The following is a 72089-nucleotide window of genomic DNA, read 5'->3' as shown; positions in this document are numbered from 1 at the left end:
ACAATGACTGCAGCAGCAAGCTGCAATTGTCTTCAATAACAGGTCATCAAACAAGGACTGAGCTAATCTTGTTCAAACAAGACACTGTCTGGGAGTGAGGAGATGCCCCTGAGCCTGAAGAAATGTGATTTGTGCTTGTTGATGTGACTGCGTGCCAACACAGATCACTGTGTCATTATCACTGCCACAAACTCCGGCCTTTCCTGGAGTGACTGTAGGAGATAAAGTGAATTTAGATTTGAGAAGGATGTCAACAGTGTTAAAATAAATCTTCATCTCAGGTCAGCTGATGTAAGAAACAGTGGGTTGACAAATATCAAGTGGCAAAAAAGCCTGTTTGTGATGTCTGTTTCTAAAAACAGACTTCATCTCACCTTCTGGGATGCTCAGTGGGAATTCACCGCCAGAAAACATTGTCTATACCTTTAAAAAAAAAAAAAAACTCTCTTTGGCAAACAGAAAATGCATGCCACGTCTCGTTGACATCACCACCACTGACGTTAAGGTTTTTGGCTCAGAATGTGATAAAAATATAACGTCTTTTTTACCGTCTTTCTTTTAGTTTGGAGCTACAGTACTTTCAATGAATCATCCAGAATAATGTTTGCCAACCTTTGTTACATACAAGCTAATGAAGCCAAGCTCCAGAAGCTTACGTTAGCTTAACCAGAGCCCTTTGGACAACAGCTAACAGTGATGTACAATCACCAAAGAATAAAAAGTAGAAAAAAACAGGCCAATGAACTCCCAACAAACCAACAGACATGATGAGCAATGCTGCTAGGAGCTAACATAAGCCTTACTTTAGCTAATGTTGCAGGTGCTAAAGACAATTTTATATTCTTTTCAGCAAAGTCACAATATGTTGACAAAAGATAATAATAATAGATAATAGAACAGATGGAGCCATCCTTGTTTATTCATGTTGAGTTGAAGTTGTGATCTATTGCACAACTTTATCTAAAGAAGATACTTTTCTCGTTGAGATGTGGCTTAGGAGAGGTTATAAAAATACACTGCATTACCTAGTGTCAGGGTTCCATGTACCCCATGAACACTGTTTGACCATTTTTAAACTCAAAATCTCAGATAAACTTCATAAAGTTGAATGAGAACTGAGTTTCTGCTATGTATTTTAACGGACGTTGGGGAACACAATGTCTGAGTGTATGGGAATGGCTATGAGCACTGTGATTGGCTCATCCCACATCATTCTTTGTAGTGAGGTAAAGAGAAGTCAATTTAATCCATGTTTTGGTTCCAACACTGCCTTTTCTTTCTTTTATGACCCAAACTCCAAAGGGTACCTTTGCATAAAGTAGCTTGACAGTTTATCTGTATGAATCTCTTTCTCTTTTGTAACCACTTATCTCCTCCTCAAGATGAGATAACCAGATGCTCAGTATCTAAGTTTCATTTGAAGATGTGAGATGACTTCCTCTCAAACCACAGAAAACATTACACAACAGTTCTCTTAGATTGCACAGCCCTTTCTGTGATTAGTAAATGATTTGTGGAGGTTCAAGTATGTTTAAAAGCTGTAATTACTGAGTATTTTCCTGAGTTTAGGTTGGTTGTAACAAAACAAAACAGAGATTTAGTATCTGGGTTTGTTTCTTGGACCTAAAGTTACTTTACCGAACCAACGTGACTGGTTTCACAACAGGATTTCATAACATGTGACCTCAATGTATTAAACATTTTATGCTTGAATTATCCATGAAGCATGCAGAAAACAGTCAGCTGCTGGGGTGAGCCGGTCCAAAGCTGTGTGACTGATTAACACTATGTAACATGGAGAAGTAAAAATAAAGATCTTCAGACAGATTTTCAGCAATGTGGCCTTCATATACATGAACACTGTAAGAACTCCTGAATTATTGATGGATTTTTGTGCAGAATGTGACGTAAACACAGTCATGTGAAAGGAAGAAATGACATTCAGCTGAAGTATCTACAGGTAGTTTTTCAGAATAATAACCAGCTTGTCCCTCTCACAGCTGCAGTGAGCAGCATTGGAGACACATCGTTTACTCTGTGAGCCTTGAACCTGGGAAACATTTTCACATGCATAGTTAAACAAGTAAATATTTGACATGGTGCGGCTTCTGGAGCAAGGCTTTAAGGTGGGAATTTTCAAAGCAACAGTGGTTACTCAGCACCAAACCCTCTGACATACACTACACTGGATCAGACAGCTCAGAGACCTGTAGCATTTGAATATGGTAATATGGTTCCCATGTGTTTAGCTTTCTAAATTATGCTAATGAAGTCTTTTCAGGATGCTCTCTACAACATCATGATTCATATACCCTTACAGCGTGTGAAAGGTGATCCAGTTGCTCACATGGACGTCAACTATAACTGTAAATACCAGGTGTAACGTGTTTGACACCTTAAAGGTTGTCACTTTGGTGATACCGTGGGGAATAAGGCTGATGTGGAGGTGCCTAGAATTGCAGTTCACTGTTTGTCCTCTTGCAGCTGGCTCCAGAAATATGGCAAAACACATACTCACCATTTCCAAAAAGCCAAATTTAATGGAAAAATCAAGATCTTTACAGCCTAGTTGAAGAAACTTACCTGTGAATTTTTGTATAACTCAGTAGTTTGGAAGGTTCGAAAAATCTAGGTTTGCCCAATCAGAGCCACAGCTCACCTGACTTGCAGACAGGCACCCAGTAGATACTGGTTCAAAACCATTTTCTAATATGGTGTCCGACGATGATAAACTTCAAAACTCCTTTTCAGAAACAAAAGAGTGATGTCACAGGTACCAGGCTTCTCTCCATTACTGCTGTTGGATAATAGTGAAGTAAAATACGCTCTGTTTTTGACTCCGTTTTTTTTTCTTTTGAAAGTTGTGTTAGTGGGGTTTGTAAGCACACCGTCCTGTCCCTCTAAATCAGCTGTTTTTTTTTTAATTGTCACGTCACTGCTCCAGCACCCAGCAAAATTAGGAGGTTTGCATATCTGCTGCTATTAGTAGAGCTGTAGCTGTTGTATTTTGGCCGTAATGCAGAAGTTCATAAACTTCATAGCCCACAGCCCTTACAATGGTCGGCCAGAGATGGTGACAAACAAAAATAGACAAAGTAAAAAAAAGCCCACTATAGGCCTGAGATACTTAATTTAGCTGATCATTTGAAAATTCGATGACCTGTGTGTGTTAATTGCTGTTTTCTAAATCAACCTGCAGTCTCTGACACTGTATTTATAGTCACCTCAGGGATCTTTAACAAAGAAATGTGAAAAACAGATCAAAGATTTTCTCCTATGCTTTTCTGTATAGTTCAATGTAGAATTAAACCCAGCTATTTCATATATAAATATATAAATATATATATGTATATATATATATATATATATATATATATATATATATATATATATATATATATATATATATATATATATATATATATATTTACAATCATGGGAAAAAACACAATTGAAAATAGTTTTTGAATTTGTAAGGATTTTCAATGCCTATCAACAAACTATCCTCAAATATTAAAAACAAAAAGCTATTGCACTTTTATTTCATGTCTAACAAATTAAATAAAGCTATAGCAGCTAAAAACAGTGTTTTCATTCATTACTGGGAGTAAAAATCATTTACCTTTAAAAACTCACTCTTTCCTTAACTTGTTGGATCAGGACAGAACTGCATTACAGTGGTTGAAGAGGTAGGGCTAAATCATCCATCTAAGGTCTGTAATCTGTATTTATACCAAGCAGCAACCCCTGGTCTAAAAATGTAACACAACACTGAAGTGCTAAAATCTGCTGTTTCTCGAGTGTCTACTTGATGCTGGCCCCGGAAGTATCGGAAGTCACATTCACACCAAGTGAAAAAAAAAAAAAAAAAAATCTGTTTTTACAGCAGAAATACTGAAACACTAATTCCACTTTCAGCACACACTGTATGAGGGGTTGCCAAGTTTGCCCAATCAGAGGCACAGCTCAGCTCATGTGACTGACAGGTGTTCTGTTGCTGTTAGTGTGGAGAGTCGAAGCCCACCCCACTTTCAATATGGCTGCTACAGCCAATTTGCTTTATAAACCCATTTCAGAAACAGACAGGTGACATTGGGCAGACTACATCCATTGATTATACAGATAAAAGTGTTAAGAGAGGAAAAATATTTGGACTTAGAGTCATGACTAAATTACTTTTTACCACATCAGCAACAAAAATCTTTAGGGCATAAAAGATGTAAATTACTAAAACGTATCAGCATTTTCATCTATCAAGACTTGGCCTCAGGCCCTGTTTACACAACAAAGTTTCAACTAAAAACACTGAAACGCAGTGAAAAATATCTGCGTTTACACGGAAACGCAGAGAGACTGAAAACGCTGTAGTAAGCATGCCAGGCCTGTAGTCGGCGCTATAACTGTCTTGTCTCAAAGCAGCTTTTGGTAGATCTCCACTGAAGTAGAGTTAAGCCGATTATCTGGTGTGTTGGGGAATACTAAGTTCAAAAGTGGAGCAAGCGATGCACGTTCTGTATAAAGACAGCCAGCATATACAGTAGATTCAGCAGCACAAGCACAACACAGTAATTTGCGACGACCATAGCAACAGTACTATTGTCCTGTTGTATGAGCTCAAGTGGATCGGAGTGTGCCGTCAGCTTTTCCACTGAAAACGCAGGCTTACTGTTTACAATGGTGTCGGCAGAGTATCTGGGCAACTCTGGAGGCCGTTTTCAAAAGTTTGCGTTTCCGTTGGCTGAAACGCTGCTTCCGTGTAAACGGGAGGCTGAAACGCAAGCCCCTCAGTCTGAAGTGTCTTTAGCTCACACCGACTGTTTCCTGTACTGATGCATGTAAACACACCAGTGGATACTTGGGTTGAATGCAACATGTGAGACATTTGTAGAAACAGTAAAACAATGTGATTAAGAGAGTCATGATAAAAAACATTTTTTGGTAAGACAAAGTTTGCTTTAAGAGAATAAATTTATTCAGGCCCTGAGACAAAATTCAGAATAAGAAAGTTTCAGCTTTGTTTACCAGGTTACTAAAACAACAAAGTCATGTTAAGAGAAAAGACCCAGGCTTTTTCTGAAAGATGTACATTGGTTACGTAACTTAACATGCATAACTGACTGAAACGTTGGTTATGCAACAGATGTACATTGCATAACTTTAAAAAAAGAAGTCAACATCATCAAGGAAGTCACCGACTCTGAGTGTTGGTTTCACACAGAAATCAAAGTGTCAGATAAAAGTTCAATGTTTTGCTCTTGTTTTCTGCCTCAGACTCATTATACAGTCAGTCTTCTGACCAACTCGACAGCACGTCCAAACAATGGGACGGATTCTTGAATACTGACATTATTCACATTATGAACAGTTTTTCCTCTTGATGTAGAGTAAGAACAGGCTGCTAATATCTTAGTGTAAAATCAGAATAACTCTGACGTGTCTCTAATCGACCTTTATTACAGCGTCACTCAAACACTCAGTGCCACAGTTTAATCCCTGCTTTTTGACTTTAATATTACCCTCCATTTCACTCAGTTATCCTCCCTCCATAATAAAAATGTGCCTGTCTTTGTAACCATAGTAGAAGTGGCCCTGCGTCAGGCACCTCTGGGTATGTTCTGTCCTTTTAGGAAGACAATGTTTTGAGAACAAAACGCCCTATCTACAATCACTTTTATTCCACTCTGTACCTCTGTGCTGGAGAAAAGCTGAGCACAGTGTACTGTTATCTGTGAACAAAACTCTCTTGTCGAGATGCTGCTCTTAACTCAAGTAAACCGCTCTCTGTGAGGCGCTTGAGGAGCTGCAGCCAAACAGCCAAAAGAAAGAAATGCAAACTTGTCGTTTGAGCCTCCCTATTGCTCCGTTTCATCCTCTGCCAGAAATCACCACGGTTCACCGGGCAGAGTTTGGATGAGGGCCATCTCCTTGGTTTCCTAGATTTGCATGGCTGTCCAGACGTCAGCAACCCCCTCTCCTCTCCCCTCCGCCGGCTCCTAAATGCGTCAGCAGTCTTTCCTCCCATCCCCCTCCTCTTCTTATCTACACTGCTCCCTGCAACACCTCAGCCAGGCTCCCACAGCACACTGTGTCCTTGAGGACTTGCTAACTACAGACTCCCCTCCCCCCACAGCGCTCTGTCTCTCGTTCCTGTTAGGTGTGTTTATGTTTGTGCTGATAACTATGCAACAACCACATTAATAAAACTGAATATTTATCACAGCTACACCTCGAAATCACAGGTTATTTGATGGATGAAATGTTTGAGACTGAGATATTTAGAGTGAAATAATAATGCATCCAGAGACCGGTGTTCATTAGTCCTGAAACAGGTGCATCTCAGAAAATTATAATATTGTGGAAACCTTAATTTATTTCAGGAGTTCAAATAAAATGATAATAATGATAATCATAATAAAAGAATGAAACTTAAGTAATCAGTACACATGGTGAAATATTTCAGCATTTATTTCATGTGATAGAGATCATTATGCTTTACAGTTAATAAAAACCCAAATTCATTATCTCAAACAATTAGCATTAGCATGAGTATTGCACGAGACCAATAAAAAGGATTTTTTTTGCAGAAACTTTGGCCTTTCTGAAAAGTACCTTCTCTTATATTCAATCAGTCTTTGGTTGGGCTCCTTTTGCATGACTTATTGTTTTGAGGAGATCAGCTTGTAGCTCTGTTGAGGTGTTATAGACGCTCAGGTTGCCTTGATAGCAGCCTTCAGCTCGTCTGTGTCACCGGGTCTGGTGTTCCTCATCTTCTTCTTGACCAAACCTCATAGATTCTTTCAGGTTCCAAGAGTTTTCTGGTTATTCCAGCACACTAGTATCATAGTCATTTGACCATCTATTGGTACCTTTGAGGCTGTGGGCGGGAGCCAAGCCAAGCCAAGAGGTTTTTCCAGCTGGTTAATGGCACGTTAGAAGGGCAGGCCTCAAAAGCCCGTTTCCACCAAGCAGTCCAGTTTACATCAGTACTGTTTGGTACAAGTTAACTCAGTTAAGCCTGGTTCTGTTTGCATTTCCACAGCCAACTGTGCCCCCTCCTGGTAGGCCGCGTATAAGCCAGATGCTAACAGCTGCATCAGTTAAATGATAGCTTGAAGCCATAACAGTGTGTCACTGTGTACCCCGCTAATAAATCCAACAAAGAAGAAAAACGCAACACAGTCAACAAAGAGAAACAGTGAAAGAGATCCAGCAATTTGTCTTGTTTGTGATTTCCATGTAGCTCTTTGTTACAAAGAACAATCAAGCTCTGTTTCAAAGAAGACTGTGTGCCGCTAGAAGAAATGCAGCTGCTGCCATACGATAAGTGACAATTCTTTCAACCAATCACGGGTCTGCAGTGTTGTAGGCCACCTCCTGGGATCAGCTCAGTTTAGTCTGGCACCTCTACGGAAGGGGAAGTGGAACAGCTTGTCTCAACTATTTGAGGATCTATGCTGGGATTAGACAGTGGAAATGCCATTAAATGCGTGCCATGCCAAGATGGACCAAACTGCTTGGTGGGAGCGGGGCTAAACACTTAGGTCTGCCCTTAGCCCCACCCCACACAGGCCTCCAGAGGGCTGGCCAATCAGAGTGAAGAGGGTTTGCAGAGAGGTGAGCCTTAAGGAGACAGCAGCTTGAAAAAAGTGTTTTAGACTGAAAAGGTGTTTTTCTAAACAGCAGTGTGAGAAAATGGGATATTATTTTTAGCTGAACACCATATAAAGATACAATGAGGACACAACACAACAAACCCTGAAACACACATTACCCCCTCTTTAAGCCAAGTGCACCAAGTATAATCCTTAAATGGGCTTCCTCAGTTATGTCCCCACTTGTGCTGACCTGATAAAAACACCTACAGTCTGAAACGATAGACAAGATGTGTAAAAAAAAAAAAAAACCATCACAGGAAATGATAAACAAAAACACTGAAAGTGAAACTGATGACTGAGCAAAAAGTATGCCGGATGAGGACTGTCTTAACTCCACAGTCTGTTTCCCTTTTCCCTCTTGAACTGTAAAACTTGTGTCAGAACTGTTGTTTCATGAGTAATGTTAGGGATTTTGTTGAGTTGGCTCCGTTATGGTCCTGTTGTTACACAGCTGTGTTGTACCTTTAAATTGTCCTGACAGAGTAACAGTCTGTTTTTCATTAATAGCACACAGCTTTCACCAACAGTCCTGTGATCAAGTCAATGAGCAGATAATCAGCCATCAGTTATTTTTACAGGGCAAAAAACTTAAAAAGAGGACACATCTTTAGCTCCGAGGAACAGATTACTTTTAACATAAGAAACAAAATCATTCCTAGTTAATCAAATGAGGATTTGGTGCTAAATTGTTAAATTATTAAGGAAGTATCTGTGCAGCAAGCAGGGGGTTGATTCTCACCCCTCAGGGGTTTCTTTGCCTGAACAGTCCACTTACTACATCACCCCTCCCTTCAAAGCTATTAATAAAGAAATGAGCCATTCAGTGTGAGAAACTTTTTTTTTCTATTGGCTGTAAACATGTTTAATTTTGCTGTAAAAATCAGCTTTTTAATTAGGTGTATATGTGGTTTCTAGTGTTTTTGCAGCCAGCCTCAAGTGGACTCTTGTGGAACTGCAGTTTTTAGCACTTCCGCATTGGCTCCTTATTTTTTTTAGACCGGGGTTGGTTGTTGATGTTATGATTCAAGAATCCACTTAAATTCAACTAACCATCGTACAGGATTTGTTGCTCTTCACATTCAATTTTGGTCTATCTCTGGTCTGTCACAGTAATGTGTTACATCGTGGTTTAACTCTCTATTGTTTTAAACTCTTCCTCTATGTCTGCAATCGTTTTAACCATCAGAAGGATTTGGTAGTCTTTATTTTCTCTGGTGCACTGATTGATAGAGACTTGAGCCGCGTTTCCACTAAGCAGCTCAGTTCGGCACACATTTTACGGCGTTTCCACTGACTGGTCCTGAGACAGATCCCCAAAGAACCGAGATGAGCCATCCCACTTTTTGGCACCCTACCAAAGGGGTACCACACTAAACCAATCCGGTCTCGGAAGGTGGAGCAACAGCACTGCAGACCAATGATTGGTCTAAAGCAGTGGTTGTCAAACTTTTTTCAGTGATGTACCCTCTATGATATGTTTTTATTCCACCAATTACCCCCCTGACAAGCAGGAAGCAGTTAACAGTTTTGGATGGGGAAAAAAAAAAAAAGGACATAGCACTGTACTCTTAGTGTCTATTGGATATAATATGAAATTCATGAACTTAAACTTATATTGGATTCAAAAATTGATTAAATAAATGGTGATAAAAGAATTTTGCTTGGTTGCTATTTTTTGAATATACATCTTTGAATCTTGGGTACCCCCTGGAGTGCCCTTGCTTACCCCCAGGAGTAGATGTACCCCCATTTGAGAACCACTGGTCTAAAGAATCGTCACCTACCGTGCGACAACTGCTGTTTTTCTCCTGCCGGCTCAAAGCCTTCTCTGAAACATTCTGGGCATTATTTTGTAATAAAACAAGTCAGAAAATTTCACAATATGTGAATTCAGAAATAAAGGGTCAGTGTGGTAAATGCGTAAAGCTTTTTTTGTAAAACAACAATTGAACTGATAAATATTTTACATGTGGATCCCAATTCTACACAACAAGACATGTAGGGAACAATAAGTGAATAATAGATTATTTTTGATGCCTTGTAATTCAAAAAATATCTAGATTTCGACAAAAATGCTACTGACTTTGAGAAATTTACCCTTAATATAATCAATAAGCTGCTTCCATGTTAACTTACAATCAATAACAATCGCAATATTTTTTTTTTGAAAACTTCCTCAATATCAACATAACTAATCTTAGTTATAATACCCTCATGTGTGTCATTCTGATTTCCAAAAAACATGAATTTAGTTTTTTTTTTTATATTTGATGTATTCTTCTGCAATATTTGCATGAAAAACTTTCTTGTTTGCTGCTGTTGCTCTGTAAATTTACCTGCTGTGGTATGAAAAAAATAATCATATCTAATCTTATTAGAAATCAACTAGAAGAGATGTCATTATGCAGACAGCTTGTTTGCCCAATGGATGACCTTTAGGAGGAAAATCACACAGCTGATGCTTTGCTCAACACATACACATAATAAATAAACAAATTAAAGAACCCTGCAAAATATCTGAAAAAGCTGCACAGCCCGTGTAGAACCTTGGAGGGACTTGTTAATAGAAGATTGCATGACTCAGTCTCCCCTGAGGTGAATCTTTGCTTTTCCTGTATCTTCTTATTTTGACTGTAAATCTTTTCACCACACAGTTCAAAATGTTGAAACAACTGGGCTACTGGAGCCCCCAACAGTCTCAAGGCTGCCCATTTTACTTCCTTTCACAGACCAACTCAAACGTAAAGGAACACGAGCTGGTTGCTCTTTAAAGTCACAAAACACAAAGCAACAATCAGACTAACAGGAAAAAAAACTGTTTCATCCAAAAAGCTCGGTGAGCAACAACTCCCCAAGCACCTCAGAGACCTGAATTCAATAGCTGAGTCAAGCTCACTTCCCAGTGTTTAAAACCACAGCCTCTGTTGACACAGCTTGAGAAAAGACTTGTCAGAAACAGAAGTGATGTGAAGCAGTCTGCTCCCTGGGCCTGATTGTCTCATGAGCTCTGTTCTGTAAACAGACGTCCCTATAGTAGGCAGCCAGGCAGCCTGTGCTCAACAGAAAAATGAAATAATAAAGTGGAGAGGGAAAAAAAAGAGCATCCCTGTGAGAACGACTGGCTAAAAATATATCCTCTCAGTGCCTCTCCAAGGTCACTCTGTCATTTTGATGTGATTGGAACACAGCAGTCACAGCCTATCTTCCTCCTGAGCCTCGCTAACAAGCATGACATTATTCTGCTAAAAAACCTTCCACATACAAAAGACTTATAATCTCTCTCTGACAATCACTGGGCTGATTTCTCTGAGTAATAATGCATCTTTTTTGTTGACCAGGTAAATCAGAGGACAATCAACATAATGGGTTATTTGTGCAGCAGTGTAGAGTTTTATTTACTTGTATATGCACGTGTATTGCATGCTAAAAAGGAATGACTGAGCTAACGGCCAAGGAGTAATGTCTGGGTTTGAAAAGCGAGGTGAGTAAGGAAGTAAAAATGACTGCAGTTCCCTGAGTGTCCGCTTTAGGCTGGCAACAAAAGAAAAGCTATATCTTTTTTGGCAGCAGAAGCAGCATTTAGCTCCTTTCATTCAGACAAGTTAGCATTCTTTAAAGGTCCCATATTATGCAAAAATTACTTAATTAAGTCTTTTAGTGAAATTTGTGGGTCTTTGGCTTTCCTCCCAGCCCACAAAATGTAATATTTAATGACAAAACCTGTACTTAGTAGAGCTTGTGAACGTAAAATCCTGACCTGAAATGAGCTGTTTGGATTCTGGGGATTTGCTGATGTCAGCAATTCCTCTTTTTTTTGACCAATCAGGAGCAAGTCTGACCTGATTGTTCCACCGGAACAGATACCTCCAAACCCCCTCCCTGCCCACTCCTCTCCCCGCTGCTGGAGATATTTCTCTCCAGCAGCGGGGAGGAGAATGCTGGAGTTGAAGAGCCATCACTGCTCTGTTTTTGGCAGTAAACAGCCAGATAGTTCCATGCACAAGCTTCCCATCTCTGAAGAAGACAAGACTAAGGGGCAAGAGTTCATTTATGAGGGAAATGTGCCAGCTACACTCAGTAAAACTGTGCATGTGTGTGCTAGTCACTTCACGGCCGACTGCTTTTCCAACTTTGGACAGTACAACAGAGGGCTAGAGAATAGACTGGTCCTGAATCCAGGTGCATTACCAACCATCCGCCAACAAACCTGGGACCCTGGAAATGTGAGTATTCTAAATGCTGTGTGCTGTGGAGCAGATCTTCAGTGTTCCCCTGTCTCTCTGTTAGCTTCAGGATGCTAACTTTAGCTGTGGTTAGCCTGTTCTTTTAGCTTGTAATGTAACGGTAAACAAGCTTCACTGTTTTCTAAACATTGTGCACTAAGTGCTCGTGGCGCCGCTCTCAGCGACGCTGAGGAGCGGGGCGGTATCAGTGGTGGCTCATTTACATATGAAGGCCACGCCCACTAAATCAGAGCATTCTGAACAGAGGGGCTATGAGAGCCTGGAAACAATGCTGCTGTGCTTGATTTATTGGCTTTTTGGACCAAAACATGTTACTACCATTTCATGAAGACATCAATGATCCATAGTAAACTGCAGAAAAGGAGCAGAATATGGGACCTGTAAATCAAAACTGTAAGCAGTATAAAAACATCTGATTGTTCTGTGGTTGGTTGTCAGAAATGATTCCCACCACTGATTCAAGTTTTCCTGAATTCTGACAGGATCACAACCGTTACTTGGCAACCAGTGTATGGAGTTAAGAGTGACTGTGCTAACTGGAGACCTTGAGCTGAACCTGACAGCTGGCTGACAGTACCCGGTTGACAGGGTCACACTTGACACTGAAACACCAGAGACGTCTACAGCTGTGAGTTATCAAACGTGTTATTCAACCTCAGTAAACCAGCATTGACAGTAAATAAGCAATATTAACTGCTGAAATTTTAAATCCAGGTTTTACTTTGTGTAGTCCATGAAAAAGTTGGTTTCAGGTCGAGGTTATGACTAAACTGGGACTCAAATGGGGAAATTTAAATAACAATTACAGGAACAGATTTCATATCCATAGTAAAACTATGGTAAATAACCAAACAATGAACCATCCTAATTATCAATCCCAAAATACGGAATCATTATTCTTGTATATTTGGTGCAGTCCTTAAAACGTAGTTTTCTGGCTCCTTTATCATAAGTCAGGTCTTAGTCTCAGCTGTCTGTGTGTTTGTCTTTGGCTTCATAAGGTTTTTATATATTCTGTACACAATTTTTTTTTAATTCACAGTCTGGACAGAACCACAGCAGACCATGTAAGTGGAATGGAGTGTTGAGAATTTCTGCTCCTCGCTCCAAATGTGTCTGTCTCCGTTGCTCCCAGCCCAAAGTCCCACCATGCCACTCCACCTGTTACTGCTCAGAGCTTAACCAAGATTGCATCTTGCTCTGCTCCATGCTTGCTCCAAAAAAATGTGTTCTGACTCTGATTCTGAGCCAGGTTTGGGCATGCTCCAGACTCCTGAAGTGAACAGTAACAGAGCAAAACTGGAGCGGTTCCTGTTGCAGAGTAATGAAGTTGATCTTTGGCGGGGGCCATATTGGATGTGAAGTGGGCTTTGAGCTTCCTCTCTATCAGCTGTAGGGCACCCCTCAGTCACATGAGCTGAGCTGTGCCTCTGATTGGACAACTGTGTGATACCAGCGTCTTCTAAACTGCTGAGTTATAGAATAATTCACCCCCTGTACATGGTGTGCCAAGAGAAGTTAGCCTGTCAGACCCAAGCTGTTTCTTTAACCAGGCTGTAGATAGGTAATGGGGTAAAAGATTATTTTTGCAAAGCAATTCAAAGCAGTTCTAATGGGTGCCTTGAATTTGGAATCAAATAAACGCAATGAAAGGTACTTTATGTCCATGACCTTTAGATTTATTATTCAAATTAATGCTGCTCTGCTCGGACACCATGACTCAGAGCAGGGACCCAAAGTCATTCAATACAGCCTGTTACTTAAAACAAGTTATAGTGAAATCTGGCCCACCACATTCATGGCCTGATCTGCTGTTGATCTTGGAAGAAATATCTGATTTCCAAGTTGACCCTGAAAGCAGCATAATGATTGCGCTGAAAAAAGTCTAAAAAACTTCAAACATTTGGCACACTGCTATCTGCCAATCTTTGGTGGCTGGTGGGTGTCAATGATTTGCAAAAGAAAAAACACAAATGCAAACGCCACAACACTTCAGAAGAACAGCCACAATGGAAGTTAAAGAGGTTCGTTATCCCATTGAACACAGAAAAGTTGCAAAAGTAAGTTAATTGTTTTCTTCTTTCACTTCAGCTATGATAAACTGAGCTCTGTATTGGTGTTGTGATATCCTTCATAGTACCTATATATATATATATATATATATATATATATATATATATATATATATATATATATATATATATATATATATATATATATATATTCTACCTGAAAATATGTCATCTTATATTTAGCTTTATGAATCATATGAATCAGTCAAAATGTCAGCATTAGAGCTGTATTTATCAAAGCTGAAGGTAAAAAAAAGAGAGATCATTTCTATTTCCAGCATAATTCAACTAAACACTTGGAGCAGTATCCAAAGTACCAGGGAGATAAGCCGACACAATGAGCTGCACAGCCAAAAAAAAGAGCTGTCGACACAACAAGAGGTAAACTGAGATTAGACCCCCCTGACCTGAAGGCAGGAGACAGCTTCAGAGTGCTTCATTCACAGATCTGTGCTGATTCACACTTTCTAAAATACTACTCTGCCTTTTTTCATGATGCGGTCACTTAGTGACAGTGTGAGCTGCGCCTGTATGCTTGGTTCATAGCTGGTGGCTCAAACTTAAATATGTCTTGATTTCATTTGACCTGATGTGCATATTGCTGTTGACTTGTCAGCTGGGCCTTTTGAGTTATTCAAAGCACAGAGTAGATGTTTTCTATCACAGCTGCAGTGAGAGCAGGGAGATGCAGCTGTGGCTTAACTACAGTGATTCAGACAGGAAAAAATATAGTGTTAAAAAAAAAAAACTGGGTCAGTTTGGGACCTGAAGTGCATCATGATTAAGACTGATTGTCTGATGCTGTGTTTACGTGGCAGCAGTACACTTTCTAATGACTCATTTGACTTACAGGTGTTTGGCAGGAGATAAAGCTGAGGCTTTAACTTCACATTTTACAGGTTTAGTCAGTTTGAGTTAACACTTCCAATCCTACTATATAAAGGTAAATATGTCTTGAGAAACCAGTGGTTGAGGTCACTGAGACCAAGCCCATAAGTTACCAGTGTTTAATGGGGGGTCATTTTATTTTTCATATGGTGCCAGATCACAGCAGAAGTGATTTAGAGTTTCCTCTCTTATAAATCAGGTCTAGACCTTGTTTTTTTTTCAATCTAACAGAATATATAGCCTTATGATATTAATTGAATTTACATGACGGGATGTCATTTGCGCATTGTTGCATTCACATTTCTCCTCGCACTGTTTTGTACACCGCGAAGTTTCGCTCTCACACGTTCACAGACACATAAAAGCACACTCCTTAAAGCAGCCAGAGAGCCCCCCATGCCAACAACATCCCCGCCCTCGAAGGCTGTAAACCTAAGGCAAAATCTGGTTACACATTAGTTTGTATAACCCTGTCTTACAGCCTCAGCATCACTGACTACGTTTACATGCAGTCACTAAGCCTTTCATATTCGGAATACTAGCAATACCCGGTTGTGCACCCCCATGTAAACACCAATAACCCTTTATAAAAACTGTAGTATGTTTTTAAAAACCCATGAATCACTCCTGGGTTACTCCTTTTCTAGATCAAATATTTGGTCATGTACACACCTACCGGGATATCCCCATCCAAAGGAACTTTAGGCTGTATTCAGACCAGAAAAGTCCTTTGGTCCACTTGTTCGGTCCGGACCAAAAGCGGACTTTATTTCTTTGTTTGGTGCGGTTCGTATTCAGATTGTACTTTTTACAAGTGGACAATATTCTGTAAACACATCCACGTGTGTGACGATCAGTGCTCTCATTGGACAGCACTGACAAAGGCGGCACACAGAATACTGACCCGGAAATGGAGGTAAACGTGTGTTTGTGCTCTTATTAGAGCTGCAAAATCATTTTCAGTTACAAGAGCAGCTCCTTCAAAGCAGCTTAACAACACTGTTTACAATTTAGGAACAGCAAAGACAAATGCGCGCAGCAACGAGGCGCTATGCTCTGCATGTCCTGACCCACAACATGCCAGCAACAGAGTGGCTAAACAGAAGACGGAGGATCAGGTATGAACCAAAGATGGTTAGGTTACGGTGGCTTTATAGGCCTAAAAGGTACATGTATCCTGTAGTTAGTTCGGAGCGACTTTGGTTTGTATTCAGACCTGCACCGGAGAACCACAAACCGCACCAAAGTTAGTTTGAAAGCGGACCGAAACCACCTCAAAAAGTAGGTCTCGGTCTGGTTGTTTGGTCCGCACCAGGGTTCGTTTGTGTCTATTCACACCTGCATGAAAAGTCCGCACCAGCCTGGGAAACGAACCCTGGTCCGTTTAAAGTGGACCAAACAGTCCAGGTCTGAATACACCCCTAATTTTTTTCTGCGCATGTTCTGTTCATAAAGAATCTGTGGCTGTGTCCGAAATCACTCCCTATTCACTATATAGTGAATACCCCATTTTGCAGTGCTGTCCAAAATCTGAGTGAACATGGTCATTCACATTATAGTCCACTCAACGTATCCCACAATGCATTTTGAAAAGTACTGTATTAGCGATGCTCACTATATGAGCAATAATAACCATCATGCATTGCGGTTCAATCAGAAGGAATGGCTGATTACTGATTACTGATAACATGAAACAACAATAGAAACTGTCAGAGAATGACACTTAGCTCTCTTTTTTACCTTTGGATGAGCCTGTCTCACAACTCCGAGCAGAGAAACGAACAACACGGACTTTAGCCTTTAAACCGTTCATCGCGGGTGATGCATTCACTAGATCTTGAACACAGCATAAATTGCTGTGCAAATGTGTGGTTTATTATGTTTGGCTGTTGCGGAAAATACACAAAGTATAATATTAGTTATCACTGAAATAAATGCTGTTTTGCAATGTTTGAGAAAAGTCACAACTGTAAATCCCCAGCCGTCCGTAAGTGACACGAGAGTGATTATGTCACTGTCAGTGGCTGGCGACTGAGTGAGTGGTGTCCGAAATGTTGTTTTAATTTAGCTGATGTAGTGGACTATATAGTCCACTACATCTGATTCACTATAAAGTGAGTAGTGAGTAAGGAATGAGTGAATGATTTCGGACACAACCTTGGTCTTTTGAGAACAGGAAGTCCGCCGTGCTGCTGCTGTTGCTATGGATACACAAAGAAGTGTAAATGGCATTGTGTCCTAACATTCTCCATGTGTTGAGATGTTGTCCTTGTGCCGCTGTTTTGATCAGGATACCATGTTGACAGGAATAACTTTGTTGTGTTATTCTGGATTATCAAAGGGTTATTCATGTCAGTGTTTCAGAAAGCGGAATATTGACCTTAACCCTAATATTGACTGCATGTAATAATAGGCCCTGTTGTCATAATCTGGAATGGTACCAAAAGTGATTGAATCAGAGTGTCAGAATAAGAGCTGGGGTCACAAATGGGAAGTCATAAACTGTGGAAAAAACGCGACACTACCTTTGACTTCATCATAAAACTATCATCTTGTAAACAGCTCTTTCAGGATAGGTTTGTTAAGTTGTTCAGTATGCTGCTGAAACATCAAACAACTTTAAAGCATAAAACAAAAAAAAAAGGGTCTTAAGTTTGTTTTTGTTTTTTTCCAGAATCAGTGGTCATAAAGTTAGCAGTTAAGTTAGTTTTAACAGTGAACCGAGGTAGCAGCTTTACGTAAAGTCATTGATAACCTCCACGCTCTACTCTACGAGCAGCCTCCCTGCACTGTTTGTTTACACTGACGGCTGTTTGCCCTCTGCTTATCTCCAGCTGGAGGTCAGAGTCTGCCTACAGTGGAGTTTTATTGAACACCTTGTAAATATGTGACTTTTCCTTTCTCCGCTGACTCACTGTTGCCATAAGAGTCACTAACAGTCAAAGGCTGTAACACCTCTGTGTAAATATTAGCAGAGAAACAGGCAGGATATGCTAAAGCTTCTGAAACAGCATCGCTCCTCTCAGACCTGACCCGTCCAGCTGACACCTGCACGCCTCCCATGATCGTAAGAGTGTGTGCTGCACATGAGTCAGACGCATCAGTGCAAGGAGGATGGGGGTTTCTCAGATATTTCCGGGGGGTATGAAACACATGTTGACTCAGGCATGAAAATTCATGCCTCTGGTGAGAGGCGAGGCGACTGTGCAGGTTTCAGGAACTCTGAAAAAAGTTGATGTTTAAACAGGTCAGGTTATTCACACGTGACACGCACCAAACCACTGTGTGTACGCATAAAACATTCGCAGGGATATTCCACAGCTTCGTGCTCAGGTGGCTTGACGACACGTGCACACACACACACACACACACACACACACACACACACACACACACACACACACACAGAAAGAGAAACCGTCACTGCTGTCACTAATAGACTTTCACTTCAAGGCTGCAACAGCAAACCCAGGGTTTTTAATTCTGGAGTTTTTTTTTTATCTAAAAATTGGATCTTTTATTTTTTATTTTTGTTGTTGTTGTTTTTTTACATGAACTTTATTTCAACTTCTTTACATAAATTCCTCATGATTCGCTTGGGACAATGATTCCATATACGTGAGATCTCACGAATGTTTGCGTGATCAATTGTGACACAAAACAAAAACAAACGTGGCAAACATCAGTGTTGTCAGTCAGACGTCCAGGCATGTGTTCTGTCATGCAACAACGAAAACGAGGAAAAGAATCTGGGTAAATGACGCCACGAATATTTTGACTTTCCACTTGGCTCTTGAGTAGTTTTGTTTACTGCTGTGCTCGTGGGTTGTAACTCCCAGTTTATGACACTTCCCAGTCCGCTCCTCTCACTGGTTTTTGTGAGTATTCTGATAAAGGCAGTCCATCTTGGGATCATATATATTAAACCATACACCGAAAAAACAAAAACAAAAAAAAGGACATCATCTTGCTCGGCTTGCAGTGAGGTTGCCACAAAAACTGCTCCCCCTTGTGGCTGGCTGCAGTATAGGTATATATATATATATATATAAAAAAAAAACATCTCCCCAGTCATTCTAGATGAGCTGTGGTCAAATTTTAGAAAATAAATACATCTTGTAGAAAGTTTCTCAAGTCCAATTGTTGTGGTGATATGAAGATATCATTTGGCTGCCTTGTTTTTAAGTCCTCTTTTTTCTGAAAAGTTTTGTTTTCATTAGTTATAAGAGGTTAAAAAAGAGGCTTTACGTCATGTTTAACGATGATTGACAGCTGCGGTTCTTGTGTAATTTTTTTTTTTTTCGGAGGTAGAGTCAAGAAGTTATTAGACTCTCTAAAGAAAATTATTTTTGTCACCCAGCTCCATTGAGATTCTCCCAGAATCCCTCACAGTCTCTACTGACTCAGACTCTGGCTGCACAACTGCTTCAATGGCTACTCCTGTGACGGGGGAATTTTGGCTTCAAAACCGTACAATGGCAAATGGCACAGACACACTGTCCACTCTATATACAGTCTATGTTTTAAACATGTTTAATATTTACAATTTCAGATCAAGATTATTCTAACATCACCTGGAGCAGTAAAATAGTTGTGTTGTCACCACTATTACAGCCAATACATCACATGCATCCCCCTCCATCACAACATTGATCAGATAGGTTTCTGTTCAAGTCCACGTGTTGTGGTTTGGCTGCTTCCCTGCTCCGACGGGTTGCAGCAGATATGCAACAGCCCTTTTTTTTGTGTGCTGGAGTTGTGACACAGCAATTCACGGTAGGACAGATCGAGCAGGACAGGAAGTTGTGCATGGGAACCACATAGAAAGAGACAATGATTTACTGCGTCCTAGGCCAGTAGTACTGCTGTCTAGGACAAATTTCCTGCAAAGGACAATAAAGTTGATCTAGTAATAATATTTTTCAGAAAAAAAACAACAAAAAAAAACTGTCTCTAAACCAGATTGTATCCAGCCTGACTACAACAACAAACCAACATAACGAGCAGAGCAAGACCAGGAGTCAACAGGTTTGAGGTTTCACAGCCTCTACATGAATGAAGAGGGGATCATTAGACGAGTAGAGGGTGCGGGGACTCCAGCTGTCTGGCAGTACTGCAACTTGCCGGACTTAATACACCCCTGACTGATGTCAATGGTGATTTTTTTTTTTTCTGCTGGAAGCGCCCAAGACCTCAAATCCAAACCCTGTTTCTCAATGGGGTTTGGAAAGCTCTTTCCTCAGTTGTGACATTTACATGTTTTAAAATGCTTCATATTTTTGTCCATTCAGTTGTATAAAACTATCTATAGAAAATGTGTTTTTGCAGCTCCCAATTGGGAAGCTAAGAAGTAGCATTTGTAAGTAACCTATATTGGAGCTGATAATCTCATTTTGAAATGTAGATTACAAAAGGTGACGTTTTCAAGATCATTTTGAAACCTTTCACTTGCTTTAACCTCTGGAGTTCCTGGACTTCTCCTGTCCAAATCACATGCCCGCTTTTAAGTGATGTAGCACCAAGATGCAGCCTCGACAAGTCTGTTTCAATGACAAACTGGAAAAACACAAACAAGAATGCTGCTAAAAAACAAAACAGTGGGGAAGAAATACGAATGGACTTACATTGGCATGGGAGATCTGTTTAAGGTCTTTGGTCTCCTGTTCTATATGTGACTCGTGTCGCTGCCAAGTCTCCGGGACGACCGGAGACTGAATCACATTTTGTCTTTGCCTTTTACTGCCCAAGTCATGTCCACAGACACGCTGTTCTTAAAAGTGGCACAAATAATTCTGTAGAATCTTATTGCGACACCTGATGGTTCTGTTAATAGATTTACAAAACTCCTGGAAATTTTCTTTGTTTTAATTTAGAAAGTTGCAAATATATATAGATTTTTTTCTAAATCTATACATTGTCTTTTGAAAATCTCCAATATTTCTGTACTCTGAGCTATGAAAATGATTCATTACATACAGAATAGAATAGAACTTTATTGTCATTGTAACAAGAACAACCAAATTGAAGTCACAGCAGCAGTCAAGAAAACAAAAGTAAGAAAGTGTATAGAAAGTGTAAAAAGGTCCATAAGAAAATAAATGCTGACAGCTTGTCCATCATTGTCCAGCCCAGCCAGTCTCCACCTCCACAGGGTCCAGGACTGAGCTTCTTCAGCAGTCTGTTCAGTCTCTGTCTCCTGGATCCTGTCTGCTCACAGCAGGTGAAGCTCTTCCTATGTGATGTTGGTGTCTGATGTTAGCTCTGTTAGCCATGTCTGTGAATAGCATGATGCTACTCTGCCTTCTGGTATTCCCTCTGTTACTGGGTTAGCACAGCTAGCTCGTCCATCTTCCTGGAGATAGATCTTACGATCCTAATAACGATGGATGGAAGGACAGGTCCATGTCGTCACTTATTAACTCACACCTGAGAACCAGCACGTCATCCTCACCTCCTCCTCCTCACTTTGGGGGAAACATCAGGCCCTACACCAGTTAGCAGACTGCTAACAGCTGAGTTCACATGTAAACAATGCAGCCATGGTTACATGTAGGATCTCCAGACAGACACAGGAGAAAAATCAGAATCAGAATCACCTTTGTTCGACAAGTATTTTCAAGAATACAAGGAACTTGACTCCGGTTTAAACTGCACCCTCTCAGTACAACGTTGTGAATAGAATTACAAAAGTAGAAAAAATAGAGCTGAAGTAGTAGAGAAGAATAACAATAATTACAGTATTAAATAAAGAGCTTTGCACAGACTAGAATACAAAATATATACACAATTTAATTCAAGAAATAGTGCACTGAATAAATGTCGTAAAAAAATGTGCAATTTGCAACAGAGAATGGAAGATGAACATGCAATAGAAACAGAAACAGAATTGTAAAAATATCACTGAACCCACAAAAAGTTTGGTGTTAATGACCAACAAATGAGCCATACAAAGTAATGATCCACTCCAAATACAAAGTTTACAGAAAAGAGACGAAAAAATTACAAGAAAAGGAAAAAGAAGAGAGAGCTGCTGCAAAAGGCAGCCATAGCCAACAGGGCTGCGCCTGTTAAGGGTTGTAAAATCTAATGGTTTAGAAATAGTTGTACATACCGTTGTTTTGTTTTGTTTGTTAAATATTTTAAAATAATTTTTTTTTTAAAAATTAAATTGAAATTAAAATTTACAGTTTACTTTCATATTCTAAGCTTTGAATATATTGAAAAATCCAACTTTTTCCTACTTAGACTTTGTATTTTTTGTTTCATTGATTTATTTATATTACAATTTTAGGTTCAGTGTGTTCACACATTATATAAAGATGAATAAGTACTTCTAAGATCACACAGTTAAAATTGTATGAAAGTAAAGGTTTAAAGGCAAGATTTAAAAGTGGTCGAAAAACAGCCAGCTTACCCTTTGGCTCCAGAGAGTTAACGCTTTTTAGCTTGTTGCTTTTACTTCTTTAATGCTCCCATCAGTTCTGATTCTTTGTCTTTCTTTTTAACATTTTAAGATTTTTCCAATGAGTTGATCTCATGTCACTGTAGTTTCTGTATTTATTAATTGCTCAGTCTCATTCTTCTGCTAGCACCTCTTTCTTTCAGTAAATTATCTTATATCCTTGGTCTCAGTTTGTTTTGGTGTCACTCTAGTTTTTACAACATCAGGTCATTTTATTGGGTCTTTTGGTGAGTTTCCATCTTTGTTGGCTTTTTTAGCCATGGACCCCTTGTATTGATGTTTTTGTTTGGGATTTTGTTGCTGGGTTATTTTTTTTGGTAATTTTTGTTATTTCACTCTCAGACCTTGTTTGTTTCTTGTTGCCTTACTTGGTCTTATGTATAATTTTGTTTGTGGTAGCTCTTTATGAACCGATGATGTTTTCAAGGTGCTAGAGAAATGACCATGATATTAAAACCCTTGTGTACAATATCCAGCACAGCCTCTGTCATATTTGAACAGAAGAGCTGCAGAAAAGGCAGCAGAGTCCTTCATAAAATACAAAAAATACCTACTTGAAATCACTGAACGGAGCTCTGTGTCACCCTGAACTTTTCCTTTTGGAAATTAGACATTGTCAGGTCATTGTGTTATAGATTCATTTCTCTTTTTACTGCGACATTTTTTAGTTGCGTAGTTTTTAGCACTGTACATTCCTGGATGAATGGATGTCCTACTTCTAAAAAAATGATAAAATCTCAGCTTAACATCCGATGTTTCTCTCAACTCTTTTTGCATCAATAACCCCATGATTTTAATGCTGATATTAACATCTGTAAAACTCACACACATTCACATGAGTCTCTGGGAGATAAAGGAAAAGTCAGTTCATGTTTTGTTTTCTGTATCCAGGTAAAACACCTGTCAGGCTTTTCCTGTTGGTCTTTAAACTCTTTATGTGCTTTTATGATTCCTCCTCTGTGACGACACCAATCCTCAAGAACAACAAAACACAACGTGACGCTCTGTGTGTGTGTGTGTGTGTGTGTGTGTGTGTGTGTGTGTGTGTGTGTGTGTGTGTGTGTGTGTGTGTGTGTGTGTGGGCAGGCTGGGAGGAGGGCGGCAAAGTTTTTCTGCATGGTAAGAAGACTTAGTCAGCCACCCCCGTGCAGCTTCACTGGTTGATCGACACTAACTCACAGCTGCTCCTGCTGCTGCTCGCTGTTCTGCTTGAGCTAAGTCAACTGCACAAACACAACAAGTGAGATAACAAAGCTCCCCAGATGTGTGTCTCTGAGCTGAGAAAATGTAGAGAACCGGATATGTGACAAGAAGCACAAATCAGAAAGAGGAAGCAGGCAGAGAGCTGTGAGTTGGAGATGTGAAACTGAGTCTGCAAAGTTTTGTGTTGAATGTTGAACAGTTGATAAATGAGATCTGTACTGATGTTTATAGCATGTGTCCGACCACAGAAAGAAGAAACTGGTTTTAAAAACGAAAAAGGAAAAATAAATCAGAGAAAAATGATCAGCAGTTTTGCTTTTTGTAGACTCATTTATTTAAATCTACTTGGAGGACTTCCTCGTCAAAGTCCCTTCCATGCAGACTTTTCTGACCCCCTCCTCCTGAATGGAGAGGACGCTGCATGTTGTGAATGGATGTGTTGCAGTAGATAAATGGACAGGCAGGGACCCTGGCAGGGGAACACAGAGCAGGCAGATTCATGGCCAGACAGTAGAAATCTGTCAGCCTCCTGGCAACGTGAGAGGACACCTGGAGGTACTGCAAGCAGCCCTCCCCAACCCGCTCCTCTTCTTCTTCTCTTTCTCCTTCTTTCTCTCTATCACTCTGCCCCATCCCCCTCCCACCCCCTCTTTGTGACTCATCAGCAGAGCCTTAATCACCAATGAGTGGGCACTGCCTCCCCATCCACAGCAGAGGAGCTGGGGTCGAAACTCTGCTGGTGCTCTGTTGCCCCCTGCTGGGTGTTGGTATACATTGCAGTCAGAGCCACATGGTCCGATGGAATGAAGTGAGCTTCCTGTCTGCATTTATCCACTTATGAAGGGGAAATGGATCATTTGACCCGCCAGATCCAATTTACAAACGGCTACAGAGTCAGAAAGAAGACTTCAAAAGTTTGAGAGAACTCAAACTTGAACAAACTTAAAGGGGCTGAAAGTGATCTTGAAAAAGTCTCTCTTCTGGATACATGCCTGATCGTAATCCACACTTTAAAATGAGATTATCAGCGCCAATATTGCTGGTTAAAGGTTATTTTAAATTGCTACTTCTTAGCCTCCAGTTCGGGTCATCCAGGACCGAATTGATCTATGGCACGTCTAGGCCTCCATGACAACAACATGCCGGCTGACAAAGTTTAGCAGCGAGAAGAGATAAAACGCAGAGATCTGTGATTTTCTCTGCTGAAAACAATTTCTGTGTTTTTTTAGTGAAAGTGGATACAGGAGCCAGCTGTCTGACTTAAAAAGGACAAAAGAGCAGAAGAAAGCTAAACAGGATAGTAATACAGCCGGAGCTAAAGGCTAATTCGCTATTAGCTTGGGTTGTATCACTCTATAGCAGCGTTTCCACCAAGCAGTCAGGTTTGGTTCAGTACAGTTTGACACGCTTTAGCCGCTCAGGACGTCGGGCTCTTCATTAAATGGATTAACTTTAGGCGTGCTTGGCGCTTTTGCCTCATTTGGTGTGAACACACAGTTAGCCCTTGGATCTCAATACTTAACTTTGTCAGCGGACGTGGTGTAGTCATAAGGACCTAGATGTGCTGTAAATCAATCCTTTCCTGCTTTACCCGATTGTAAAGCTAAGAAGTAGCATTTTAAAATAACCTGTTACTTGTAATGTTGGGGCTAATAATCTAATTTTAAAGTGTGGATTACAATCAGGCATATATCTAGAGATACTTTGGCAAGATTGCTTCGAAACTCTTCACAGCCCCTTTAAGCTGCTATTTCTGCATCAGGCATGAACACAAAATGTAATGAATCAACTTAAATAATACACTGGAAGAAAACCAAAACTACAAAAACCTCAGTGCCTGCTCTCACTCACTACCTGTGGAAGGTGTACACAGTAGAGTGAGAAACAGGAGTGTCCTTTGCTATGTGTGATGCCATTGTGAAAAAAAGAGCATAAATAGTTACACTGAAAACAGCCACTTCTTCTGCTAAATTTGTGTCTTTTAATGTAAAATATATATACATATATGGTATATGTATATATATGGTCTGTATAATGTAAAATCAATGGCTGACTGATTCTACAGCCATGGTCAGACAATGTTAAAGGTTAATACAAAAATAAACACATAAATAACCTGCATTGCACCCTTGAAAATCATAATGTCATTTACAGTAACTCATTACAGTTTTGAAAACACTGAGTGATTACCTGTCAGGAAAAGCTAATTGTAAAATTTTTGCCAGTGGAAACTAAATCCAGTTAACTTAAATAAGTGACATGAATAAATAATAATCTGGAATTGCTCACAGCAGTTTATAATGTAAGTAAAAACTTATTGAGTTGCCTTTAGGGCATTTAGTTTGAAGCACATTTTGCTGTGGAATGGTTTGTGACATCACCAAGAGTTCTCCGTACGCCACTGATCCTTTTCATTTGTGAGCTGAACGCGGCAGAGGCAACGCTGTGAGTATTTCACTCTGCCTTTGTGACGTGTACGGAGGAACCACATTAAAGTCAACAAACTTAATTCAACAATAATTTCTCAAGAGAGAGTTTACCTGGTTGTAAACACTGCATTATTCTTTGTAGTCAGTAAAACACACTTATTAGGGGCTCAGGCTTCGAAAAAAGCCCCTATTGCTCTTCTGTTCACGTCTTTTTTCATTTTTGATTTGCTACTTCTCCAAGGGCTTTGACATAACCACTAATTAAACATCCAAATGTGCTGTTTGGCCGGGAATGGTGTGCTATGACTTATTTTTCGCTACTGCTTAGTTATTTGCGTAAAACAGCGAGAAATGGTTTATAAGAAATGAATGGGAATCTAGAGGTGTTTCTCAATATATGTACTTAAGCGTACTTCTGGACTTGCGGACTCGTGATATGTCATCAATCACAGCCGAAGTCCTGTTCCAATTCTAAGTCCGCATCGAGACAAGTTCAGTTCACGTACCTGGATGTTGACTTGCCCCGCCTCTATTACCAAGTCTGCTTCTGAACGTAACTTGAGCGGAGTTTTCACAGCTCCAATCCCCCCAGGAGAATAGTCACAATTATAAGTAACAGTTGCCACGTAAATTATCAACAAGATAAATAATAATAAATAATAACAAGAATTAATGAATTAAGGATTAATAAGAATAAGATACATACTTCTGATGGAGTTGTGTTTAAAACCTGAATGTTGAATAGGGTTAGGGTTAAGTAATCCCTGATGAATTCCACACGGATGATGCGGGTGGTTTTGGTAACAATAAAAAGCAACATAGGCTAGCTAGAACCAACCACTGAGCAGCTTTATGTTGGTATTTTAGTACAGCTAATACAGCTAAAAGTTGTGTTCATAGGTTAACGGTTCAGCTAACTGTTGCAGTGTTACATGTCTGTGGTTTTAGCGTAGATGTGAAATAATTACCTTGTCCTTTATTACGACGATATCACTCTCTGTTATCCAGGGACAACTGAGGAGACCCGGGCCCTTGTACAATGGCGGGCGGCCAATGAAGCTCTGTTTACAGGACGGCTGGGAGTGAGTAATGATGTGTCTTGTTGCTTATTGTACTTTTAGGGGCACTATCAAGACGTTTTATGGCAATATGTATATATGAAGATGGATTCATATTCTCCTGTTTTGCCAGGGACTTTGTGACAACTTCAGGTCTGCCGATATCGGCCAGGCAGGCCAAGAAGAAATGGTCCAATTTAAAGGATAAATACAACGTAATGACCTGCCTCTGTTTAAAATGGTTACTGAAACCTTTTCTGGTACTGTCCTGTTAAAGAAGTGGAGTTTACAAAAGCCATATATTAAATATAACAAAGGGAAACTGAAGGTACAGTGTATATGATGTATAGAAGACTGTAAGTATAAATACAGTATCAGCTAGAAGTTGTTTTTCTGTCTCTGGAGCTTAGGGACCCACCGACAGGCAGAGGGGTAGAGGCTGGAAGTGTGACTGCTGCCACCTGGCAGTGGTATTCAGAAATGGATGCAGCACTCAATCAGTCCGCCCCTGGTTGTTGCATCCAGTATGGCTGCCACTACAGGTGGCTCAGTCAGCACACCAGCCTCTACCCCTATCGCCCAAGAGATTCCCAGAGCCGTGCAGCCAGGGAGGAAGAGGGCCAGGGAGGAGAGCTTGATGGAATTCAGGAGGGAGCAGGCGGAAAGGGATGAGGAGAGAGAGAGGAGCAGCGGAGAGGGTGGACCGTTTTTTATTTTTGTTTGAAAAACTTGTAAATAAATAAATAAAATGCAAATAAATGTATTTTTTGTTCGAAGTTCAATCCATGATTCATTCAAATATGGTGTCCCAATGGTTGAGACATTTATGTAGTCTTAAACCATGTCAGACTGTTTAAGAAAAATATAAAACAGTAGTTATACATAATATTCATTATCATTTGGACTTATACTGGTTCATCTATTTGTCCATGTATAAACTAAGTAGTCAGAGTGGAAGGGAAAAAAATACAAGACATTCATTGTGATTGTAAAAACAGTTTATTATAGGCAAGATATTCTGCCAAGTTTGTACATTATTCATTGGAAAATATGATAATGTTTGAAATTTACAAATTATAACAAACAAATGACTGGTTATGCTTTTAATAGCTGCCATAACATTTAACTCCAAACATTTTAGTGTGCAATAACCAGTGGTGTGCGGTCAGGGGAGGCAGTGCCTCCCCTTGGCTAACAAGAAAAAAAAAAAAAAAAAAATTATATGTATGTATTTTTTTTTCAGTTGTTCGTATACAATTTGTCATAATTAAAAAATAAAAAAGGAAATTGCTGATTTGTCAATAAGAGGGAGGCTAACACAGGGGACGGACAGCGTTTTGCGCTGGCTTCATGCTTGTAATGTGCGTCGGAGGCAGAGACTCAGAGAGAGAGAGACCGTTTACTTGAAATCACAACGTTTTGCAGGTTCGTGCATGCGTACTGAGGTCTCACGCTGATCAACGTGGGCATCGATGAGGCACAGTACTTCTCTGCCTCAGCAGGTTGTAATACCGCGCCCTCTTTGAGGTCTTGCAATAGTTTGTTAGTGCAGATGTTTAATGGAGTATGCTGGAGGTGCCTGGCCTTTGTTCTTGTGTTGTTGAGATACGGGTTATTTTTGGTCGTATTTTGCTCTTTCTCCTGTGATGTAAATCCTGTTGAAATGCAGGTGAACGTATGTTTCAGGTTTTAATTGGCATTTCGTCATGTTAACTCCGGGACTTCAGTCTGTCTCTGAACCGTAGATGGGAAAGCTGATTAACATGTATTTACTGGCTTGTTGCTGGTAACCGGTGTCTAGGAGTCACTGCACGTTACTGGCAACAACATTTACCTCTAGTAAGCATTTAACACTAAGAAACCAATTAAAGAATGATTCAAAAACTGAGTGAAGAACTTATTAAGTAACTGATTAAATTAATGATTCAAGAACTGATTAAAGAACTGATAGATAGATAGATAGATAGATAGATAGATAGATAGATAGATAGATAGATAGATAGATAGATAGATAGAAAAATAAAATACTTTATTAATCCCCGAAGGGAAATTCATGTAGTTTGGCAAGAACAAAGAATAAAATTAAGATTAAATAACAAAGGAAGCAACAAAAATAAAACCATAACATTATTAATTATATATACAATATTGATTATTCAATGTTAAAAAAAAAAAAAAAAACAATACTGGGCTCATCTTCCATAGATTAAAGAATTTTAAACTGATGGCTGCAGGGAGGAACGATTAAATGATTAAATTACTGATTAAATAACTCATTAAATTGATTTGATGATTTTATTTTATTTTATTAAAACACGCAGAAGTTTACAGGAAAAACATTGGAAAAAGAAATCACACAACAATTTCAAGATTAAGAAACAAAAAAAATAAGAACTGATTAAAGAACTCAAGTAACTGATTAAATTAATGATTAAAGAACAGATTCAAAATGATTAATTACAACTATAAAAAATAACTATTTACACTGTGGCATGAACATTACTCCTTTTACAGATAGTCATGCTGCTCCAGGCATGGTGGTAAAACATCTGGAGCAGATGTCTGGGCAGCAAGCCTGCTCCAGAGAGCGTTCCCAGATGCGTGTCGCCTGATGGCATCTGGGCACTTGACGTCCCCCTGGTCTGGGCCTTCCTCCTCCAGCTGCTTCTCAACCAGGATGTCCCCTGCTGCCATGCATGTTATGCAGCATGCAGCAAGCCCCAACAACTTTTGGGGCAAATTGGGGCTGGATCTCCAAGGCTCGAAGAAAGATTGCACGCCAGCGAGTCTTGAGGACACCAAAAGTCCGCTCAATTATATTTCGAGCCCTGGCCTGCAATCTGTTGAACCTTGCTATAGTGGGACCTGGTAATTAATATTCATAAAAAAAATATATATATATATATATGTATCATTGTTAAAAAGTTCATGTTTTTTTTATATGTTTAGCAAGAACACGTCCTTACTTTGAACAGGCTGCTGATATGGGGTGATAATGGCCATAGGAATCTCCAGAGATGGGTACCCTCCATCACCCAGCAGGAAATACCCCTCTGGTGGATAGAGGGCCTGCTGGTACATCGGGGACCTTTGCAAGACCAGGGCATCATGCACAGACCCTGCGTTCCCGATGTAGACATCAAGGAAAAGCCCCCTGGAGTTGCAAATTGCCTGCAACATTATGGAGGGGAATAGCTTCCCATTTATGTAGGCCTGCCTTTGTGGCTCTCCAGGGGGCCGGATCCTGATGTGGCGCCCATCAGTGGCACCAGCAGCAAGACAGGCAAAGCCGGCACCCACCCCCACCATTTCCTCTTCCTTGGGAAAATGGATGGCTCTGTGCAGGGTGTCCATCATTTTATTGATGGTGCGACCACCCTGCAGACAGTGGCCAGTGGCATGCAGAAGATGTCTCCTGCAACCCTGTATGATGCCCCACAAGCCAGCCAGTACAGGGTCACCAGCACCTCCATTTCTGCACCCCATCCATGGGTCCTCTCCAAGGGCAGTATATGGAGAGGCATATTGATGCTGTCCCTGGAGTGCCTGAAGGCTGGTTTGGTGTCTGCATCAGTAAAAAACAAAAACAAAGCCAGGATGTGTACACCATGGTTGGGTTGAGCATACCTCCTGGCGGGCTCTTGGTCCTGGCCACAACGAAAGAGGAAAAAATTCAAAAAACAAATTGTAATATTTTAGATTTTTTTAACCTATTATATTAATTGTTCATCATTTCAATGAATGTAATTTTAATTATTATTATTATGAATGTTAATGTTTTATAATGTATTCATTACTAATTCTATTTTTTTAACCTATTATTAATTATTCTTACTGTTAACTTAAAATTATTTATTCCTTTTTTTTATTCTTAATGTTCCAGATTTTTAACATATCACTAATTAGTCAACTATTAATCTTGATGCTTGTGAATTTAAACTTATTTCTTATTTTTTTAATTTTATTGATTACCATATTCAATAAATTGGTAAAATAATTTATACCTATGTATAAACATATGTTTGTCTTCTCTGCTTTCCCAGAGGGTAAAGCAGAGGGACCAGGATCATGTCCCAAGTTTTTTTCTAAATGTGATGAGGTCTTGTTGAAGGCCAACCTCAGAGACACTGTCAACCTTCGTGCTGCTGGTAGTGGTGGTGGTTGTGTTGGAAGTCACAGTGCTTACTTCCTCTTTGCTGATGCTGCTGTTGTCCTCTGTGATGTCATTGCTGGCGTGGATCACAGTTTCCTGGTCCACATCACCACCATCACCAAGATCCTCCTCAGTCACACTGTCATCCTCAGTGTTGGCCGTGCTGGACATGGAGATGAACGGATGCTTCAGGATTTGGCTGGCCGTCATTCTGTCTGCAGCATCTGCCTTCAGCTTCTCTGTCAGCAGCTGGACTAAACAAGTACTAACGGCTGCGACCTTACGGGAATGCGGGGCTGGATGCTGCCAGATCACACTCAGCAGCCCTGACATCTTTATCCGAGGAAGCACTGGACGTCTTTATCTAGATCTGAATGAAAAACAAAACAGAATAAAAATCTTGAGCCTCTTATTTGAAACTACGTTTGTAAAGTCTTCATGTTTCAGTTAGCAAAGATCATTTCCTAAAGAGACATTCTACCTCCATCAGATCACTCAGGCTGTGGACAGAGTGACTTTGTTCTGGCTCCTAAAAAGAGAAAACAACCAATAAAAGTTGTTGACACCAACATTAAGAAAGACAAATTCAGATCACTTCAGAAAAATGAAGAGATACATGCCTGGAACCTCCAGTTGGGTTGTCCCTTCTCTGTGTGCGACACAGAGAAAAACTTGTTGGAGTAGAGCCCAGCTCTCAGCAGGTGATCCAGAGGCTGTCCAGCTGCAGAGACGATACATCTAATCTGGGTGTAAGGTTCGACAACCACCTTACCTTCCACACTCACATAAAACACATCCATAAGACCTCCTTTCACTTCCTCAGAAACATTGCAAAACTCCGTCCACTACTCAGTCTTACAGATGCTGAAAAACTGGTCCACGCCTTTGTCTCCTCAAGGCTTGACTACTGCAACGCACTCCTCATCGGGACTCCTAGCAAGGGCCTACAAAAACTCCAGTACATCCAAAACAGCGCCGCTAGGATCCTGATGAGGGTGCGGAAGTATGACCACATAACACCCATCCTTCACTCTCTCCACTGGCTTCCGGTCTCATTCAGGATTTAATACAAACTCTCCCTCCTAACCCACCACTGCATCCATGGAAACGCCCCCCCATACCTAAAAGAACTTCTCAAATCACAAACCTCATCACGCCTCCACTCTGGTAACAACTACCTCCTTCTGCCCCCCAGGACTAAACTGTGTACAATGGGTGATCGGGCATTTAGCTCAGCCGCTCCTCACTTGTGGAATGCCCTCCCTGAACACCTGAGGGCTCCACAAACAACAGACTCTTTTAAGAAGGGCCTAAAAACCTTTCTTTTTAAAAAAGCTTTCACTGAAGGCATTTAACCTCTTTGTAATCTTGCTGTTTTAACCTTGTTTTATTGTCGCACTTTGAGATCGCTTTGATGAAAAGTGCTCTACAAATAAAATTTATTATTATTATTATCTGTGGACACAGTACAACAAAGCATTACACCTCTTTATTTCATCATAAGAAAGGCTGAGTCCTGATCTTCTTTGAAGAGGTGAGATGTAAACATTTCTTATTATTAAGTGATTCCATCCAATGTGGTGATTTGGTGTTAATCTGTGGTTACTGTTGCTCAGTGTTGGATTTAATCTGCATAAGACCAAACTGCTTTGGTTTGTTTCAGGTCAAATGTATTTGGTCATATTACTTACCTTATACCTGTCACAGCCAAGAAACAAAGCTTTGCCCGTCAGCAGTTCAGCAGCAGTGCATCCCAGAGACCAAACGTCTGTGGCCTCAATGATAGGAGCTCCTAGCTTATTTTTGTTTCATTTCTACAATTATTTATTTTATTTTTTTTAATAAGCAGGTCTCTGTTAATATATCAAAGTTATAAAACAATACTGAGTAAACTGCACTAAGACAGACAAGGCACAAAACAAAGAGTAAGAGCTGCAGCTGACATAGACAAACAGTATGTCAGGCTGAAAGTACTGAAACATCATCACAGGACTAAAAACATTAAGCTGACCTCAAATCTCCTGTAACGATCTACGCTGAGGTGAGTGTTTCCAAAGTATACACCGTATGAGTCCGACTGAAGCCTGAATGAAACTCCAGCTTTCAGTGTGCTGAATTACAGTGATTTCACATCCTGTTTTTTGGAGCTGTTCCAGATCTACGGGAGTGTTTTTGGTCACTTACCCGAACCACAGGGTCTGGAGAGTCTGATCAGTGCATGAAGTGGGCTTGTAAGTTGCCGTGCCAAAGTCAACGACCTTGACCTTTAATGGCTGTCACACATGGTCCACCATCATGATGTTGTCTGGCTTCAGGTCTTTGTGAACAATCCCTGCACTCCCCAAGAACTCCAGAGCACTTGCTAACTGAAACCATAAATGATAGAAAAAAAAAAACACTTTTTCTGCAGATTTCATTTATACAAACAAACCAAAAAAGCACACTCTTACTGTCACACATTTCAGAAACAAAGAGCCAGTATAACAAACTAATGTTTCAGTGTTTCCCATTAATTAATGAGACTGTGGCGGCCCGCCACAGTCTCATTTGACCCTGCCACAGTCTCATATGGAGACAAAAATACGCTCCGTCACTCTGTCAGACCATTACACAGCTGTACTTTCCTACCGCAGGTACACAAGCGAGAACAAGAGTGCGCGCGCACTGGTCACACTCATAGACGTCGCTCTTTACCTGTTAGGTTTGGCGCGAACCAGATTCCAGCAATGTTAGAGCGGGTCGTCTGACTCTGAGGTTAGTGTAACTTCTTTTTGGGGCATTAGCGGCCATGCTAACTGCGGCCGTGGACACAGTATCTCACTGCGCTGTCTGCCCCCCTTCATGGGCAGAGGAGCGGCTGCACCGCGCACGTCTCGGTTCCAGAGTTTCATTATCACCGCGCATTCAGAGTCAGTGCAGGCACACAGTACAATTACCTGTACAATACCAACGAGCTGACGCGGCTTATTATTTCATATTCTCCTCTCCTGGGGCCTACATTTATTACAGCGTGTAAAAGTCCTCTTAAGTTTCACTTACGACGAAAAGGCAAAACGTGCATATGACCAACACTCTTTTCAGATCTATCAAACTCTGCGTACACACGGCTGCAGCTATTCTCCGTGATAAATCATACCGCGCCGAGAAAAGCGTGAATGTGGTGAGCACGCCTCCTTTCCCGCCTTCAGCACGCCCGGACTTTACCATATATGGTCAATGCAAATCAGTACGTGCATATTAAGTAGCCATGTGCGCTCTGCGATTTTTGTAGTGACGTCATCGTAAGATGGTGAACACAGCAGATGGAGAGAGCATGGAAGAAGCTGAATTTCTCTCAAAGCCAGATACACAGCAATATCAGGAAATATCAGTCAGAAAATGATCTTGCATTGATTACATTTTGTGATGAAGTGGGCCTCAGCAAATTTAGGCATCTTTATTTATTTAGACTGTTTTCTGCAGTCACTGTAGAAAAAAAAACAGAATGAAAACACAACACTCCTAAATCCAGATAAGGGAGCAGAGAAAAGAAGAATCGTAATCTGACCCTTTATCCCCAAAAATATTTTTTTAAGATGTTAAAACAATAAAAAGGGTTTCCACTTTGCCTCCCTTTCACCTACTCACATCCTCGTGCTCTCTTTTCTCTCATCAGCTTCAAACACACACCTCGTTAACTCAGGTGAGAGAATAACGGTAGGCTACAGTCTCAGTAGCCTGATAACGGATCACAGATCATGGAAATAGTGTAAATAACCTGTTATTGAAATGTTGTTCAGTAAATTGTTCAAAATATTGTGAGAGAATGAGTTTTTGGTTTTGTTTCTGAATCAAATTTAAAATATTTCTGATATGCCTTTGTAAGTTCTTATTTATCAGCGTATGTTCATGTCCATGGTCCCAAACTGCACTTACTATAAGGGCGATACATCGCGCTTAAAAACGTACACACACATTAAAACCGCCGAGGGTCAGAGACTCCCCCACCACAGTCTCCTAAAATCCTGTGGGAAACACTGATGTTTGTTTGTAAATCACTTTCACATGTTGTGAGCACCAATCAACAGCTTTTTCCCAAAGTAAGTTTGAAACAGGCAAATTGATGAAGCCATAATGAAGCACAGTAAAGGTGGAGGGTGATGACTGCAGAGACCCAGAAGATCTGAACTTTACGATAATGACCTTAAAAAAACGAGTAAATCCTTGAGTATATTTAAGTTTCCTGATCAACACTTGTAGTTTGAGAAGAAATATTTCTTTCAACTGAAGTTAAACAGACACTGAGACAAAGTGTGATAGTTTAATTTTAGAGACAGATTTCACCGTTAATCCATCAGTGATTTAGACCCTTCAATCTGCGTGTTTTAACTTTGAAACAACATGAATAAACCTGCTGCTCAATGGGGCGGATCTTCACCAAGTGCAGGGACTGAAAAGTCTCTCATCACCAAGTCAAAGTGGTGTCCACCACCATGTCCAGTTTCTCAAACTCAAGACAAAATTGACTGTAGAAGTCAAAGGAGACGCTCTACGAGACGATGTTAAACTTCTCACAGTGGAGCCCCCTCAAGAGAGAGTGAGATGTAATGAATCCAGCACAGTTTTCAAATGTAATGTAGCAACACTCCAACAGACATCATTTATACCATACCTCGTGCTTTGCCTCATCGATGCAGTCCTTGTTTTTGAGGACTTTCAAAGCCACCGTTTCACCAGCGGCAACCATTCGGTGCTGGGCTACCTCTCCATAAGAGCTGCTCATCAGGAGAGCCTGCACCTCAAAGTCAGAGGGGGAGCAGGAGATGATGTGTCCTTGACAACCTTAGAGTTCAGGAAGTGAGACATAGTGCCCCAAGAGATCTGCGATAAACTCGTCACACCTGAGAGGAGACCAGAAAAGAGTATATTCAGACTCAAAAAGTTTATATCGTGTCCGAGTCCAAAGACAATTCAAGTGCTGACGATGGAGAAAGTGAAGGTGGAGGCAGGGAGAGACTGTGGGAAAAGACAGACACGAAGATGAGAGAGACGGTGGAGAGTCCATGGAAAGAGAGAGAAGAGGAGGCTCTGGAGACTCCAAGGAAACAGAAGTTCATGGCAATGCCAGGAGGAGACATAAACCAGGACGTGAGACAAGAAGGGCACCTCTGCGGTATTTGGAAGACAGTGGAAGCTCAGATCATGACTCTTTGGACACAGAGTGGAGGGATTCAAGATGGAGATCTCGTTACTCGCTCTTAAATATCAGAGGTGCCAGTGGTGAGACATTGTTCTATTTGGCTCCAGTATAAATAAGCACATACAGATATGGATACATGGGTAGACTGATAAATACATAAATGTATCTATCCACAAACAAACACAAAAAATAGATACAAAATAAGTGCATAGATCAGGGATGTCCAACTCGTGCCATGGAGGGCCAAGAGGCTGCAGGTTTTCTTTCCAACCAAGAACTCCACCAGCTGATTCCACTGATTAGCCCCTGCTCTCTGCTTGAAGGTAAGGTAATCAGTGGAATCAGCTGGTGGGGTTCTTGGTTGGAAAGAAAACCTGCAGCCTCTTGGCCCTCCATGTCACGAGTTGGACATCCCTGGCATAGATAGATTAATACACACATAGATAGATTTGTTCTTATGAATATTTACACATCAAAAACAGCAGTCAGCAAGAAGGGGCTCTGGACCACCATCCAAATCCAGTTCCTGGACCTGATAGTGAGTGTCTCTGAACCCTGGGCCTGTCAATGCAGCTGCTGCTCTTGAGTCAGAGCACCCAGTTGATTTTGTAGAGTTGTCCATTTCTGATGAACTTGTACAGGACATTGTTGACCAGACCAACCTGTATGCAAATCAGTGTATTCAAGCTGAAACTGATGCCTCACCACATGCCTGAATTAATGCATGGAAACCAGTAACAGTGCCAGAAATGAAAACCTTCCTGGGGCTATTTTTTCTCACTGGTATCATTTGTAGGCCTGACCTTGGAATGTAATGGTCAACAAATGAAATTTTAGCTACCCCTTACTTCAGCAAGTGCATGTCTCGCAACAGAATTGAAATTATTTGGAGATTTCTTCACTTCAATGATAACGAGTCCAGTCAGCCAACACTAATGACAAGCTGTACAAACTCCGCCCTGTGCTAGATCACTTTATATCTAAATTCAAAGAAATGTATCAACCAAACAAAAACATTTGCATTGATGAGGGAGCTCTTTTGTGACGTGGGCACCTGGCTTTCAAGGTGTACAACCCCCAGAAACCTGTAACCTGCAAATATGGTATCAAGTCCTACATTCTTGGTACTTTCAGCCCTACTGAGGAGACACAGTGGTCTCTTTTCTTGACTACTTAGCAGGCCATGGCTACAGGTTGTTCATGGACAACTATTACAACTCTGTTGCCCTGTGTGAGCGCCTTCTTGACTTGAATACCCATTTCTGTGGCATGGTAAGAAAGAACAGAGGGGAGCCATCATTCAGTCATTCGTGAGCTTGGAAATGCAGACCTCAGGAGGGAGGGAATACCAGTTGTGCGCTTGGCAAGACAAAAAAAAAAACAAACAAAAAAAACAGTAAAAATGGTCACCACATTCCATGAAAACCATATGGAGAACATCCTGGTGTGGTAGAGAGGCCACAGAGAAAAGGTCCAGAAACAAAAATCAGCTTGTATCATTCAGTATAACAATGCAATGAACAGAGTTGACAAATTAGATCAAAATATAACCTACTACCCCTTTGTCAGAAAATCTCACAAGTGGTCCAAGAAATTAGTGCCATATTTATTTGAAATCAGCCTGTTCAATGCTTTTGTGCTTTACAAAGCCAAAACCCCTCACAGCATATGCAGCACTCTGCTGACATTCATCCAGAGTGTTGTAAAATCATGGACCAGCCAAGAACTTGCGAGACAGGACGGTCAGGAAAGTGAAGCTGAAGAAGTGAGGGATGCCCCTCAGAAGACCCCAAAAGCCCCATACAATTCTGACCCCAGGAAGAGACTAGATGCCAGTTTTGCAGCCCATCCACTTGTCCCCATCCTGCCAACACAAAAAACAAGTAGCATCCAACCAGAGGATGCAAGGTTTGTGCACGAAAGGGGTTGCGAAAAGAGACCTCTTTCCATTGCAAAGGCTGTGGTGTCCCTTTACATCCTGGCAAATGTTACACTGTGTACCATTCAAAGGCACATTATAATGCTTAAACAACCCCCCATAGCCATACCTTACAGAGTTTGCACAGCACCTCACACTCATTTATTTTCTGGAAGGAGCACCCGATCAATCAGTTGTTCATATTGTTGACATTTTGTGCAATTCTTCTTTATTATTTGTATTTGTTCAAGCAAGCAATGTGAAAGTGTTTACAAAAAGGTTAGATTGATATGTAGATAAATTATTATTTATTTTATATTCATAATTACAGTTTTATTTATATAATTATTTTTGTAAATATGTAAAGTTGATACGAAATCTGGTGTCCTAGGAGATGTTCTGTGGACAGTTTGGGTAAGTTTGCAAGGGAGTTTGTGAATTTTGGTATATATTCATATTGATTATTAAGATTTTTATTATTATTGTTGTTGTTGTTGTTGTTATTATTACTGTCATTATTAGAATTCATTTATTTGAATACAGTGTTACTGTTTGTAAATAAGAATAAAAAATGTAAATATCCAATCAATTTTATTTTTCTGAAGAATGACTTTGATAATAATGCTGTTTGTCTGTTTTTTGTTTGTTTATTTGTTTGTTTGTTTGTTTGTTCAAAATCAAAAACTACCAGTGTTCAAATGTTGATTACTCAAGAATAGAGCAAAATAGATTTTTGGTTTAAAGCTAAAAGTCTGTTCTTCCTTATGATGTATTCAGTTTTCACATACCTCTTACACAATAATTTTAATAGGTCTCTAAAGATTAGTGGGGATGTTGTGAACATTGTTAACACTCTGGTGGGGATAGAGTTCAAACAGCAGCAAAAAAGCTTGATAACAAAAATTAATATTTTGAATTTAGGACCTAAAAGATGCTATGAAGAGGATCTGTTTTAATTGGACTGCCTTGCCCCCTTCTCGATTGGAGTCTCACACACTCCGTTGTAAATTACTTTTAGCGAGGCGAGTGTTTGTTTTGGAATTAAATGGAGATCAAATGAAATAAAATTTTCTTTGTGCAAGTCAACTTTTACTTGATACAACACGCCAAGGTGAGGTATTTATCAATACAGTAACTAAGCGCTAGAGTTTGAAACAAACTTGCGAGCTGTGTGTAGCGCTATCGGCAGCCCGGTGCTACAACATATCTGTAGCTAACATGACAAAAGGTAAACGCTGTCAGTTTGTACGCAGTTTAGTAGCTGTTAGTAGCCCAGTGCTCTAAGACATGTCAGCGTTAGTGAATCCTGGTTATGTCCTGCCAGTCATCTACCAATCAGAGCTAACATAACCTCACTCTTCATTTTATTGATAGACTCTCAAGTTTGAACAGACCACTGCAGAATAACTGCTGACTGTGTGTTGGAATCAACATTAGCACAAACAGTTTAGCCCCTGTGTTAGCCTTTAGCTCGTGCTGTCTGTGCTTTACACTGCATGGACCCACTGTCTGTGTAAAACAGTCATAAAGCATGTCACACAGTGTTTGATAATAGAGGAGTAGATAATAGAATCCTATAGAATCTTATTCCTGCGTGTCACTTTTGTGCTTTATCTTCTATCAGATGTTAAAATGATGTGTTTCATGTTCTCCTCTCAGGTGTGATTCAACTCCACATCTCAAAACTCACAATGACTGACAGCATGAAAGTTCATCTGGTTGTTGGAGGCCTGATCCTGATCTCATCCTCCTCCTCAAACTATGAGATTCAGGCTTTCCTGAGGGCAGCAGTTCCTTCGGGAGTGTTGTTTAGTGTCTGAAGGCCGCCACCAATGAAACCGTGGCGTTGAAAGTCCTGAATTCATGGACAAAGAAGGAGCAGGCAGAGGAGGAGGTGAAACATCAACTCTGTTAATCATTGATTCATCATCACAGTTTTACATCCACCTCACATCTCTCTGAAATCTTATTTGTCCTCAGATGTTCATCCTGAAAAGGCTCAAAGACCTCGGCTGTGGTGGATACAACATCATCTGCCTCAGCGAGTCTTTTACTTTTGGGGAACGTTTCTGTCTGGAGTCTAAAAATAATGGACATCAGTCTCCGTCAGTGTGTCTACAGGAGAGGTAGTCAGCCTCTCAGTTTGATGGAGATCCATCCCACCGTTCAGCAGGTTGGTGTATGATGTAGAAATCTAAACCACAATCTGTCATTTGAAGTTTTTGTTCAGTTTTATTGACTAAGTGAATGGTGCGGTGACATTAACCTGGCTGTTATCGATGCTTTCAGGTGGCCGAGGCTCTGGACATCCTGAAGAGAGCTGGGATCGTTCATGCTAACCTGAAGCCAGCCAACATCATGATGGTGGAACATGAGCAGCAGCCACTGAGAGTCAAAATCATCGACTTTGGCCTCGGTCTGACTGATCCTGCTAAATACACAGGAGTGAGGCTCCAGACTCTGTGGTACAGGTGAGTGAAGGGGGGGATCATGGGAGTCTGAGGTCCTTCCCCGGGAGATTTTTCACCTCCTCTAACAAAACCCTCTGACGTCTGTTGAATATTTCTGCAGCTGTTTATGGAGTGAAATTAACTTATATGAAAGGTAGGTTGAACAAATAATCAAGAAAATAATTTACATTTTCTGCAAGGGGTCAACTTGCCAGTAAGATTTGGTCCATTTGATTTTCTAAAAAGCTATTGATAAAAGTACTTTTGAATAAATATAGGACATAGGATAGGAATAAGCTGGAGACTCTTGAATAAATAATAATAATAAAAAACCTTTTAGAAATATTTTCAACAGAAAAACTTTAAAACCAGATGATGGTTTCCATGTTTCCTCCTCTAAATACACCATGTGACAGTACTGTCTTTAAACTGATGCTTGCATGTGGACAGTAAACAGAAGCTGATGTCTTACTTTGATACTCAGTCCTCTGAAATGTGTTTCTGTGTTTGTCTCAGGGCCCCAGAGATCATCCTAGGAACTCCCTTCAGTGAAGCCATCGACGTCTGGTCCCTCGGCTGCACCACTGCTGAGGTGCTGATGGGCTTTGTGCTGTTCCCTGGCCTCGATGAGTATGACATGGTCAGTGTGACTCTTTTCTTTAATGGTTTTGCAGTTTTGAAAAGTTAAGTTTGTTTTTTACAAAAAGATTAAGATCACTGATTCTCCTGTTGGTGGCCGATACTCTTGGCTCAGTCTTTGAAAGTGTTCACAGAGGTGTAACATCACTGTGTTGTGTCCACAGATGAGGCATATCTATTACATCCTTGGAGAGCCGAGTCAACGCATGCTCTCTGCCTCTCACGCTCCAAAGTTTATCTCTCTGAGCTTCATTAGAGGAGAATCCCATTGGTGCTTTAAGGTACGATTTCTCTGCTTTCATTTAGCTTTAGTGTGAATATCTGTCTGAATGTTTGTGTCAGTTTTTTTAATCATGTTTGAGGTTAACATGAAAATTTTCCTTTATCCTCTTTAGTCAATTCTCGAAGCCAGGAACAACAACATGACCCGGCACAACCTGATCAGCCTGAGCGACCTGAAGAAAGTAAGATTTTCCCTCTTTAACTTCAACATCAGGTCACATCTTAAAGAGAGCATAAAATCTAAACCTGTGTTTTATTTTCTGATCCAGTGCAAGGTGTCTCCTGATCTCTCTGGTAAAGATCTGGAACCTGATGAGTGGGACCAGAGGTTGTTCATAGACCTCCTGAGGAAGACCCTGAAGGTGGACTTTGCTGAGAGAATTACACCATCTCCATTCTCCAGCATCCATTTATCACCATGACTATTATTTTTTTAATATCTAAATGTTTGAGTCTTAGTTTTTAAGATGTTTGATTATTTTAAAGGTTTCCACCAAACAATAAAACTTGAAATAAAATCTCAAACATTCCCCTTTCTGCCTCTCCGACCAGCTGATCACAGGTATTCACTCTTTTGGAATTATTCAACCAGATTTAACCACAGCTTTAATCAACCAATCACTGTGCTGTTTACTAACTTTAGGTTTTGTTCTCCTTTCTGATGCTATAAGTTGTTTATTTTAGTGCAGGTTTAATACAAATCTCCTTGATCAAGACCCTCCTAATCTCATCCATCATCCTGGTGTTTTATTCTAGCTACCACACAACTTTCTCTAGCTTGGTGAAACGAGGCTCAAATGTTGGTACCTTCCAGTTTTAATTAGTGTTATATTGAAAAAGGTTTAGTCATAGCAAAACAAAATAAAGATGTAAAGCTTTAAAAGTATTTGCATGCCAATGGGGTTTTAGGTAACAAGTCCTTTAGGACCTTAGGTTAAGAAATATAACTAATGAATTAATACATTTATAATGACTAATTAGTTATAAATTATTATAACTATGTTCAGGTAATAAGTAAAAAATGTTTTATGTAAAAGTACATTTGAAGTTGTGATAATTTAAGCAATCTGTCAGAAGAGATTTTTATTTGGTACATAAAAAGGAAGCTAAATTGATTATTATTTAGTCATTAATAAACAAAATGGATTTTTTTTTCAGGTTGAAAGAAGTGAAAGTGATTATGTTTTACTTATTTCAGCTCTTTTTTTGGATTTGTGAGTAAGTTAAAATTGTGACTTGATTTATTTTTTCCAGTGTTTGCAAAAATGTAATAGTTTCCCTGTTTTGACTTTATATTGTCCATAGGCAGTTTTAGTGTGTTCCTATCTTTTCTGTTGCCCGTTTAAAAAAATTATATAGGTTCTACAAAGAAAAGGAGTCAAATATTTGATTCGAATAATTTCTTATCATTTAAACCGTTCGAAAAAAAAAACATTCCGGAACGTTAAATTTATTTATTAATTCATTTATATTTGACAGAACGTTACCTCTCCAGTCCAGCAGGTGGCGGTAATGCGGTTGTACACTGGTTTGGGAACTTGTAGGGTGAAAGTTGATATCCGGGATAAACAAGGACATGTGTTAAATAACTCCCCTTCCCATTATTTGTTTCTGTTTCTCGGGTTTGACACCGTTACCTGTGAAGAGATTATTTTTTGTTTTGTTTTATTACTCCGGTATATTTGATTTGTCGGTGTAATGGCGGTGTCCGCTCACGTCTCCAAAGTCCGCGCTCTGTACAAAAGGATCCTGGTCCTTCATCGGTTCCTGCCCATAGACCTGAGAGCCCTCGGTGACCAGTATGTGAAAGACGAATTCAGAAGACACAAAACAGCAAAACCTGAGGAGGTCACAAACTTCATGACTGAGTGGAAGGTAAAACAACTCGTATTTGTTCTGAGCACGAACCAGATCCTATTGAAAAATGCCACTAATTTAGAGTAAGAGCCAGTGTCGACCACCAAAGACTCATTCTAACATCCGACAGGGTTTTAAAATTGATATTTAATGTATGTATTTAATATTTTCCCGACAGCTGAAGTTGAAAGAAAAAGCATAAACTGGTCTTAAATGTGTTTTCTTCTTCAGCTAAGTCACCACAATAGACTGTCTGCTATAGCTAATACCACACACACACACACATTGATATTTTAACATGTTTTTATTGAACACACTCTGTAAAGTTTCACAGTTCAGGGTGGCAAAAAGAATGTGAACCCTTGGATTTAATGATTGGTTGACCCTCCTTTTGCAACAGTAACGTCAACCAAAGGTTTCCTGAAATTGCAGATCAGACCTGCACAGCTTTAGACCATTCCCTTTTATAAAACTGTTCACTCTCTTGAGGTCATGCAACAGCATCAGGTTGAAGTCTGGACTAGAACTAGACCACTCCCGAAGGTATCTTTTATTCTGTTGAAGATTTACTTCAATGCTGTGTTCAATAACATGATGAAAATATCTAATTGTTTGTATGATATTAGTTTAGACAGACAGTGTTTGTCTATTGTTGTGACTTAGATGAAGATCACATCTTATGTACAATTTGTACCGAAATCCAGGTCATTCCAAAAGGTTTGCATACTTTTTCTTGCAACAGCATGTGGCACAAACTTTTTTTTGCTGATTAGGCAAATTAATGATTAATTTTATGAGTTCTATTTAAAAAAAATCACAAGTTCAGTTTAAATAAAAGTCTCAGGCAATAATTAGAACACTGTAAGCCTGTAAAAGCAATACATCACTCAATTTTAACCCTCTAAAAACACATGTTAGTGTTATGAATAGCTTTATAAAGTTCTGAACAACAGAAGTAAAATCAAATATATCCGCTGTAATGTAGACAATTATAAACACTTGAAATCTCACAGTTTATAAAGTACCCACCTTACACAGTCTTAGATACAGAGTAAAAGATCCTACAGTTTTAAATGAACCACTAAAGATACACAGCAAACATTGCTTCATGTGTTGCCTGGTGTAGCCACAGTCAGTCAGTTTTTTCTGAGCCTTATACATTACTAGTGTAATGTCAGAGTATCACCACATGATGGCAGAGCAGCATTGAGCAAATTTAAAGCAAGAAGCAAACAGAATTTGGTTATACATTACACTTGCATAGTCGTCTCTGAAATGATCAATATTGCAACTGTTGGACTAAAGTATGGCTAATCTAGTTCCTACCTGAACAAAAGCCTCTTTAATATGTGAGGAAAAGTTTTCAGGAAGGTACAAGTGAGTCTGATCTTAATAGATTTTAAAGGTATATTCCTATGTTTTTAAACAGGTCTTGTAACAATAAATTGAGCTGTAATGACTTAAACGGTGACTTAAGTTATGGAGTTCCTTTTGAAACGACTTCAGAACAAGGCATAAAAATTTACAACAAATCAGAATAAAAAAAATGTTATTGTGTCTTACTAAACCAACAGATAAGCTGAGCTTAGCATTCAAAGCTCCAAAGTCCATCAGTTACTGGTGTTAATAGAAAAGGTTTTCAGAAGTTTTTTTAGAGACAAATACTGGACAACATAAACTGAATAATCTCCTACAGTGGGCATAAAATGATAAATCCTTTGATTAAAAAAAGGGGTGACCACATATTGAGAATTTTATTTCCAGTATTGATATTAAGTATAAGTTAAGTAGAAATATCAAAATCTCAAGTTTTTTTTTAATTCAGTATATATCTTATTAAAATGTCCTTTTAAGAAAAAGGGCAAAAGAAGACTTAGAAAAAAACAGTTATTTATTCATTCATTCTCCTTCTCCAGCAAATAAACAAACCCTCTGCATCCTGCAGAAGTGTTTGGTAATATATTCCACTATAAATGTTGAGCTCTCTTGACTTTTTGCTCTGTTATGGAAATGTGAGACTGTAAAGGCTTTCTGTATAATTCTGTGGCCTTGTTGTTGTTTTCTTTCTTCACTCTTTCCTCTTCTGACTCTTATACACTACAATAACTGTTACTGGCAGCCTGTCAGCCCACCAGAGCTTTCCGTCTGTCCCTCAAAATATTATGGAAAAATACCCCAGTGAGGAGAAAAAACTATGTTACTTAACTCATTTGTTTTTAAAATCAGCCCCCTGAAAAGTGTCTTGTGCCACAGCCTACTTTGAGTAAAAAAATATCAGCAAACTCATTGCATGCAGACACACACTTGTTGCCCTCTCTTGTTCAGTTTAAGTTGGGTTAATAACTCCTCTAACATGGGATGATTGAGATTTCAAAGTAGAAATGTTTCTCTGGCTGAAGAGCCTCTGACTGTTCAGGATATGACTCTTTGAAGCTTGCATGCTGTGTGTTGTGGTGACGCCTCAGATTTTATTCTTCAGTAGCAGAGGCAGTTTGTTTATGGGCACACAGGGATACACTTCTAAAAGTTGGCTCAGTACAGACTTATCAATCTATTCATTATTAAAGCTTTTCTGCAGCAACTTTCCTCTTAAGGCTCTTTAAGAGTGACATTTTATAAGCTTTACTATTAAAAAATGCTAGTGTTCTCCACAACCTACCATGCTGCTTCTGACGGTGATGAACAGCTTGACAGCCTCACTAATATGAAACCTAAAATAGTGTAATTGGCCCCAAAATGTTGATTTGTGAAGTTTAGCAAAAAGTCAGTGAAGATGTGTCCAGGGAACCAAAGATTAAACCTCCATCAGAAAACAACCACTGTAGCCACATTTTAACTTCCCGGTCTCAACATGTTTTTAGTTTTGTGGAGGGATGGAACAGTTCACACAATCCACAGTTCAGATCACGGTTTCTGGTTCGGTTCAGTGTCTATTGTTGATGTTACAAACACCCCAGATTAACATATGTCCCAGTAAGACACCGTTAACAGGTTTCTTTTTTAAGTGATGTATAGCCATGTAAAACCTAAAAGAATGAAGCAGTTTACTGTTTGAAACATCATTAAGACAGAGTGAAAAGATTGCTAGTTTCAACATGCCAACTCCTCACTAAAAAAGTATCTTAAACTGTCCAAGAAGTTGCTGAAAATTGATAAATCACACTAAAGCCTATTGAAATACAGAAAAATAATTTCTTTAGATCACATGAACTCTAAATGTACAATGCATTTTTAAACATAACCAAGTTGCATTTGATTATTTTAGAGCTACTGTAACAACCTGGTGACAGACACAGAGCTCTGCAGTGCAAATAAATGAAGTGCTACATTTTATTTAAGGAGCTTATTTTTCAGATGGAAAATAATAATAACCCTAACTGAATAGCACCTTATCAGCTGTGCATATCGGCAGAAATTTTCACATCTGCCGATACCGATAAACGTGTTTTTTAATATCTGCCGATACCGATATTGTGCCGATAATATCGTGCATCCCTATCTACAAATGTACTTTCTTTTGTCGTTTCTTTTTATTTCAAAATATTAACCTTCCTCTTTTAAAAAGACCCAAATAAACATGCAGTTGCATTTGAATGCAGTTGGCAGGAGGAGACTCCTGTGAGTATGGAGGACTAGTCTCTCTGTGTTTTGAATAGGGGAGGGGTTCATGGCTGTAACCGTTATTTGTCAAAGGAAGTACGACAAAACATGATTTCACGTCAAACAAGTCTGCAAACGCCAAAAAAGTCACTAGATGTGTCGCTAATCCCTTTTGAAAAGTACAATACTCACCAGAGGGGTCTGAAAATTCACCAAATACAGCGACAGAGTTGCTCTGTTGACAACACTTATTCACTGTTCTATCCATCCCTTTCTTACTGCTGACATCAGCAGCAGAAAGATGCCATGTCACAGGCACATCCTCTAACTCTGATTGTCCATAGACAGTAAAAAAAAAAAAATGATGCCATCTTGCTCAGCTTGAAGTGAGGTCTCCACAAAAACTGCTCCCCCTGGTGGGTGTCTGCAGTATATGACAAAAAAATCAGACTTTCCAGTCATTCCAGATGGGCTGTGATCAAACTAAAATAAATTAATACACCTTGTATAAATGTTAGTCACGTCCAAATGAAGATACAATTTGGCTGCCTTGTATTCAGGTCCTCTTTTTTTCTAAGGAGTTTAATTTATTAGTTATTATTACGTAACGTTTATCTATGATTGACAGATGCCATTCTTGTATATTTTTTCGGGGACTGTAAAATATGTCAGGAGGTAGAGTCAAGAAGTGATTAGACTCCCGAAAGAAAAAAAATATATATATTATTTTTGTCACCCGGCTCCACTCAGATTCTCCCAGAATCCCTCACAGTCTCTACTGCGCAGACTCTGTCTGCACAACTGCTTCAATGGCTGCACTTGTGACAGAGGAATTTTGGCGTCAAAACCATATAATGGTAAACAGCTGAACCACGCTGTCCACTCTATATACAGTCTATGTGATTGTTTTCTCTACTCACCATGTACATAACATGCACGACTCCCTCAACAAGTGTCCTGCTGTACTTCTGATCTGCATACCCACTGAGTGGTACAACAAAGAAAAAAAGAAAAATAAACATAAATGGAACGACACTTGCCCATCAACGGGTTAGATAAACCGAACAGTTCGTAATTTTTTTTAATAAACCGTTTCATCCCACTGCAGTGGCTGATTAAAGGATGAAGTAGTTGTGTGTTCAAGAATTTTTTACTGCCCTCTTGTGGCAGCCTAGAGTTGTGTCAAGCATGACTAAACTTTTTTCATCATGTTTTTCCTGGATACCAATCACATTAAAGCTTTAATGATCATTTCAGACCACATCAGCTGTCAAAGCCTCCTTCATCTTGATGGATCCTCAGAAACACCTTCTCCAATCTCCAAACTAATTCAAACATACGCCAGGTCTTTTTTGTGATGCCACCATGAAGGAAAGCCAATGTTTTCCTGCACAATTACTCTCTGCTGGGGGACGGTAAATCACCCATCTGCAGGTAATTTCTCTAATGAAGAAGATGGTGATTGCAGCTGGATTCCTGAGAGGTCTCTTTGTTATTGCCGGAGCTGTGAAGTCACCAGGGAGGCGGCAGTCACTTTCATTAGGCTTCTCTTTATCAGTATGCATTGGCTCAAACCTGGAGTCTATTTGTGATGGTCCCAGAGAGGATGTGAGCAGGTTTTGTCATACTCACACACTACTTTGGCTCAATGGAAACACAAAAAGAAATTCTGGGGGATTGTAGTTGGACTGAGACCATTGGGAGGCTTTTTGTGACAAACAACAATGAGGTCTCTGTTTAATTCTGTACCATCATGTCAAGCCAGAGCGTCAGAAATCCAACAGAGTCCTCGATAAATGAGTGTGAAAAACACCCGAGCTGGCCTGCTGGCTCTGTTGAGACAGATATGTGAATAACAACAGCTTTAATGGCTTTTTGTGTTAATGGACTTTGGACTCGGGCCAAAAAAGAACATTTATTATACTGATGGTGAGCTGAGTGAAAAATGCTAATAGAAAAACAGAAGCCATCATGATTGATAGAAAATATAATCAAATCTGAGCATTAACTTTGAGATTAAAAAAATGATTCAGTTACTCAGCTTCTTTGAACTTTCTCAAATGTTCCTCTACCTTTGTAAATAAGAAAAGCAACTCCAAACTGCTGCTCTGATGCCATATTAAGGAACTTTCCCCTGGGATTGAGGACCTTTTCAGGAACCCTGATTCCAGGAACCAGGGTAGAAATGTCCTTGGGTAGTTGATCTACCCCTTTAGCTGGAGGCACTCTCTAAAGGTCCAGGATTTTTGGGGTGGGGCCTGCATTGTCAAATTGCTCTGATTTAAACTGGATATTCTCTGACATGTTCAGCTGAAGGTCTCCAGTTTACAGGGTCACTTTTTAAACTGGAACACCAGGAGCTGACAGAGACACATTCACACCATCAGGCCCAAAGAAGACCATTTTTTAAGAGGTACTAAACCAAGTCCATCACAGCTGGGTGTCAACTTATTGTGGACGGAGTGGGGGAAAACACTGTGGGTGTGCCGCCAATTAGAAATGTTCAGCTCGCAGGCCCTGCCTCCTGAAGTTCGAGGGCATCCCAAAAGTACCACCTGGGCAGGGCCATTTTCAGGGGTTAAATTTAACCCCAGAACTAAATTCAGAACTTAGTCCAAAAGAGAAAAAATGTACCAGAAAGTCCATAGTTCTCCAGTTGATTAGATCCATGAAGAGTAGATGTTTCCAGACAGCGGACCGCTTGGACGGCTGCTCAAAATAAACCAAATTCAGTCACAGCAGAGCTCAAACTCCTTTTCTCCCCATTTTCCTCTCCCTTTCCTCTCTCTTTAAATTTTCCAGCCCATGTCCACTTCCCCAGAAAAAAATCCAGAGGAGTGGAAACAGACGTGGAGCGAGACTGAATGGGATTACGAGCACTGAGTGTTCAGTGCGTAATCCGTTTATTTCAGAAGCACTCAGGGGAGTTCTCCGTTACTAATAAATCGCTCTGCTGGGCCGAACGAGTGCTCCACAAAGAGAAGGAGGGAAACACGTCTGTAAAAACATCAGGAAGGATGAGTGACTGTTATAAATAAAAGACAACTGAAATGATATCATCGCTGAAAAGCAGCAGAGGAGCTGCATTGGGCCAAAAATGTTGCTTTGCGTTGTCGGTTTTTGTTGGCAAGTCAGGAAGCTGTTAATTGTACTCTATCATTGAAGTGGTTGTGGGTGGTGCTGCTGTACTTTAGTGAATTACATTTAAATGGAAGGAGCTCCTAATACTCTGTACACTCCATTAACATAAAGAAGGAGAGAAAAATATTAGGACACCTTTTAACTTAATGCAATTCACCACGCCACCCACTACTGCTTCATAACCTCAGTTAATCTTTGGTTACAAAACCAACGTAAAGCTTCCTAAAGTAGAATTTAGCTAGCTGGTTACCATCTCCTCTTGTTGCTGTTGCAGTTTTATCTGTACTATATCACAATAGTTTAACCTCATTCATTTTGATGTCACAATCTGCTGACAGGATCGGATAACTCTGTTTGGGTATGGGGCATAGACATTACTCTGAATGGACTGCTGTCGTGTCTACACTATAGTTGGTATTAAACATGGACGTAATCTCAGTAATAGCATTATGAACCCATGGGTCTAGTATGTGACTTCCGGTATCTCTGCAACCAGCCTCAAGCGGATTCTTAATGAACAGCAACTTTTGGCTCTGTTGCATAGGCTTCATTTTTACTGACCGGATGTTGCCCTTTGCCCCAGACAACTACCAGCATGTGTCAATGGTTGGACCCTGATGATAAGAACACCCCACTTTTTCACATTATTTTCAACAAAAAAAGCCTTGTCTAATATTCAGGTCAATACAGCAGTATGTTGAAGATATCCCAGAATCTGTAAACTGATCAAATAGGTCTGAGAATGTCACGAGATGTCCCAGAGACTTGCTGAAATTATGAGGTCTTCACATATGGGTCTCTGTCTGCCCATCATTCTCCTCTTGACAGGGCCAATCAGAGAGATGGGGATTTATGTAGTGAGAGCCTTCAAGAGGCAGCAGCTAAACTGAAGTGTTTCCAAAAGAGGCTGGAATTAAGTTTTCCTAAAACACCAGTGTGGGAAAAAGCTAAAGACTTTCTTGAACTTAAGGTTTTTAAAAACAACTATGGGGCAACAGAGGTACAGCACTATGGCCCATTTATTCTCAACGTTACATGCGGATACAGACAGAGCCTTCTATCTGTGCTCTATGTTCATTTCGTCCGTTTTCTCCACGTCTACACCAAGGGGCAACATCCAGTTAGTAAAAATGAAGCCTATGACGAAGTGCTAAAAGTTGCTGTTCATTGAGAATCCACTTGAGGCTGGCTGCGGAAAGACCGTAAGCCACATACACAACCAGACATAAGAATAGCCTTTTAGCTGTTAAAAAAAAACAGCTATACTGCCTGGTTCAAATAACGGCTTGGGTCTAAAACTCTGAATTCACTATCAGCACAAACTGTACGATAAGTGTTTGTTTTTTCTAACTCAGCAGTTTAGAAGTCAGTTGGATCATTTCATTTTCTGATTGGACACAGCTCAGGTCACAGGACAGACGGGCGCCCTGTAGTTAGGGTTGCCACCTTTGAGGCTGAAAAATAAGGGACACCCTGGGTAGGGGGAGTGGTGGGGCACAAGTTGTGGTAATGTATTAGTTAATGTTTCAAGTCAATATGTAAGAATTTTAAATATTTTTCCAATCATGAATGCTACTAATTATCAATATTGTATTGAACCTTTTTCACGTTGTATTAATGAAATGTCTGTATTCTTGATGGATTTGTAAGAAATAACCAATCTAAGAAAATACATTCAGGAAAACACTGTTGCAGCTTAAAAATAATTAATACCTTTTTAAATCTCATTCTATATTTTATTGTATTGTACTGATTTAAAAAGGCACGCAATGTTTAAGTGCAAAATACAGGACGGTTCTGTATTTAAATGGGACGGGTGGCAATCCTACCTGTAGCTGTTCAAAAGGAAACTCACAGCCGGTGTCATAGTGATTGTGGCTGCGTCCACAGATTGGCTTTGCTTCAAGGTTTCAGGAACAGAGAGGTGGCGTTGCGAAGGCTACATCCATATTTTATACAGTCTATGATTGGGTGCTATAAGAAAAAAAAGAAATATCCAAACACAGTGTTCTTAAATAGCTTACTGAGCTAAATATCTTATCTGCTGATTGACCCATGCTGTACATGTTTTGTTTTTTTTCTTGCTTTTTTGTTTACTTATTTATTTATTTAATTTTTTTTAATTTTGTGCTGTAAAGAATAAGGCATTATAATACATAATCCAATCCTAATCCGCATTTTTTTTTCCTTTTTTGCACTTATGCAGTCATAGCCTTATTTTAACTGGAGGTATAAGCTGGGGTGTCACAGGGGTGAGAAAGGATCACTGTGAGAGCGGAACAGTGATGTGTGTTTGTGTGCATGCCTGAGTGCGCTGTAATGCAATAACACATTGGGACACCAATTTCAAGCGGTCTATGAAGGTGTGATGATGCCAAGGCTGCAACACTGTGCTATTGTAGACTCACTAAAATGTGTATGTGCAGCACTTCTTACAACGCTACAGAGTCCTCTACACAGAAAAGAACAGTTTTCACTGCATGAAAAGGACTTAGTGAATGATATACCTGAAGACTTGTTATGGCAAACTTAAGAAAAGGCAGACCCTCTGTTAATGTGACCGATTCCAATTCATTCAGATTAGGTTGGAAAGCAGACTTATTTTCCTCTGAGACCTCCTCCAAAGTCCCCAAAGGACAAACGTGGAAGCTGAAGTGTGCCAAACTGTCGGGGTGTTCCTGTAAGCTGTCTCAGGGAGGATGTTTCCTCCTGGCTAACATTCAATATAATCACATTATGGGCAGGAAAGAGCCTCTTAGATTAATGGCTCTTTATGGCTCACAGTGAGAGCGCTCCAAAAAGACAAGATGCTCGGTGAATGGGAAACATCAGATATTCAGGATGTACTCGTAGTTAAAATTATGGATGGCTTTTCAGAGACGGAGCATATGGAGGTGGAGCTCTTGAGGATGATTCATGCTCTGACAGCTCTGACTGAACCCACGGGGGCTGAGGAAGACGGTTTAAGTTATGAGGGGAGGAGATCTGTGTGTTCAGATTGACACTGTGATATTAGTGGTGTAAATAAAAACATCTATGAGGAGGAGCATTAAATTTGTATAAGTCTCCATGACATCAGCATATTTAACATTTGGACGTAGTCTCTGTGATGTCACTCATTTCTTTCTGGTTTAAAGTTTTATAACCGGTTGTTGAAGGAACAGTAATTATATTGCTAAACCCAGCCTAGCTTAAGTTTGTATGCCTGTATGTAAAATTGATTATTGACGAATATTTATCATCCAAATTTTCATTTATGAAATTAACACAAAACAAGATATTTCTGCAGCATCTTGAGTGATGCATGAAACTGTCCTTGCTCAAGAGTAGGTTGCCCTATTTTTTTTAATCAATGTTCAACAAGTTTTGTGTTGAACTTCAGATTTTCAGGATGATTACATGACTATAACATGTTGTTCTGTTTTATTGATCAGCAAAACATAAGAATAAAAGAAAGAAAAAAAAAAACAAAAGCTGCAAATTCCCTTAAAGAGTGGCCTCATTTTCAGTGCATATTCCTGAAAAGTTGTCTTACATTAAAAAAAATAGGGTTGAAAAGAAGATTGATCCTCAATTATTTGCTTCAAAACAGTTGTTCTTCTTGATTAGATACAGGCCCTCACTGCAGTTGGTGCAAGTGCCCATGGGACATGGTGTCTTTTTCCCAGAAAAATACGTGCTTTCCCGAATAGTGCTTAATGCCCTTTCAATCTTACAAGATGTCCTTGTGTAAAGACACGGCTGATTCGGTTGGCATATGTTCCAGAATATATACAAAAATTATATTATGCACGTAGAAAAAGTGCTTAAAAACCTTTGTTAAGCTACTTCTTTTAACTTTAGAATGATACAAACTTTTAAAAAACATAGAACAGAAATGAAAACGGACTTCTTTGACCTCTAAGGTATGGAAGCGTATTGCATTCACTTGAAGAAAAAAAGAAAACAACTCAAAAACAACAAAACAAATATTAATCAGAAAAACAAAATTAATGACCACAAAAAACAAACCGAAGAAAAAATTCCTCTGAAAAACCTGAGTTGCTTTTTTTTTTTCAAGTAAATCCAATACACTTCCGTACTAAGGCCCATTTATACTCCCTTTACGTACGAAAATCTGTTTCAAACGATGTCACCGTCACTGCTCCCATACTTCCATACGTCCTTACATTGGGACTGCAGTTAACCAGTACATCCACCAGGGGGCTCAACCAAGAGTCAAAAGTTTATGACAACGAAACTCAAAAGTGGAGGAGGTACTAATAAGTACAGCTTGCATAAAACACTAAACAAAGGCAGCGTTGCGGTGGTCGATGAGGCAGTCACGAAAGTCCTGCCATTGTTAACTTTTTTGTGTCTCACTAAAGCTTTGTATCAAATAGTAACAACAACACTGCCCTCACACGGTTACCAGTGGCACTGCTCTGTTTGGTTAGTAGCCGTAGTCTTCATGGAAACATGCTGGAATACAGACAAAATTAATTTAGAGCATGGAAAATGTATGTAACGTTGAGCATAAATGGGCCTTTAACAGTAGAGTTGTGGCTGTTCTTCTGTCTCCGCTCCTTTGCGTGCTGACTGCGTGCTTTCTGATCTATCGACTCACACTGGCTGAGTGGTCAGTCTGGCAGGTTTCAGGACTCCCAGAAAGCTGGAGACCGAGGAGTTCCCTTGGTCCCCCCATTTAAAAACTCTTGAAAAAATTTAGTAATCACGTTTTAGAGGCAGAAGCTTCTACCTAAGCTCACTCACGGTACAAACCCTTTGCATCCATTGTGACATAAAATTAATTTATTATAAATAGTTTTTTTACAAAACATTTTTTGGTACAGGGAGCAAAAATTGACAGTCACACACTTAAAACACACAAACCTATGGATTCCTTCTCAAAATATACATACACACATACACCTTGCAAGTCCACCTAGAGCCAGGTGTTATAGTGATGTGTTTAATAACTTGAATGTGTTGATGAAGTGATAAAACAGGTGCCAAATGCTGCTGCTATTCCTGTCTCACCTCAAACTGGTTTTGTGTGTCTGTCCTTTCTTGCAGAACTACAAGGACACTCTGCAGTCTCAGGTCCTGGAGGCAGCGGGGAATCGGCTGGGCCCCGCCAAGTTTGGGGCTGATCTATCGGAGGGGAGTCTCAGCAACTTCCAGGAGGAGCAGATCGGCCAACTGTACGAACTCATGCTGGAGTCAACCAAACCCAACAAACAGTTTAACATCCAGGAGGACGGGAAGTGAGACAGATGCTTTTGGACAGAAACAGACGGTGCTGTTTAAATCAGATCACTAATATATTACCTCAGAGGGCTGCAGACGGAGAGTGGTGCTCAAGAAGAGGCTTTTAAAGAGATGTAATTGTATTAAAGTGCTTTGTTTTGTCTTTTTGTTCCTGTACTCGTCTCTTTTACTCTGACAATAAAACGAGGGTCCTCTTGCTGCTCTGCAGGCGCATTAATGTGGCAGTAACTGCTTTCCTTTGCCCACTTTTTACACATGATTTTGAGCTTAAGGAAACACAGACACGTCCTCTCAGTAGAGTTCACACCAGTGACAGCTCTTTCAGCCTCAGTTGTCAGGGTGAAGCCCTTGTTATCCATGTGGAAATATGAGCATTTAAAGCTGGACAACACTAAAGCCATTAGCTGTGGATCCGGCTGTTTATGCATCCAACAGTTCAGGAAACACAAGTTATTTCCCCGGAACTAAACTAATCTGACATGTGCAGACGGTCTCTCACAGTCTTTGTGGCGCTTCTGTTCCTGATACAATGCAGCTTTGGACCTTATTCTCCCGCTGACTTCTGGAGGCTTTGTTTCCCTTTTCCTTTGAAATGTGTGCTCTGCTTTTCTCTACAAAGCTTTGGAGCTATAGGGGCAATAATACATTATACATTTTTACCCTCTCTTCTCTTTATAAAATGCTCTGTTGAAGCTGTATAGATGAAACACTTTGCTTCATGTAGTCCAAGGTAGTCCCATTGTTTTCACCCAGGAATGATCCTCTCAGATACAAAGGGAAATCACACAGGAACATCTTCTGCCTATATGCTGTTTCCTTATGATGTCTGAGTGTGAAGTGAAAGCCTTAAGATTGAAGGATAAAGCATACGAAGTAAATGTACCCTGTAACATAGCAGGCATTATTTGAAATGTTTTGTTTAAAAACACGTTTGGAGATGCTCCAGTGGCTTCAGCCTTAAAAGGGTCTCTTATGGGTGAGAAGTGCCCATTAAAAACCCATTTAAAGTTTGTCTGCACAAAGGCACCTTGTGGAGATTTTAACAGACTTTGATAAAGAGCCTCTATCAAACTAGGGTTGGCCAACACAGGCAAGCAGTTACCCCCAGTCTAACATTATAAGGCAACGCTAATATGCAGTTCATAGTTTGTCCACTTGAGGGTGGTTCAAGAGTGACTGGAAAACACATACACACCAGGCCATAAAATCCATTTCACAGCAGAATCAAAGAGAAACATCAGTCATCCGGTGAACATTAACCGTAGACTGTATAGAGAGCAGTTGTGCAGCCAGATTCTGCGCAGTAGAGACAATGACGGATTCTGTGAGAATCTGAGTGGAGCTGGGTGACAAAAATTATATATATATTTTTTCTTTCGATAGTCTAATCACTTCTTGACTCTACCTCCCGACATATTTTACAAACCCTGAAAAAAACACACGAGAGTGGCAGCGGTCAATCATCGTTAAACGTTACGTAAAACCTTGTTTTTAACTGCGTATAACTAATGAAAACGGAACTTTTCAGAAAAAAGAGGACTTGAATACAAAGCAGCCAAATAATTCAGTAATAATTCAAATCACCACAACAATCGGACGTGAGAAACATTTCTACTAGGTGTATTGTTTTTTTAAAGTTTGACCACAGCCCATCTGGAATGACTGGAGAGCCGGATTTTTTAACCTATACTGCAGCCAGCCACCAGGGGGAGCAGTTTTTGTGGAGACCTCACTTCAAGCCGAGCAAGCGGACGTCCATTTTGTTACAGTCTGTGACATTAACGTACTGAACGAGAGCTTCAACACAAATCACTCACTGCTTGACTGACTGGGAAGGAGAAAGAGAGAGACTCTGGTTCAGTACGTTCACTGAATGAGCTGAACGAACTGAGGCTGGTGCAGTCTTGCACTTTTACTTTCGCTCGTTTACTTAACGAATGTAATGAACGGAAGCTTCAAGACTGTCTCTTTTGGCCAGACAGTCAGTGAGTGATCTGTGTACTGAACATAGTGAACAGAACGGTCAGGGAGATCGTTTTAGCAGCTTTCCTTAGATTTCCTGAAAATCTCAGCTCATTGGCTGCTCATAGTCCGTTCGTGAGCAGAACCAAATATTCAGCCGTGTGTTTCAGCTTGTTACATTCTTACTTGCAGGCACAGCTGTGGATAAATAATGAACAGTTGAGTGAACGAATCATTTTCCTGAACTGAGTCAAATGATTCGGTATACTGAAAAAAACTGTTTTTCCCATCACCATTGCAGCTAAAGGTGTCACTGTTTTTGAAACCCAAATCGATACTTATGGAGCTATTATTCTAGCAAAATTATTTGTGTGTGTGTGTGTGTGTGTGTGTGTGTGTGTCTGTGTCTGTGTGTCTGTGTGTGTGTGAATGCATTCACCAATATGTGAACAGATCCACAAATGTGTAAACAGATTTGCATCTTTGTAAAATATTTACAAATGTGTGCACAAATCCACAAATATGTAGACTAATTTGCAAATAGATATTCAGCCATTTAAGACCGTATATTTACTTGCAAATGGATATGTGCACACGTCTGTTGATTTATGCACACATTTGTGGATTTTTGCATGTGTTTGTGGATCTGCGTACACATGTGTAAATATTTCAAACATTTGCAAATCTATTTATACATTTGTGGATTTATTCTTATATTCGTAGAAGCATTTATACTCACACACACACACACACAAATAATTTTGTGACAATAATAGCTCCAAAGATAGTCCTCACAGCACTTTTTTAAGTAAGAACAATTAGTGTTTTATCAAGATGGAATTATATGATTTTTTAATGTTTCATTGATGAATATTTAAAACCTCCCCTGACCTCATTGAAGAGTCTGTATGTGGGTCATGCTCTAAATCTGGAGACATTCTCCATGCTTCACCTCATAACCCTGCCCTGGCTCTTAAACAACTCGGCCTTTATATTATTCACATGGCTGAAACATGACTCAGAGCTGTGGGTGTCAAAGGAAAACACCTATGTAAGATGCTTTGAGAGGGAGACGGAAACACTTAATGATGCAGGGATCTTGTATTCGTCATCATCGTATATTACAACAAGACTTTGATGAATGGCATGTAGGCTTTACTTTTGTTTTCTGAAAAGATGAGGCCGCTGTTCTGGGAACAAAGCGCTGAGTGTGAAATGTAACCCAACAACGTCAGCATTTAGTGGTATTTAGTGGTAGTGGTTACATATAATAAGTGGTGTTTTTATAACAGGAACAGCATTTAGTATTTCAAGGGGAAAAAGCAAAATAATTCTTCTTTTAAAAAGTACAACTTAAGCGTTGTCAAAGTGTTGTTTTAAGGGGAAAATTGGGGAAATTTAAGTCATTGGCCTGATTCACTGATACATGCGTAAATGTTCTCACTGCACATAAAATCAGTGTGTATGCAAAAACGCAGCTGGACTCATGACACGTACGCCCCAACCAATTTTCTTCTTATCACCATGTGTATGTTAGTGAATCAGAATCATTATAAAATGTGCCCGCAACCTGCCATCAGCATACCACCATGCCTCAATTCATCTATATAAGGATGTCTGTTCGGTGCGCCCACTGTCCTCTCTCCAGGGCTCTTTATAAAGTGATCACTAATCAGCTGGCTCTTCTGGGTGCTGTGAGGGAGGTCCATAGACTGTATGGAACATGGACATAGTCCCCTCAATGCAACCGTCTGTTCGGTAGAATGAAGCCAGTCTGCAGAAACAGCCAGATTTGATATGGCCCAGGCTTTGAGCTTGCTTTCTCACAGCTATGGGCGCGTGTCAGTCACATGAGCTGAGCTGTGTTGTCTCAATAGACTGTAAAAAAAATGGATGTCATCTTGCTTGGCTCGAAGTGAGATCGCCACAAAACCTGCTCCCCCTGGTGACTGGCTGCAGTAAAGGTCAAAAAATCCATCTCCCCACTCATTCTAGATGGGCTGTGGTGAGACTTTAAAAAATCAATACGCCTCATAGCAATGTTTCTCATGTCCAATTGTTGTGGTGATTTGAAGATATCATTTGGATGCCTTGTATTGAAGTCCTCTTTTTATCTGAAAAGTTTAGTTTTCATTAGTTATAAAAGGTTAAAAATGAGGCTTTACGTAACGTTTAACAATGATTGACAGTTGCAGTTCTTGTGTATTTTTTTCGGGGATTGTAAAATGTGTCGGTCATCGGCAGATATGGACACTGACACACATGTGTAGAGGTCTGTGCAGGTTTATTCCTGTACAAGTTGACACTATTTTTTAGGAAAATCCTGCAGACTGTACCTTTAGATATTTGCCACTAATAAACAAGTTTCATTAGTCTGAAGGAATTGATCAGTTCTTCCCAGATATAATAACCCATTATTATTTTGAGATCATCTCATTTCTGAGCACCCTGTGTACTATCAAATGACTATTGTATGACTCACTTCACCTCCCTCTGTGTCCACCAGCCTCCTCGCAGGTGGCTCCTTCATATGTGCATCTCTGCTTCTCTCATTACGCTAATACTAATGAAAGATTTTAATTGGCAGATCACGACGTGTTATGAAGGCTCTGGTCAGGGACTTCCTTTGATTTCTGATATTTTAAAGACAAGAAGAGCTGCTCCATGTGAGGCAAAGAACTACACAGGGATTAAAAGATATGCTATCAAGAAAAGACACGTTCAGATTAAAAAAAAACTTAAGGTCCAGGTATGGATATCTTGGTTTAGATCCAGACCGTGGGTCACCATTTTGTAATGCTCAGTTTTAGGTGATGGTTGCAGTAAAATAAAAAGGAGGGTAAAACTTACTTAAAGGTGGGGTATTGTGTTTTGCTTAATTACAAACATGGATGCTGGATGTTTGTACTAATCATGAGCAGATTTTCAAACCTCAACATATTCAAATGTTGTAGAAATCCCCCAATCTGTAAACTACTCATAACCTTTAATTCCAACATTAGCTCAAGATTTTAATAAGACCTTCCAAAATGATGAGGTCATTGCATAACAATCTCTTAACTGGTTCATTACACTTTGAGAGGGGTGGACCTCAAACTTCAAGATCTACCATAGCTCCACCCCTGACAGGCATCCAAAGGGCTGGCCAATCAGAGGGAAAGGGGTTTGTGGAGCAGGTAGCCTTAAAGAGACAGCAGCTCAGACAAAGATTTTTAGAAAGAGGCTGAAATAAGAGTTTTCTAAAACACCAGTGAGAGAAAAAATATGACAAAGATATTGAGTTGTAAATCATGTAGAACTTCTATGGGGGTACCAGAGGGTCAGTATGATCCCTAAATAAAAGTACAAAACTTCTTCTTTAAAATATGTTATCTGATGTGATTTCAGAGTTTTAAAGATTTTTTCCCAAAAAGGACAAAATATTTCATGCAGAGAAGAATGAGTTAATTCATCCACAGACCTTGGTTATTTTTCAGACAGGCTGGAATTACATTCACACATTCTGCCTTGTTATGGTGTAAACAGACCAAACCTTTCTTTGGTAGCAGAAATTCATATATCATTTGAGGTCAGCACCATAGACTGTACAAAACATGGACGTAGTCTTGCCGACATCACCCGTCTGTTTCTGAAACGGGAAATTAAGCACATCGACTATAGCGGTCATATTGGTAGTGGCAAGGGTTTAGCTTACATCCATAGGGCGCCTGTCGGTCACGTGACCCTCAGCTGTGCCTCTTATTGGGGGAGCTCATGATCTTAATATCCTCTGAACGGCTGAGTTAGAAAAAAAATTACCCCCCAGTACAGTGGGTGCCGATAGTAAAATTAGCGACTCAGACAGGAGACGATTTTTGAACCAGGCTGTAAAAAGGTTAATTTCTGCTTTGAAAACTGCTTTTTTGGATTGGTGTGTATGTGACTTCCGGTACTTCCGGAGCCAGCCTCAAGCGAACACTCCAGAAACAGCAGATTTTAGCACTTCAGCATTGTCTCATATTCTTAGACCGGAGGTTGCTGCTTGGTCAGCACAGACTGCCATCTCCCTTCCCTTTGAAGGTCATAGCTCCTGGATCTCAAACAATAAAGTTTATAATGGCAAAAGTACAAAACATGTTGGAAGCAACACTAAAACTGAAGACAGATTCTTAAAGTCATGCAACCTTTACATAACACAACCCCAGTGCAGGCATAAAGACTCAACAACACAAGATTTAACTTTACAGTGCACACATGCTCATGGTATGAATACTATATTACTCATCAAACCCCCAGTATGAAGCAAAAACTGAGCGCCTACAGTGTATGTAATCTGTCAGAGACCTAAACAGGCCAATTGTTGTCATGATATCCTATATGTTATGGTATGTTATGGAATGGTATGTAAATTTGATGACTATCACTGAGTCCATCCGGTCCAATCTGTTAATTAAATCAGTGATTAATAGCAGCTGTGAGAGGCTCTTGCTGTAATTGATTGAGGGATAATAAGCAAGGAGGAGCGTTCAGTAATTGTTAGACGTGGCCTCCATCACTTCCTCATGACACCCGGTAATAAGCAGCATCATACGACTCTCCCAGGGACTGCTTACACTGTGAGGAGGGCTGTCGTAGAGCTGCTGACACACTTGGCCAGAGAATAAAGGGAAAGTGAGAAATGTTGTTATCAGATAAAACTTGTCTTTTTTTTTTTTCTTCAACAATAAATCCTTCAGTCCTGACCAAACCAACACTGCAGAAAAGACACGGTTTGAGTAAACTGATGATGACCAGAAAGTGACAGTAAGACTCAGTAAAAGCTAACTAAAGCTCTTCATATTAAATCACAATATTTCTGTAGAGATGTGAATTGTGGGCAAGATTCATCAGTTCAGTTTAAAATACTTCTTATCTTTACTCTTTTTGATTATTTCTGACCTCTAACTGAACAGAATTGTTATTTTAACAAGTCAAACAGTCAAACAGTGCACTTTAAGGGATAGATGAGGTTTGAAGTTACCACTTCCTCCGGCAGCATCGGAGTTCAGCTCATCTGTGGTTTGGTGAGATGCTCCTCTGTCCATCAACACAACGAGAAATGACGCCAGAGAGATTAAAATAGTCATTCCTTAAGTGTCCACAGGGGGATGATGTCTTATTTTTATAACTCAGTAATTAAGATCCCACAGTACTGCCTGTGGAGACCTCTGACTCCAGGCATGGATCAGCTCATTATGACAGCCTGTGGATGTAGTTAGTTGAGATTTGATCTGAAGTCCAAACTGAGTGTTTTAGGCTAAAGATAAACCAGATGCTGTTGTGTGTTTCTGTGTCAGACTTACTTTCCTCTGCTGAATGAGGCACACATTGCTCCGGCATCGAGCAGAAACAGAGGTCTTGCGTATCTACTGAAGAGGATTTCTGAGCAGAGCCAGTGGAAGGAAACACAAACCAGTCAGAAGACACTTAAAACTGTTGGGTTAAAATAACCCAATTTGGGTTGTTTTATACATTTTATAACCCAACCGCTGGGTCATTGGAGCACCAGCCCAATAGTCGATAATTTGACCCAGCAGGATGGGTCGGCCTATTTTAACCCAACAAATGAATTAAATATTTTACCCAAATTTGGTGTCATATTACTTACAATTCTGGGTTGTTTAGACTACATATATCTGTTCATCAATGTATCCAAATGCTTGGTTTAATTAACCTTTACGCGCCTAATCACAAGGTTTGCCCAGATTAACTTCATTTTATACATATTTTTTAAAGCAGTGGAGCACTGACAGCCAGTCTGTGCTGTGGAACACAGACAACTGTCATGTGTGGTGGTGCACAGACAGCCAGTGCATACCTTGAATAACAAAAGCCCCATTTCCACCAAGCAGTCTTGTTTAGATCAGTACGGTTTGGTACAGGTTGGATCATTAGGCCTAGTCCTGTTTGCATTTCCACAGCCAACCAAGCCCCCTCTTGGTAGGCAGCGTGTAAGCTGGATGCCAATAGCTGTGTCTGTTACGTAATAGTTTGACGCCATAGCAACAGTGTTCCCTTCTAGTAAATCCAATGAAGAAAAAAATTGCGACAGTAAACAAAAAGTAACAATGTGAGACATTCAGCAATTTGTCTTTTTTGTGATTGGCATGTGGCTCTTTGTTACAAAGAACAATCAAGCTTTGTTTCAAACAGCAGCCGTGGCACAGTAAGGACGCGGTCACACTGGTCATCCAAAACGTACCGTGCCTAAGCACGATTGCCCCCCTGCAGCGCTGTTCCCCAGCTGGAGAGTACGGCCGGCGGTCACACTACCCCAATATGAACCAGACTTTAGCGGGTATCAGGCACGCGCACAGCCCGTCTACGTCATCGTGAAGCATCTGTTTACATGAAGCACAATCTCATCAGAGTCAGCACAATGAGACACAGAGAGCACTGCTACAACTTTAGAGACTTTTGGACTTATGGTGAGTCATTTTCGACCGACACAGCCCTCTAACACCCCGCTTTGTTTAAAAAGATCGTCGAGAGATGCGCTCGCGGTGATTATACGTAATGGATTGCACGCGCTGTCCGCGTGCTTGTGCGCGTGCATGAAGTAAACCGTGCTGAAGCCCACCTCTTCGAAGCGTGCCGAAGCACGGAAGAGAATCGTGCTTGAGCACGGTACAGTTGTAGTCACACTGGCCATTCCAAACGTGCTTTACGGCTGAAGCGTGCTTAGGCACGGCACGATTGGCCAGTGTGACCGCGTCCTAAGTGACGACTCTTTTTGTTTTTAAATCTAAGTGCTTAAGTTGCACAAAAAAATCCAGAATGTGATGTAGATGATCCATAATGGATAAAATATTTCATACCCAGCAGTTGAGTCGATAAAATAATTCAGCTTTTTTTTAGTATGAAGACACTCTTTCATTTAGCTTTACTGTTTTTGTGACTGATCTTGTAAATATTGATAAAAGTGAGTAAAATAGTGGTGTTTAGTGAGGCAGGAAGCTCAGAATGGGGAGCTCTGCAGACTGGAGCTGCATGTAAGACACTGGTGTCCTCTGATTTAGAAAGGTCATGTCAGCATCACTGTCAGAATCCCTGATTTTTGTCCATCCATTATTTGACCATCTTCCTCTGTCTATCTTGATCCAGGTTGCCGGGGCAGCAATGTCATCAGTGAATTCCAGTGACCATTTCCACCAGCTCCTCTAGGGGGATACCAGGAGTTCCCAGGCCACCCAAGAGATAAAATCTCTCCATCGAGTCCTGGGTCTACCCTGGAGTCTCCTCCCAGATAGGTAAGCCCAGAACATGCCCTGATATTTGTGTTTGGTTGTATTTTTTTTTACCTTTAGAAGCACAGGCAACAGCTGATCTGTGCACTGCAGGAAGAGGAACACATACTGTATGTTCTACATCTGCAAACAAGGTGAAAACAAAAAGTGGAGCTCTGACGGCAGAGAGTACAGAGTTGATCGTGTGCAAAAACACTGAGTTTGTCTTATGCAACTCAATGTTCAAATTTTCATTTAACATTGTTGTTTCATTATTATTTTAGGACTTGAGTCTAATTTGTGTCTTTAATCGTTCTTTTTGCCTGTTTGAATGAAACAGCAGAAACATTGCTCTGGGTCGACTTGTGCAAACACACAGCCAGTGATGGAGAGCTTAAAAGAATGGATGCTTTGCAGCAGCCACATCCATACATGTCTTGTATTTGTCAGTGTTTGTTGAAGAACCAATCTGCAAGGCAAATGGGCTTCCCATTAAAAGAAACCCTCCTCTGCTGGGCAACTGGGAATAAAAGGTAAACATCATCAAGCCTTTGACTCTAATCTCACCTGTGTTTAGTCCCATGTCAGCAACATTAGACTCATCACTGAGCTGGAAAGAAGGAGAGCTCTGAAACTGAGCATCACGCTCACACACAGGGTATACCTGGCTCTGTGTGTGTGTGTGTGTGTGTGTGTGTGTGTGTGTGTGTGTGTGTGTGTGTGTGTGTGTGTGTGTGTGTGTGTGTGTGTGTGTGTGTGTGTGTGTGTGTGTGTGTGTGTGTGTGTGTGTGTGTGTGTGTGTGTGACTGACAGGCAGGAAGAAGAATTGTTTCCTCAGGGATCACCGCAGCACTTTACAGGGGTCTGCTGCTCAATTAACACCAGCACTCCTTCACTGTGAAACGAGGCTGTGTTGAGGAGCTTGCTGAAAGAATCAATACTCCACGACAGCTTCATCTGCACGGCTTGTGTGAGCCGAATTCATTCAGAGGAATAATCCCCAGTGTTAACCTGCGAGTCGATGAAATCAATCTGGTAATACGGACTAAAGCAGAGGACTTTTCACTGCAGTGCTGGATTAACAGTAGCAGGTAGAAGTGGCATGTGAGCAGAGCAATTATATGCAAACTCAGAGTGATTAATCTGAAGGTCGTTCAATTCTATCTGTTGTTCTTAATAAGTGGTATCCTCTTTTTTTCTGTTGATAAAAATGAAACATAAATACTCTGACAGAGGAGCAAACAGGTATTCAGATGAGGTAGAAGACTTAATGTTTATAACAGAAGAAGTTCAAAAAAGCACTTCTCTGACTTACCACCTGAGCTTTTCTTCAAGGGCAAAAGAAATCTGGTCAGAGCTCAAACAGAAAATCCACTTCTACAGCAAAATAAGATGACCCCAGATCTTCAGTTTTGACTACTTAAAGAGGGGGCTCAGCTCAAAGAGGGCTGGCGGTGGATAACAGCAAGTCGACATTCCGTTGCTAGGCGCTGCCCAAGCAGCTGCCTGTTGCAGCTGCCTGTTGCAGCTGCCTGTTGCAGCTGCCTGTCGCAGCAGCTCTCTCTTCTTTGTCCGTTTCTTGTAATTTTTTTAGTCTCTTTTCGTAATCTTTGTATTTGGAGTGGATCATTACTTTGTATGGTTCATTTGTTGGTCATGGACACCAAACTTTTTGTGGCTTCGGCGATATTTTTTACTACTTTTCTCCTGTGTTTGTCTGGAGATCCTACATGTAACCATGGCTGCATTGTTTACATGCGAAATTAGCTGTTAGCAGCCTGTAGCATATCAATGCTAACTAGTGTAGGGCTTGATGATTTCCCTCGAGCTGAGGAGAAGGAGGTGAGGATGACGTGCTGGTTCTCGGGTGTGAGCTGGGAGGTGACGACGTGGACCTGTCCTTCCATCCATCGTTGTTGGGAACGTGAGATCTAGCTCCGGGGGATGGACGAGCTAGCTGTGCTAATCCAGCGGCATCATGCTGTTCACGGACGTGGCTGACGCAGCTGACATCGGACGCCGGCGCCACATTGGCGGAGCTTCGCCTGCTGTGAGCAGACAGGATCCAGGAGACAGAGACTGAACAGACTGCTGGGGAGGCTCAGTCCTGGACCCTGTGGAGGTGGAGACTGGCTTGGCTGGAGAGTGGTGGACGAGCGGTGGACGGGATGTCGTCATCTAATTTCTTATGGACCTTTTTGCACTTTCTATACTCTTTCTTACTTTTGTTTTCTTAAATACTGCGGTGACTCCTGAATTTCCCCTCGGGGATAAATAAAGTCTATTCTATTTCTATTTCTAAGAGTATTTGATTTTTAGACATTAAAGGTAAATTCTGCAGGATTTTCCTAAAAATAGAATGTTAACTTCTACAGGAATAATCCTGCCTCCTATGGGCCCCTATACATGAGTGTCAGCATCCCTGTCTACCTGAACCCCCTCCTCTGCCTGTATGTTGATATTTTAGTTGTTTTGGGACGTCTCTGGGCTGAGGATACGCATGGTTGCATCAGCCAATCAGAGTGCCCAGTGTGCAAGTGACTTTGCGTGTTGATTAGCAAGCGGAAGTAGCTTTCCCGAGTGGCTACGATAGTGGACATAGAAACAACACATAGAAACAAATAAAAGCCATAAAGACACAAGGTAAAGACCATGAAAGACATAAAAGGACAGATACCACACAACTCTCATGCTAAATTAAAAGCCAAAGAATAAAAATGAGTTTTTAATAGGAAATTTAAAAGTCAGTAAGGTGGGGGATGGTTCATCAATTATTGTTGGTTTTCTTAAACAAAAAGTTGTCAATATCTAAATTAGAACAAATCTTAGGTACTAACACCTAAGACTCCATGGTTCCCAACTTACGACAAAGCGAAAAAGTCTATATATTGTGTTAAATCATGCACTTTAGTTTAAGTATGTATGCAGAATTTCCAGAGAGAACTATTCTTATAACGAAGAGAAAGTATTTGTATATTAGGAGGTTTAAATGTTTTTCCTACAGCACCTCATATCTGATTGGTCAGCTCTGTGTCATGTGAGCAGGTAACAAGGAAGTGCAATTGTTGTTATACCAGTGCAGTGTGAGCCTAAATGAGCTCCATCAGATATACATCCTCAATTCAATAATAATAATAAAAAAAGTTACAGGAGTTTGACACTAGTTTGCAAGTCAAATCCTGAAAAACTATTTAGAGCAGGGAGCCAAGAAGATGTGAGTGAACTCTTGTTTCTCTAAATCACATTATCAGACACAAAACACCAGGAGCTGTCCAAGCTGGAGATGCAGAGCCTCCATTAGCACAGAGTGCTGTCAGGGCCGTGGAGATGTTTCCTCACCGATATTCTTCATGTATGAGTTTAATGATCATTCTGCATAAAAGTATCCAGTAACCCAGCTCCTCATACAGTGAACTGACCCAACATATTAGCTGTTCAGCCTGGTATTTGATTACACTGTATGACATCAACAGTATACACAATAATGCAATACATCAACTATCAAGATTTTGCGTTGATGTATTTTTAAAGACAACATAATTGAATATATTGACTAATCATTTCAGCCTTGCCTGATCACAAACCGTGAAGGAGGAAACACACAGGAATAAAAAGCCCAGCATGTGTGCAGCGAAAGCACAGGATAGAGAGATTTCTGTTAATTTGCCCTCAGTTTTTACCCTTAGTCTTTTGATCTTTTATGTCCATAAAGCTTAGTTTTGGAGCCTATCGTTGTGGGGTGACATATTGGAAAGATTTTTGTATATTTGGGAAGATAAGGGAAGGGGGGAAAAGAAAAAAAAAAAAGGAAATAAAAAACGTATTTTACGGACAAAATCTTTCTTCCACAAAGTTTCTTGAAGAATGTATTTACTTCATGGATATGCATTATACGGCCACTGGCCTGCACTTGATTATTCACCTGCACATCATACCTGTCACTTTGGGCACAATGACCATTAACCAAACACTATATTAAAAACAGGCTTCCTGAGTGGGAGAAAAAGAACAAATAACGATCCAGTCCAAATATAACATTCACGCTGATTACATTCTGCTCTGCAAAAGAAACTTTTGAGGAGTTGGTGAACTTGTGATTATAGTGATTATTTTGGAGTGTCCTTGCCTGGGCATCAAGGAACGTGCAGATTATTCATATTTTAATCAACTTTTACTTTTAAGATTATATACATGTTGCAGGGGCACTCAGCCTCAGCAGGGGGGTAATGAACACCAAGTGAAGCTCATTCACTTACATTTTGTAAGGAACAGACTTTCTCCTCTGGGAGTGAGCAGCTTGGCCTTATAGATGTGTCTGTATGTAGTTCAGTTTTGTGGTTTGTTACATGAATTTTTATTTCTTTATTTTTCAGGCTAAATCAATCTTTATTCATATAGTGACAAATAACAATAAACATTGTCTATTTGCTTTTTTTTCACTTGACAAAAAAATAGGTCTCAGCCTCTCTGTTTAATATTTTTTTTATCTTACTTTATTTTATTTTTAAGAGTAGTGTTTTGATCAGTTTACATGCAGATTCAGGAGTTTCTAAAAGATATGGATATGTAGAGGTTTAACTTGTAGGAAAGAAAATTATCCCCTCTTTAACACTAAAAAAAACAAAACACCATAACGGTCAATTTTTTTTATAATTTATTTTTTATTATTTCTATTTTTTTTGCTCATACTTTTTGAAATTGGAAAATAAAACCAAGGTCAGTGACTTTTCACTTAAAGTGTCTATATTTTCCTGTGCAATTGATTTTATGCACATATTACATTTAAGGAGCATAAAATATTTACTTAGTCTCCCTAAATTTTGCCATGAAAGGTCACACTGACCGCACAATTTCCGTATGGTTGTAGTTTTTAAAAATCTATCTCTTAGTTGCCCAGCAACTAACTGCAGGCACTGTCAGAACTGGTAGTATTCTAGTTTAGGTCTATTTTGCACAGTAGGACACTTTGAACTGTTCAATTTTTCTGGGAGAAAGTTTTAATACAATATGCGCAAAGGATAGGGTGAAAAACATGATGTTTGCTTAATTTTACGTTATTATGCAGGATATAGTTTTAGCTTTTTTATTATTTGTAAATGCATTACAAAATATGTTTAACCATAATGCTGGTAATGTTTTTCTTTTTATTAACTAATTTATGTTTTTCTGAGAGAGGGACATGCTGACATATGAGAATTAAATTAAGAAATTTGGGGCTTCACGGAGGACTTACAGGTTGTACCTTCAGAGGTTAGAGTGGTTTGCAGACCCATCCAAACAAAGCTACACCTTGTAGAAGATTTATTCCATGGTTGGGTGTAGGTAGCTGTGGTTTGATGTCGCGCTTTCCTTTTGGTTAGTGTGTCAGTGTTTGAGCCTTCTTTTACTGGTGTTACTGGCTCTTCCTGTTTGGTGAGTACAGCGACCCCTACGCCCTCAGAAAAAAAAAACACACACAGATGGACATCCTGTGGTAAATGAATATGCTTAACCCTTTGATGAGAATCTCTTAAATCTCCCTGATGCTTCCAGCAAAGATTGAATCACAGTCAGCCTCCAGTGTACCTGTTTATATCTGTTAATCAAGAGGATTATGGCCTTCGCCCGCACCTCCAGAGCTGTGGCGCTGTCACTTGTATTGCTTTTCTGGGAGGTGAGTGGGCATCCTGTATTTATCACAGCAGGTGGAGGATTTACAAGAGCGCCTGCAGCTTGGTCCTCCTCATTTCCTCTCAGCTTAGAAAGTAATGGAAGAGCAACATTTGTTTCACTCTAATACTGTCTTCATTCACCAAGAATGTGTAGAGGGGATTACTAACAGTCAGTAATTTCACACATAATCACTAATTTTCCACCAATCCACAAAACACATCCCATTAATGGGGGATTATTCAGAGACTTCTCCAGATTGCTGAAATCTTTTAATGACATAATGAACTGTGGATGTTGGGATATTTAAAGTCTTCCTATTTTTCCACTGAGGAATAGATTTCTGAAATTGTGCCACATTTTGAACCTCATTCCAACCATGCAGCTAAAGGCGGGTACACATTACAGAATGATGAGGCTGATTTTTGTCCCAATCTCCCCCTTTCGATCAAAGCCAGCAAAGGCCTGATTGTCTGATGACATTATGTGTGATTTTCCTGTGGTGTGGGGTGTGTTAAGAGTGATTTCTTCTGATCAGAGCTGTTCTGAAGGCCTCCAAATTGTTTCGGAACGACTGCCCCAAACGATCCAGGTGTGAATACACTCTAAGTGTAAATAGACAAAACTGATGATTCCCTAAAACTCTGTCTCCCATCAGTGTGTGAAAGTGGTGTGATCATAGACTGGATAATTAATGGACGTAGTCTCCCTGACGTCACCTGTCTGTTTCTGAAACAGACTTTTGAAGCATATTGGCTATCCCGGCCATATTGGAGGGCTTCGAGTACAGCAATAGGGCGCACATCAGTCACATGAGCTGAGTTGTGCCTCTGATTGCGTGAGCTCACGAGTTAGAAAAAAAATCAACCCCCATGCAGTATGATAGTGAAATTAGGGATTCAGACAGGACATTTTTTGGACCAGGCCGCAAATAGGCTAATTTCTGCTTTGAAACAGCTTTTTCTGGCTTGGTGTGTATGTGACTTCTGGTTTTTCTGAAGCCAGTCTCAAACGGACACTTGAGATACAGCAGATTTTAGCTCTTCAGCATTGTCCCATATTTTGTGTGAAGGGGTGAATGAGACTTTGGGTGAAAGAGCTTTGACTGGTCAGAAATACTAGAAAAGCTCTACATACTTGCTGGTCCATTTGCCATTAAGCAGCTCTGTCATCAGGCAAAATTAGCAGTCTTTTGTATCTGTGGGGTCCTACTCTGACTTGCTGAAGCAGGGTGCAATGGAGCAGATCTAGTGTGAGTTGACACATTGACTTGAGCAGAAACCTTTCTGACCCAGAGCGTGACTGAGCAGAGCCTAACTGGACTGGAGGTACATCGTGTGTTTTCTGGCCACAGGATGTTCTTTTTAATCTCAGGTAAACTGGGCAGCAGGATAACTAATTAGTTTCAAAATGCTCCTCAAACTGTTCCTGATTAGAACCACTTAGTCCTCCGCCTTTTGTTGACCCTGTCCCGACTTTTTCTGAGAGTCTTTTGTTACTTGGTGCAAAGATTTTTGCCTGCAGATTAATGTATCAAAAACTAAAGACATGATTGTTGATTTTAGAAAGTCACAGCCCAGTGTCAAACTGTCATTAATGACATGGATGTTGAGATTATTTCTCATAACATATATCTAGGAACAATTATTGACAATTCTCTTAGTTTTGAAGCCAACACTGATGCTGTTTGTAATAAGGTCCGGCAGAGACTTGATTTCTTGAGAAAGATGAACATGTTCAAAGTGTGTAACGTT

General features: G+C 40.1%; 1 protein-coding gene across 1 annotated transcript; it reads left to right on the top strand.

Moving 5' to 3' along the window:
- The first annotated feature begins 43141 nt into the window (after positions 1–43141).
- On the top strand, positions 43142–55722 carry sdhaf3 (succinate dehydrogenase complex assembly factor 3). Its single transcript, XM_074687203.1, has 2 exons — positions 43142–43507; positions 55286–55722. Exons 1-2 carry the CDS (start codon positions 43331–43333, stop codon positions 55478–55480), a joined length of 372 nt encoding a protein of 123 aa, XP_074543304.1. The 5' UTR covers positions 43142–43330; the 3' UTR covers positions 55481–55722.
- Positions 55723–72089: the final 16367 nt, after the last annotated feature.

Source organism: Halichoeres trimaculatus, unplaced genomic scaffold, assembly GCF_033239565.1.
Source record: "Halichoeres trimaculatus isolate MK-OKI-2021-1 unplaced genomic scaffold, fHalTri1.1 fHalTri1_scaffold_14, whole genome shotgun sequence".
NCBI lineage: Eukaryota > Metazoa > Chordata > Actinopteri > Labriformes > Labridae > Halichoeres > Halichoeres trimaculatus.
This window is presented reverse-complemented; position numbering and strand designations above follow the sequence as displayed.

Coding starts and splice junctions, on each gene's coding strand:
- sdhaf3 (XM_074687203.1), top strand. CDS start 43,331: ATGGCGGTGTCCGCTCACGTCTCCAAAGTCCGCGCTCTGTACAAAAGG. Junction 43,508..55,285: donor ACTTCATGACTGAGTGGAAG/GTAAAACAACTC, acceptor CCTTTCTTGCAG/AACTACAAGGACACTCTGCA.